General features: G+C 41.2%; 1 protein-coding gene across 1 annotated transcript; it reads right to left on the bottom strand.

The window, feature by feature from the left end:
- Positions 1-16,819: 16,819 nt before the first annotated feature.
- Positions 16,820-55,384, bottom strand: LOC124573006 (odorant receptor Or1-like). The gene is made up of 7 exons (XM_047131134.1): positions 55,130-55,384; positions 48,907-49,056; positions 41,384-41,847; positions 34,067-34,166; positions 27,845-27,958; positions 18,808-18,963; positions 16,820-16,879 (listed from the first exon to the last, which is right to left on the bottom strand). Exons 1-7 carry the CDS (start codon positions 55,382-55,384, stop codon positions 16,820-16,822), a joined length of 1,299 nt encoding a protein of 432 aa, XP_046987090.1.
- Between the last annotated feature and the right edge of the window lie 16,705 nt (positions 55,385-72,089).

Genomic DNA, 72,089 nt, shown 5'->3' with positions numbered 1-72,089 from the left:
GGAAATGCATTGTACGTAGACATCTCGTTGTCACCAATTAAACTAAGTTGTGCTGAACTACAGGCATCTATCTGGAATATCTTATTGTTATTCATGAAAGACAGAGCATAAACTGGTCGTGAGTCCTCTGCCAACCCTCTTCTCTCAATGCGACTTATGCCTCTCCTAAATAATTCGCCACAATAATAATAAATTAACAAGAAGGGAAAATTACAGTACACGGCAATCACTTGCACTTCGCTTACGAATGTAGGATGTTTGATGTCTGCAGTATTACTTCCTGACAACGTCACTACTCAGGTGTACTGATTGAGTTTTGAGTCAAAGAGGACCAACAACACAGTGAATACAACTGGTAACTGAACACTGTGCTGTGCAGCTTTGTTTAGCTTCTGAATATTAGTGCAACCCAAATTTAAACCTAATGTTTAATCAACCATGGAAGAAGAAATAAATTTAAATCATAATGTATATCCAGACCTCACATTATTTGTTGGAGAAAAGTTAGCTGGAGAACACGAAGAACAAATTTCACGCGCCCCAGGATCGAGTTATTTAGAGAAAATCTTAGGAGCTACGGTGGCGATTTGGATGATGTTCGCACTAAGAGACACACCAGTTCAGGAAGACCATTAATGTATAAAATCTATAATTCTAGTAATGTTAAATGTTTAAAATGTGTATTCTTACTTGTTTCATATTTAACTGACTTTAGGAGTGACATGTCGTGACAATGAAGGGAGGGAGGTACGGGCTGGGCTGTTACAGACGAGTCGGTACCTGATGGGAATAACTGTTACGTGAACAGCCAAAGTAACACCAGAGAACAGTGAAGCTTATCCAGATTCTATGTATCTTTACATATCTTCACTACATATTATAAAGCTACTCACCAGAGTGTCCTGTCAGCATGTGAAGACTAATCTCAGGAAAAACTGTAGAGAATTAATGCTATTTTGATTAATAGACAGATTGATTTACGATTAAGGTTTATTTATTACTGCAAGGCCAGACAGGTCGTGGGTATCTGCATAGTGCAGCAGCTGAAATTTGATTAAAATCCAGACAACAGCGTTAGGCAACTGAAAGTCTTCACATGCCAGTTTCCTGAATCCTGTGCAAATTTGGTGGTCAATAACGTTTTGTGTGTAAACTTTTCGTCCTCTTTCCTTCCCGTCCTTGTATACGTTCTTAGCTATCTACTATAATACGTCATGCACTGAAGGCTGTTTAGAAAGTCGTTGTTAACTCACCTTGACTCCTGGTACCGGTAACTTGCGCTCGTGTATTGATGCAGTCGGTCAGCATTACAACTGGTATCTGTTGTGCACACAAACCTTCCTCTTGAAACAGTCCGTCAGTGAAACCCGCATCAAAATCCTTCAGTAGTTCATGAATTAGCCTTCTCGTATAGACAGAAAAAATTGCGCCAAGGAACTTCAATTTATACGGAATATGTTTGAGGGAAGAGAGGCAGATTAGGATTTAACACCCATTCGACAACAAGGTCATCAGAGAAGGAGCACAAGCTCCGATTGCGTCAAGGACGTGGAACGAAATACGTCATTCCCTTCCAAAGGAACGATCCCGGAATGTGCTGGGAATGATTTAGTGAAATTACAGAAAACCTAAATCTGGACTGGGAGACACTTATGTGAACCATCGTCCTTCAGAATGCGACTCCAGAATGCTAACCAATGCACCCACTCACTCGTTATAGAAAGACCAGAGATAGAAGAAGATTAATACATGGCGAACCAGACCTCCACAGACAAAATTTCAGTTGTTTAGGGATACTTTCTGAATATTTTGGTACCAGGAAGACACGATCTCAGGCAGATCGTTATAAAATTGTTGCATTTAGTTTGGACAAAAACGGATTGATCGCAGTAATTTTGCTCCCTGGCCAGCCCCGTCACCAGACATAAAATCAATGGACTTATTCTTCCATAGGTATGCGAAGGATCTATTGTACGAGACTCCGGTCGACATCCACACTGACCTGGTTGCAAGGATTACCACAGACAAAAAAATAGTATGCCAAACTTGTGTAATTTTAAAGTTGGCAAGACTGTCAGATGTTGAAATTTTGAACAATACCTGTAAGGTATTGCTACATGCTGCACTGTACACTAACAGAACAGAATGAATGCACTATGATAAAAGTGCACGTCTTCCTTCTGAAGATTGTTGCATTAGTCTGCTTTGTGCGTTGTATGGTTAGTTCATCGCATATTACACGTTTCCTCACTAATCTGGAAGGTATATTAACAGAAACAAGGGTGCATGCGGTAACTAATTGAACAGATCATAATTACATTATAATTCTGTAACAAACCTGGTCTATAAAGCTCAGAACGTTTTGCAGAAATCCTCTGAAACATTCCCAGTGGAGTTCTTGTTCACGTTTTATACGTTGCCAGAACAGAAGAAAGGCAGTTCTTTAGATTATGCAGGGGTGTAAATGCTAGAATATTTTGTTGCGTTGACAGTTATACAAAGATGCTGTGAATTATAGTATACCTCACTTCATCGCAGCCTCATCCCTTATATGTAACATAGATATTACTGTTCATAAATATGACAGACGCAATGTATTAGAAGGAGAAACAACTTTTAACTTTCTTGTTGACTACATAAACCATGCTTATGAAAAAATTTAAGACACAGATAGGCGTAATGGTGATTATTTTTGCTTTTTTTTAATCAAGTCATCTTTTCTTCTGCGAAGTTTGGAAGACAGATGACGACGTACAGGCTGAAGTAAAGCTATGAGGACAGGTCATGAGTCGTGCTTGGGCAGCTGAGTCGGTAGAGCACTTGCTCGCGAAAACCCCAGGTCCAGCGATCGATATTCACTCTGCACACAATTTTATTCTGCCAGCGAGTTTCAGGGAGGTATCTGGTTGGCTGCTTCATCATTAGCTAAAAGCTGTAAATCAAAACCCGAATTGCAACAATTCTTGAGAAAACACAGGATTAAGACTTTGTCACAATCATATAATGCTTCATATTTAGTAAGACAGGCAGAGACAGGCATTGCACGTTAGACAAAAGCATTCATAAATTTATTAAAGGCACAAATGCGATATTTCTCGCGGGTGACCACTGGTATAAACGAAAATAAAAGTGCAGTTCACCAGAAGGCAACTGGAAAATAGTGAGAGGGAAGTAATAATACCTGGACAAGCATTACAGTAAAATGGAGATTCATTAGATACAAAAAGCTGAGGTACTGGGAATAGTTCAGTAGACTATAGAAACGGTAGTCGATCTAATGCAGTGGTATAAATTTCAAGATATTAGATTTAACAAAACAACATATATCGTCGATACACCTTTGCAGGTACTACAATTTGGCAGATGTTTAGGAAATGGAAGAAATTGTTAAGCCGATGTCCACTTCTGTAACGGCAGGCATGGCCAGGGTTCGCCCTCCCGGAGCACCCTCGCGCTCCGCTAGCGCAGCCGAGTCTGCTCAGCGCTCTGGCTTTCAAGCAGGTGAGTGGTAGTCTGCACACGCGGGCAACTCAGGGAGACACGTTTGCAAAACAGTGCGGTTACTTCTGTGAGGTGAATCTACCAGCATACTGTTATAGCCAGGCCGGGCGGAGTGGCCGTGCGGTTCTAGGCGCTACAGTCTGGAACAGATTGACCGCTGCGGTCGCAGGTTCAAATCCTGCCTCGAGCATGGATGTGTGTGATGTTCTTAGGTTAGTTAGGTTTAAGTAGTTCTAAGTTATAGGGGACTGATGACCTCAGAAGTTAAGTCGCATAGTGTTCAGAACCATTTGTTATAGCCAATGTTTACATTCAACCTTTTATTTTCCTGCCAAAGTAGTAACGATTGTTGAGTAAATAACGACCTCTCATTCTACTAACAGAGTGAGCAGAATTACAGAAATATTTGCATACAGCCATCTAACGTAAGATCAGGTATTTGTAAATTTATACACATTTCGATTTTTGAATGTGTTATATGACTGGAAATATGTTTCATGATTATTAGAGGCCGGATTATATGCATATCCGTGTTGCATAAGCATTTGCATATTTGGGTCCTTTTCACCGGTTATTGCGTATTTTAGCTAAAAACTAGTGACGAGGCATATTTTCGCTCTATGTTTAGTTTACAATATTTTCCAAACTTAAACGGACGGTCTCATGCTCGATCTAGCTGCTGTGTCTACTTCTACATCTCACCGATTGACCGCGACCTAGAACTGCGTGCAATCGCGAAATGAGAGGCAATTGCCTATCGAAATCATTAAAGAAGAGGAACAGGCAGACACAGTCAATTTTCCTGCGCCCGCGCCCCCCGGTTAATCCTCGCCGCTGTCATAGAGTACGCGTCGGCATCAATTAAAATAAGCAAGCTTTTACTCGCTGTTGTCCATTGTTTCAGTGTAGCATTCTATTTAGCTGTAAACAGTTGAACGCGTTTACGACGTTTAGTGTGTAACGTGTTGGGCTCCATGCCGGCCGAAAAAAGTAACGTCGTTTCGTGGATACCTGACCATCCCTGAACATTGATATATGACGGAATTGTTTTATATTGTCGAGCTTGTGAGTTAACGACCAGTCAGTTGTGCGAGGATAGTCGGCGGGCGGGAAACGCGGCCAGAGACGCGCAGAGGGACAGTGCTGGTGCAGACGTGAAAGCGGACAGTTCGGCTGCAGACACCAAATGGTACAATTTGGATTGAGACGTGAAAGTGGACAGTTGGTCTTCAGGCAGCTAGGAAGTGAAACCGACTTACAAAATTTCGTGCTGTGTGTTATCGCGTTACTAAGTCCCTGAACGGTGAAGAGCCGCGCGCCTGGTGTGAACTCAAAGTTTTCATGTAAATATCGAGGCGGAGTACTGGAATTGTGTTTCGCGATGAGATTTTGAGTGATCGAACTGTGTCAAATGGATATGAGCCCGAGTGTAACAGTAATTCTTTCGCTATTAGTTTTCTTTCTGAATAAACATCATTCTAACGAAATCGCAACTGTATGGCCTACATCATTTATGGGTCGTTAATTTAGTTCGCGATATTAAAAAGTACTATTACTGTTATTATATATTGCATTAACTTTACTTCATAAAATTCCTCAAACTTGCCATCAGACAGACAATTTAACCAAAGGGTCACAAGTGTCTAATTTAGGGCGTGTAATGCGACACGTGCTGTCCAACACCTAGACGAGTTTGAGCCAAGGCATTTCGACGAAGAGGAACCGTACGTGAGCCCAAACATCTTTGGGATGTTAGCTCGCAATTGGGGCTCATCCGGGATAGGAATCTGGAAAGTGTTAGTTGCGAAATATGAACTGTGGAAAGTTTACGATTGGATATGAATTCTTCAGTGTTTCAGAAATATTATCTGAACTTCGATGGGCAGGACCTCTCTCAAATGTTAAAGGTGAGATCGGTTCAGGACTGAATATTGTGTTTCTTTAATGGTTAACAGTTCTAATACTCACAGTTAACGACATTCTGTGAACGAGATCCCAAGTCTGTGGCTGTTTGTGTGGGGGCTCTGAGCTACGAATTTTGCAACAGTCGTGTGCAACGCGTTTTAGCAGTGGTTAGGAGTGATGAAAAAGTAACGCGGAAGAAGAGGTGACATCGAAATCACGTGGTTCCAGCCAGCAGCGGTACCTTCAACGGCGATTCATCGCACAGCTGCGGTTGCAGTACCACAGCAGATGCTACGAGATCTTCAGCGTCGGCTTCAACTGCAAAATCGACGGCAATACCATGGCAGAAGAATCCAGCACAACAAAGCTAAGTACCTGACATTATGTATGATTCTGTAGTTCAATCGTCAATAATAGATGGAGCTAATATTAAGCAGTCGGCCAGTTTGTGTGGGTCCGAAAATACTAGCGAGCCGCTTATTCCGAAGTGGGAGCGCGAGAGCATGATCGGCGGTGAATATAGTAGGGCAAATAGTCCGAAATCAAGCAAGGGAGATGAATTTGGGGGAGACATGATGTCGGAATTAATGCAGATAGTAAGAGGATTGGGATCAAAAATTAATTCTCTTGAAACTGATATGGGATCCTTAATTCATTCTGTTAGAACCGATATCGGTGAAGTAAATTTAAAAATTGGCTCTGTTAAAACCGATATGGTTGTAGTAAATTTGAAAATTCATTCGGTTCAGTCTGAAGTAGCTTCGGTTGTGAAAGACGAAGTTGGTAAAATGACCAGTGGAATCGAGGAATTGATAGAGGGAAAATTAAAATCCATTCGGGATGAAATGGGCAAAATTTCTCATGAAGTTGGGATACTTGACTCTAAGGTAGATGAAGCGAAGAAGAATTTGAGTGATAAGGTGGAGAAGTTGCAGGCAGATCTGAAAGGCAACGTAAGAAATTGTATGAGGAGGCAGGATGGTCTAATGGATGAGACGACAGAGGCTATTAGCAACTTATCCATTTGAATAGGTAAAGCGGAGAAAGAAGTAAATAAAATAAAGGAACAAGTAGAATCTGGAATTAAAATTGCAAATAGTGAATTTAAAAAGCTAATCAATGGAATAAAAAACGAATTGAATTCTTTAGCAGCACATCAAACCCCTACAGTGATCAGTGTTCCGTGGATGAACTCAGAATCGGTCAAATGTTTTAGAGACGACGGGAAATATCACCCAGTAAATTTTCTAGCAGGATACAGGGATAAAAATAAGAGAATAGTCCCTTGAGGCGAAGATAAAATTCGTGGAAAGACATCTGGAACGTGGGCCGCAATCTTGGGCAAATATACACAGTGGTACGTTCACTACCTACGAAATATTTGGAAGCAGTTTCCTGAACAAGTTCTGGAGTGAAGCAAATCAAACATGACTCCAAAATGTGTTTCTGAATGGGTCAACATTTAAATACGGGAATGGGTCGATGCCAGAATTTTGTAAACGTGAATTTGCGAGATTAGTGCATGTGAAATGCCCATCGGGTGTGCTTACCGAAATTACGACGTGGAAAAGGCGGTTACCGGAAAATTTGCAGTGGGATATACTGTAAAGTCCTAGCAACTCAATAGGCGAATTTTTCGTCTTGTAAAACAATAATTAGAACTGGCGTTGAGATTTAAATCCACAAGTAAGCAGACAAATAGTTTTCAGAGTGGAAATCTTAACTACAGTCCGAGTGATTACTATGAAAGATATCCGGGAAGTTATCAACAGAACGCAAACAGCAGTTTTGATCAGGGAAATGGTAACAGGAACACATCCAATGACAAATTTCAAAGGGGTAATGGGAACGAATACTTTTGTGACAGGAACCGATACCAAGAACTTAGATTTGAGGGATCGGCTCCTGGCGAAACGAACGAACGTAATGGGAGATCGGGAAACTAAGTTTCGCTGCAACTCAGGTCCGGAGATGGCAAAATAAACCGGCGATGAACAGGACGCGAGTAAACGGAAATGTGACACGTGTTAATAAATAGGCAGAAAGGCGTCAGAATAGTGAAATGAAATTAGTAAGAGATGAGAATCAAATAGGTAAATTTTCAAATCAGATCATACGTAAAAGGTGTAATCCTAAGATAATGGAAGATAACGATAAAGGCGATGACGACGATCTAGAGCTAAATGATTTGTTTTATGAATGTGAGACAACAGAGTGTGCGAATGTTAATAGAATGAAAGATTGTATGCGCCAAAAGGAGGCTGAGGGGGGAGCTGAATTTGGTGAGACAAACGGCATAGAAAATTGTCAAGAGGTACTAACCAGCGGTAACGATTATTGTGATGAATGTGATGATGTTTCAAGTGATACTGTGACTGCGAAAATTGTTACGGAGGTAAACAAGGGCGGTATAGCTTAGTCTCATAGGCTGTTGATGAATTTGTGTGTGTATCGGCGGATATTGGTGAATTATTTTAAAGGAAGGTAGTAGTCATGTTTTATGTGATGAACTTACGGAAGTTGAAGCTGCTGGTATTAATAATTCAGAGGAAGGAATTTGTGCGGACCTCTCTACTAATAGAGGTGAACCCGACAGTCTGGGTGGAACTGTGGATCTTGAAAGTTTCTTTGAGAGTGAATGTGGATCTGAATCTGATGTGCGATCTGAAATTAATTTTAATGTAGGAACGTGTAGAAGAGGAAAAAGTATTATGCTCAGGTTTAAGTCAATACCCTGCAGAATTTAGTTGTACTGTTGATTCTGAAATTGCACGAAGCTGTAGCTACAATTTATGTGATGTAACGGCAGAGGATGGTGACTATCTGAGCGGTTCTTATATTGGTGATTTGTCGACGGAGGTAAATAAGGTTTTATGTAGCGAGTTGTCTGATGTATCAGCAGCTGTTGAAAGTGCTGTTTGTGAAGGTGTTTGTCATGACATGGAAATAAAATGATGTAACTACTAATGTCGATAATTTTAAGGGAGAATACAATGATTTTGATTCTAATATACAAAGTGATATTTGGACAGAATAGTATCTTAAGAAGGAATGTGATTTTACTGTAACTGATTGGCAATGGTACGGTAGAACAAAGCGATAGTTATTGCCTCATTTGTGGATTCGAGAGAAGTTTAAGATAGTGAGATATTTAGAAGGGAGAAAAAACGAAAGTGAGGCTAAAGAAGCATTTAATGAATTATTTCGGGATGAGAACGTAATTGAGGGGTGGATCGAACACGATATGTGTACTCGAGAGATGGAAGAGAAGGGACAACCCTTAGAGACGGATTTATTGAGGGAAGAGTGCTTGGATCGAAAAGAAATGATTAATGTACAGCCTATCATTAAAATGAAAGTAAATGACGAGGAAGTGGATGCGCTGCTCGATTCTGGAAGTAATATGCCGGCAGTGTCAGAAGGTTTTGTACATAGGGTAAAGAATAAGAAATTAATACCATTGTCTGTAAATTAAAATGGCAGTTCGCAGTTCAAGTAAGCAAATAAGGTAGGGGAAAGTAGCTTAAGAAATATGTGTATCTTTGTTTAGATTATAAGATTATTTGGAGGGGTAATTTGCAGTGTTTTATTGCAGCATTTATGGTAGCTTCTTTGTTGTTTCGTCACATAAGGATTTTTTTGGGCAATTATAAAGAGATAATTTAGACGCACATTTTGGTGCATGGAGGTCAGAGAACTCGATTTTTTGGTGAGTGGTATCAAGTCAAAAATCCGTGCACACTGTACGTATAAATTGGGTTTTCGGGAGTATATAAAGAATTTATTTATGTATATGTATGTGTTAGGCCTAATGTTTTGGATGGCTTTATGTTTGTTGTAATTTCGAAATTGTGAAATATGGCCATATCATTTTGTGTGCATGGAGGTCAGAGAAATTTTGGAAATGAAAATTAATAATGAAACTTCGTGGCAGATTAAAACTGTGTGCCCGACCGAGACTCAAACTCGGGACCTTTGCCTTTCGCGGGCAAGTGCTATACCAACTGAGCTACCGAAGCACGACTCACGCCCGGTACTCACAGCTTTACTTCTGCCAGTACCTCGTCTCCTACCTTCCAAACTTTACCGAAGCTCTCCTGCGAACCTTGCAGAACTAGCACTCCTGAAAGAAAGGATATTGCGGAGACATGGCTTAGCCACACCCTGGGGGATGTTTTCTGAATGAGATTTTCACTCTGCAGCGGAGTGTGCGCTGATATGAAACTTCCTGGCAGATTAAAACTGTGACCGAGACTCGAGCTCGGGACCTTTGCCTTTCGTGGGCAAGTGCTCTACTAACTGAGCTACCGAAGCACGACTGACGCCCGGTACTCACAGCTTTACTTCTGCCAGTACCTCGTCTCCTACCTTCCAAACTTTACAGAAGCTCTCCTGCGAACCTTGCAGAACTAGCACTCCTGAAAGAAAGGATATTGCGGAGACATGGCTTAGCCACAGCCTGGGGGATGTTTCCAGAATGAGATTTTCACTCTGCAGCGGAGTGTGCGCTGATATGAAACTTCCTGGCAGATTAAAATTGTGTGCCCGACCGAGACTCGAACTCGGGACCTTTGCCTTTCTCGGGCAAGTGCTCTACCAAGTGAGCTACCGAAGCACGACTCACGGCCGGTACTCACAGCTTTACTTCTGCCAGTACCTCGTCTCCTACCTTCCAAACTTTACAGAAGCTCTCCTGCGAACCTTGCAGAACTAGCACTCCTGAAAGAAAGGATGTTGCGGAGACATGGCTTAGCCACAGCCTGGGGGATGTTTCCAGAATGAGATTTTCACTCTGCAGCGGAGTGTGCGCTGATATGAAACTTCCTGGCAGATTAAAACTGTGTGCCCGACCGAGACTCGAACTCGGGACCTTTGCCTTTCTCGGGCAAGTGCTCTACCAAGTGAGCTACCGAAGCACGACTCACTCCCGGTACTCACAGCTTTACTTCTGCCAGTACCTCGTCTCCTACCTTCCAAACTTTACAGAAGCTCTCCAGCAAACCTTGCAGAACCAGCACTCCTGAAAGAAAGGATATTGCGGAGACATGGCTTAGCCACAGCGAAAGGCAAAGGTCCAGAGTTCGAGTCTCGGTCGGGCACACAGTTTTAATGTGCCAGGAAGTTTCATATCAGCGTACACTCCGCTGCAGAGTGAAAATCTCATTCTGGAAACATCCCCCATGCTGTGGCTAAGCCATGTCTCCGCAATATCCTTTCTTTCAGGAGTGCTAGTTCTGCAAGGTTCGCAGGAGAGCTTCTGTAAAGTTTGGAAGGTAGGAGACAAGGTACTGGCAGAAGTAAAGCTGTGAGTACCGGCCGTAAGTCGTGCTTCGGTAGCTCAGTTGGTAGAGCACTTGCTCGCGAAAGGCAAAGGTCCCGAGTTCGAGTCTCGGTCGGGCACACAGTTTTAATCTGCCAGGAAGTTTCATATCAGCGCACACTCCGCAGCAGAGTGAAAATCTCATTCTGGAAAATTAATAATGCTTACCTAGGAAGACAGATGTATGTTTACCTACTTATGTGAGAACATTTTTGGGGAATAATTTATTGTTGTATGGAGTAACGATTTGTGTACACAGTTTCACTGCATGGAATTAAATGAGGTGTGAGATTTGTCCATATTTGTTTTTAGTTTTAAGTCTAAGGGAGTTATTTAAATTAAAAGAACATATTAATCAGCCAATAAAGTCGATTGGGAATCTGTTACGAGATGCATGTCTCTAGTGGGACTTGAACAATGTGTCAGAATCATTGAAGAATTTACGAGCATCTTGCAAACACAGTAAATCAATTGTTTACTGTGTTGTTTGGATCTGTTTGTATCGATTCCACTGGGGGAAGCGTTCAGCGCAGATCATGGGTGGTTCCAGAAAATGTTTGTTTTCTAGTCTCTAAACCCGATTCAAATTTCAACAGATTTGCTCCCGAAAAACTTTGGTGATGGAATGCAGAGCCATACAGAATTTCAACGAGGTACTCGGCTCTGAATGTGTGGAGCGCCGCTGGAGACTTCGTTGTGGCAAAAAGGTTTGTAAGTAGGCTGCTTAGGTTTTTATGTTGGTAACGTCACGTAGCGCTCTATATGAAAATCACTGACTGCACTGTGCGAAGTCTGTGGCTGGTTGGCATTGTTAGAATATTCGCTATTGTAGTGTTGGGCGGTTGGATGTGAACAGCGCATAGCGTTGGGCAGTAGGAGGTGAGCCGCAAGCAGTGGTGGATGTGGGGAGTGAGATGGCGGAGTTTTGAGAGCGGATGATCTGGACGTGTGTCCATCAGAGACAGTAAATTTGTAAGACTGGATGTCATGAACTGATATATATATATATTATGACTTTTGAATACTATTAAGGTAAATACATTGCTTGTTCTCTATCAAAATCTTTCATTTGCTAACTATGCCTATCAGTAGTTAGTGCCTTCAGTAGTTAGAATCTTTTACATAGGTGGCAGTATTGGCGCTCGCTGTAATGCAGTAGTTCGAGTAACGAAGATTTTTGTGAGGTAAGTGATTCATGAAAGGTACAGGTTAACGTTAGTCAGGGCCATTATTTTGTAGGGATTATTGAAAGTCAGATTGCGTTGCGCTAAAAATATTGTGTGTCAGTTTAGTGTTGATCAGAATAAGTAAAGAGAGAAATGTCTGAGTACGTTCAGTTCTCCTCAGCTGTTTGAAAATCAAATAACGTAAGTGGTTTATCAGCACAGTAATTCATTAATTTTTCTAAGGGGGTGTTTCAGGTTTCTCGATACTGAGCCAAGTGGCGCTAATATTTCTGCGGTATTTCAATAGACAGTCTACTTTGATAAATGTATAGTTCTATTTAGCATTTAATTAACATGCCCAAATTCATAACTTATGTTAGATATGACTTTCTTTAAGCTTAAAGCAAGCTGCATCAACACCACTATAAATAATTACACTATTGATATGGCGCTTAAGATATTTGTGTTATTGTATTATAAATTTGTATCTTATAATTTTGGGTGCTACTTCATACATACATGTCACGCCAACATGTTATGAAGTGGAGGTGTGTGAGTTAACGAGCATTTCGCTATCATTTAAGTATACAGCCGAAAAGAGTTAGCCTTCAGGAATTGTGAAAAGAACCCTGTCGTCCAGAACTGTGTGCCTCAAAGAGCGCAGACTCGCCACGAGATAAGGAAATTCACAGGCACCTATTGTGCTGTAGTATGCGAGTGAGACAGGCGAGAACCTACGTCATAGGGAAACCGAGTAGAAGGGATTTGTGGCCAGGGAGACGTAGCAGTCTAAAATATGCCGGACCTAAGATCAGCCATAAAAGGAAACATTTATGGAAACTATATAATTCTGTAGTAATACAGGGAATGCTGCAATAGTAATTTTAATCCGCCATCCTCCATAAATTTGCTTGTTGATCCCAATAAAATTTGAGTATTGATAATATCTATAATAGTTTAGGATTTACTGTTAAATTGAAATTAACAAGTTTGGTAACAAAGATCTGAATGCTAAAATCTGAACGCTTTGGTGAATCTTAGCGATCGACATTTGATACAGAAGCGCATCATTAAAATGAGAAACGCTATAAATATCAACTCTGTAACTTTATTTGTTTAAAAGGTGTAGTATATTTAAATTAACAGTATTATCAGTTAAGCATCAAATCATCACCTCCTCCACACAAACCACGTTAAACAATGACACCTTATTGAATCATTAGGTAAGAGATTTTTGTTGTAAAGTGTAGTGCGCAATAGTCACTTTTGTTCTTTTTTTATTTATCAGAAAGGACACTGGTGCAAGGCTACTGGCCGTGGCATTCAAAGCTAAGAAGGAAATGGTACTGGTTTTATGTAAAAGAATTTAACGTTTATTATGTAATGTAGTTTTTATTATGTAAAGTAGTAAAGGAGTTTTGCTATTTGGGGAGCAAAATAGGTGATGATGGTCGAAGTAGAGAGGATATAAAATGTAGACTGGCAATGGCAAGGAAAGCGTTTCTGAAGAAGAGAAATTTGTTAACATAGAGTATAGATTTAAGTGTCAGGAAGCCGTTTCTGAAAGTATTTGTATGGAGTGTAGCCGTGTATGGAAGTGAAACATGGACAATAAATAGTTTGGAGAAGAAGAGAATAGAAGCTTTCGAAATGTGGTGCTACAGAAGAATGCTGAAGATTAGATGGGTAGATCACGTAACTAATGAGGAGGTATTGAATAGAATAGGGGAGAAGAGGAGTTTGTGGCACAACTTGACAAGAAGAAGGGACCGGTTGGTAGGACATGTTCTGAGGCATCAAGGGATCACAAATTTAGCATTGGAGGGCAGTGTGGAGGGTAAAAATCATAGAGGGAGACCAAGAGATGAATACACTAAGCAGATTCAGAAGGACGTAGGTTGCTGTAAGTACTGGGAGATGAAGAAGCTTGCACAGGATAGAGTAGCATGGAGAGCCGCATCAAACCAGTCTCAGGGCTGAAGACCACAACAACAACAACATGTAATAGATATTATTGTTACTTAATTTAGAATGTGAAATGGTCAAGCTTTGATTATTTAAATATTTTAAAATGTAAATTAATGTAGAATAAGCAGTAGCCAATCAGATGTACCACCTCAGGAAAGGGAACTGCCCTAGTCAGTTGAGCGAGGATGTTCGGCGCGCGGGAAACGCGGCCGCGGACGGACAGAGGACAGTTCTGAAGGAGACTCGAAAGAGGACAGTCGGTCTTAGGCAGGTAGGCAGCTTGTGCTAAATTGTTAGTTTTATTAATGGGATGGGCGAACTTTAAGTGCCAACATAGCACCCAGATTCAAATACTGCCCAGTTACCTCAGTTGATGTAGAACGGTCCTTTTCAGCTTATAAGACACAATCTTACTACTGAACATTTGGAACAGTATTTGGTCATTTATTTACAACAATAGAAAATTGTTCAATAAATGGTGTATGATGCTTTGGTCCAATAGTATTAATTAGAAGTTAATGCTGTTAAAAATATTTCATGATTTTATGTCTTTTTTTTTAAATAAAATATTACAGAGTTTTTGAGGGAGCCCCTCTGCGTCCATTACATCTGGAAGTCGGTCCTGTACATATCGATTGTTTCACTGCGACACACTCGCGTCTCAGCTGCTTGATATCGACAACAATAGCTAAGTAGGAACAATTCTTGAAACACAGTAAGCGTCCCAATTTTGCAGTTTTTTAGAAAATAATCCCAGAAAGGCCCCTTCTTGGGAAGTGGGCCTTACTGGGATTATAGAGGTTAGCCTCTACCAGAAAATGATATCAGCGTTCTAAATGTACTAACTTTTCTAACAGTCGGCGCCTTTCCTCATAACTGATATGCACAGGTTTCACTTTGAGTTATAATGCACACACTAACTACCGTGTTTTCTTTTTTTTTATGATGCATATTTGGACACTTTTCATACATTTTTATGCATTTTTCATGCATGTTTGGATGCGTATTCTAAGGTTCTTATGATGCATGTAATTCGGTCATTACTAATCAGTGTCTGATAATCAATCACTTGGAGTTATGTAGATTAAAGACTCTTAAATCTGAGTGTCTGGGGGAAATTTGTCGGTTTCATAACAGCAAAAAAAAAAAAAAAAAAAAAAAAAAAACACGCTCTCACACATATGTTGAAGGGTTAAGTTGGAAGTAAACAGGTACATTGGTAGCCAAAAACGAGAAGGGTCTGACAATGAAATATAAGTCTGTCTTAGGTTGTAAAGTATATGAGAATCTCTTTGAGAACTCATAGCGAAATGTTTCAATTACATAAATACTGTCAGTCTTGTTTGGTCCACATACGATTGCCTCGAGTTATAGAAAATATTCCTTGTCATGAACTTGCAGCAGATTTTTCCTTAGGATTACTTTTTGTTTGATAGTATCAATCTTGTCATCCAAGCCAATTCCCAAATGATTCTACCCTTGGATTAAGAAACTTAACGAATTCAAATAATTGGTGACGTCGATCATAAAGATATTTTCAACACTCTATTAACCATTAACTCGGTTTTTTCTGTAATGGCCGCCTTCATTTCAACCGGAATTCACTGTCGTTCGTCAGAAGACAAGTGCACCATATTGTCTTTGTGGCTGGCTTTGTAATAACATTCTAATATGTACTTTTCTAGCACATAAGAGTGCGATGGCCTGTTAAGCATTTTACATGACCTTTAAACTATACCAATATTGAAGTAATTTCCTTTCGGCACTGAACGATGTGGCTTCGACACTCCAGTTTTTTGGGCAACTGCGTAGATGCCACAATATTCGCAGTGCTCGATGTAAATGTAATTTAATGCAAGTAGCACTGTTAGCAAACTGCATGGCGTCTGACTGCTTTGCAGTAGCGGCGTCCTGCTGCTGCCTTCGTTTCCCTCTCCCTCCCCGCCCATCACTCACACTCGCTGCTGCACTCGGAGCTCTGGGCAGGAATGCGGCCGGAGTGCTGTTTGGCCAGTGTGATAGTGAATAGACACCTGATGTTTGGAACAGTAAAGGTAGAGATCAATTACTGGACTTCGTTTAACGCTATACGACTGAAGATCGATAAAATGGGGCGCACATTTAGAATGACGTTCATTGCGGTAGAGATAAAAATTTGGGCGTCAACTGAGTAATCAAGTCGACAATAAAACATAAGCAGCGTATTCCATCTCTTTTACATATTGCCTATTGCCTGCATGCGTTTCTCTCTCACAATTCCTTTAACAATATTTAGTAACATGCACTTTATTTCAACTTTCGCTAAAGGACTGTTTCTCATATACATTTAGGTGTACTGAATCAGTTAACGACAGATGTGATTTACATTTTCATATATTCCGTGTTTTAAATGGTATGTGCACACGAAAATTGTCTACTCATAGTTTTCATAATTGTAATAAAATATACTCAGATAGTTAGTCACAGCCCCAAAGAGACATAACCAGTGTTATAAACCGCGTTGTTTTGGTGTGTGTCCATTTCAGCTCTTCGCAGGTGATGTACGCTTACTTAATCTTGATGATATTTTTCTCACTCATGTGTACATTTTAAATAATTTAGTTATTAAATGTACAATACGAACATCGGAAAATAAATCATTTTGTGAAGGAAACCCATGGTTTTTATTTATTATTCAGATGAGTACAAAAAAATGGAACTGTGTATAAGCCTCTGTCATGTTCCCAAGATATCACGTACCAAAAATCTTAATTGAAAGGAGGGTGTACAATACCTTAAAATAGTCGTTTCGCTAACACTTATACTGACTGGCACTGATATTTTTCATTAGCATGCATAAAATATACAATTTAATTTTTTCTATAGGTTTTTCCATAAAAATTCGTGTGCTGCAGTGTATGCTACAGTGAAGCAATTTTTAAAGCTTAAATACTTATGAAATAGATGTATTGCCGAGGTTTTACTCAGTGTTGCGTACTTGGAAAAGCATGTTGAGCAGGACGTATGTTCCGTTGAGTACCTGTCGGAGGAACAAACCTCAGTTAGAATAAGATATATATAGATACATAATAAAAGTCGTGAGAGGTGGCTTTAGGATTACTTGTAAAACCTTCAATTCAATTCATTAATGATTTAAAGTCCTTACTTTTTTATACAATATTATGACCTGCTTCTCGTGTACCAACTTAATTTTCAATCTCCTTCTAATTATTTCAGTGCTAATTTTATCATTTTTACTACCTTGTTAGTGTGTAAGGTTATACGCTCCAAGACTTCTACGAATTATCAGACCACATTCATTATGGTCCTGGGCCATCCCTTCTTTCTTGTTTAACTATAGAAGAAATCCCTGTACCAAACACATTTCTTGATGAAAGATTCTCTCGTTTAACGATCTCTGTAATAGATACGTATGTGTAAGTCGAATGTGATTCGAACACAAACTTGCTAGCTTCAAATTTTCAACTATTTAACTCTCTAATAGTGGCACTTTCTGTATCAGTTGTACAAACAACGTGTGGATGGATTCATGTCTCTCCCACTTGTCACCACTTTTTTAACGAATGGAGTGAATGTCAGGTGACACTACGTCCATGAGCCCGCTGTCGATTTGCCTTGAAGCCGGCGAACAATCGATCACATACAGAAAGACCAGGGGACTTTTCTTTTGAATCCAACGGCTGTAGGATGTTTCAGTTATTTAATTACATATGTGCATCCTTTGTTTCGTTTCCAGTTCTGTTTATGTGTACCAAATGAGAATATTTCCGTTTAGGGCAAAATATCTATATGAGACAGCATTTAAAATTTAACTGTATTTTAAACTAAAAATTAAAATATCATAAGAAATATGTCTTTATATTACGTCTTTGCCCACATATTGTATAACACAAAAATGAAAAGAATGACATAGGAAAGCCTGAATATGGAACATGGGAACATACGGTCGCTGAAGAAAATCAGAAGTCACTCTCACATCTGCTGGGTAACATCCTAGAACAGGACGTGGGCAATGAAATGTGCAGTTGCTTGGGAATTTCCTTAAGCATATAAACATAGATTTTATGTAAAATTGTCAGCGGCTTCGGACAAAGTGATCAAGAGCTGGAAATACGTTGGAGAATCGGATAAGCAGTACTAGGGTCATGTAAGTTGAATGAGAACTAATTATCGAATTAAGGAAGAACAGACCTGACTTATTAAGCCACATACTCAGTAAAGTTATTTAGCGTAGAAGGAGTCAGAATACACAATAAAATGACTTACAGACAAGGACAGTTCTCTTTAATGGATGTGCTGTTTCAGTATCAGTACTGCAACAGAGTTGAGGAAGGTGTTTCTGAAACAATACCTCTGTTCTACGAGCAGATATACATAGCAGTGAAGCCAGGTCTAAGAAGCAACCAGAGAGGAATAACTAGAAGCGTTTGATATGTGATGGTGCCTTAGAAGAATGTTAAGATATAAAATGACAGAGAAAGTTCGAATTGAAGAGCTAATGGAATGAATAGGAGAGGTAAGGAAACTCAGGGAAATACTAAACAGAAAAATAATGATGATGACAGGTTTCTTAGGCACCGTTTTTAAAAAAATCGAGTGTGTATATAACTGATGAGGTGACAGCCTTCATCTACCTGGAATTTTGCGTCACACTACTCTCTCCGCAGGCCAATTAGCTGTCAGGTCCGTTTGCTCATTTCTGTGGATTCTATCGCCCCCTTATGCCACGTACCTAGCATAGCGATTAACGAGGAGGCAATATAGTATACCATTTCGAGATTCCTTAGCATATATGCCACAAAACTATCCCTATCATAAAATCGACAGTTACGTAGCATTTGTGCTATTTCATACAGGAATAGTTAACTTATCACTGCAGAGATCAACTGAGATAAACAGATTGAGATTAGGATATGTATATTCACGATTCATGGGCTGCTTGCTAACCTGGAGCAACATCTGCTTGGACAGCTGGCACGTCTTTCCGACTGTGATCTCGACCGGCCTTCCCACCATCATCATGAAGATGAGCAGGCTGCGTTTGAAGTGAGAATTGCAGTTGATCCAACCACAGCTGAAGGCCGAATGAGACAGCTTCTCACTCTGCAACATTTTAGGTGTCATTAACGGTGACGAGCACGGCAAAACTATTTATAATCTTTCTCTCGGTGATCTAGCACCTCTGCTTCAAATTCGATAATGATAGTTCTTACATTTACTCAAAGCTTTGCGTACACGTGTGTCCTCTGGGTAACAAATTTAAGGGAATGCCCATGTAAGATTACTTCGACTAACCATCGTTAGTACAAGTAATCTTACATGGGAATTCCCTTAAATTTGTTACCCACAGGACATTTGTTATGAACACTTATTAAGGTTTTATATTGACGTGATATCAAACTGAATCCACTCTTACACTTTTTAAACTAGACACTGTCCAGTATTGTTTTCTCGTTCAGTATTATTTACTTACGATAAGAGTTCCAACGGACTTTTGCGAGGTCTCGGTGTCTGTGAAGACTGCATCTTGTTATTTGGTAGTGAATAACGTCAGACACCAAATGGTTTTAAACAGAGACATGTAATATATCCCGAAAGATCTGTCTGTGATTAAACTAACAGTTTATTAGGGACATCATAATAAGAGAAAGTAAATATTTAATTTGGAACGCCATCATGGAAACACTAATAAAAGTGTAAGCTGCAAACGCAGCCAAAATGTCACGATGACGTTCTCGGTTATAACTGCATGCACATTTCTGTTCATAAGTTTACGTTGAGCTGAGAGTCATTTGTCGTCTGTAATAAGTCACATAGCTAAATGAAAGTGTTTCGTACTACGGCAAAATGCGATCTGCCAGGAGGAAACTATAAATGACCAGATGCTACTAGTTACACCACTGACGTGATAATAATTGAGAAAATAATAACCGCACGAACGTCCATAGTAAAATTTCAGATTAGAAATCACATCTTAATGGTAATGTTGCCGATACAGCATTGGGAACAGAAGGTAACTGAACCTACAGTGAAATCTGAAACTGTGATCAAAAGTATCCGGACACCCCCAAAAACATTCATTTTTCATATTAGGTGCAATGTGCTGCCAACTACTGCCAGGTACTCCATATCAGCGATCTCAGTACTCATTTTACATCGTGAGAGAACAAAATTTCCACACTCCTAAACATCCCTAGGTCCACTGTTTCCGATGTGATGGTGAAGTGGAAACATGAAAGGACACGTACAGCCGGCCGGTGTTGCCGAGCGGTTCTAGGCGCTTCAGTCTGTAGCCGCGCAACCGCTACGGTCGCAGGTTCGAATCCTGCCTCGGGCATGGATGTGTGTGATGTCCTTAGGTTAGTTAGGTTTACGTAGTTCTACGTTCTAGGGGACTGATGACCTCAGATGTTAAGTCCCATAGTGCTCAGAGCCATTTGAACCATTTGAGACGTACAGCACAAAATCGTGCAGGCCGACCTCGTCTGTTGACTGACACAGACCGTCGACAGTTGATGAGGGTTGCAATGTGCAATAGGTAGACATCTATCCAGACCATCACACAGGAATTCCAAACTGCATCAGGATAGACTGCAAGTACCATGACAGTTAGGCGGTAGGTCAGAAAACTTGCATTTCATGGTCGAGTAGCTGCTCATAAGCCACACATGACGCCGGTAAATGCCAATTGGTGTACGGAGCGTAAACATTGTACGATTGAACAGTGGTAAAACGTTGTGTCGAGTAACGAACCACGGTACACAATGTGGCGTTCTGATGGCAGGGTGTGGGTATGGGAAATCCCCGGCGAGCGTTATCTACCAGCGTGTGTAGTGCCAGCAGTAAAATTCGGAGACAGTGTTCTTACGGTGCGAGCGTGTTTTTCGTTGTTTTGCGTGGCACTATTACACCGATGTTTTAACCACCTTCTTGTTTGCCACTGTTGAAGAGCAATACGGGGATGGCGATTGCATCTTTCAATACGATCGAGCACTTGTTCATAACGCACGGCCTGTGGCGGAGTGGTTACTCGACAATAACATCCCAGAATCCGATAGAACACCTTTGGGTTCTTTTGGAACGCCGACTTCATGCCAGGCCTCACCGACCAACATCTATACCTCTGCTCAGTGCAGCACTCTGTGAAGAATGGGCAGCCACTTCCTAAGAACCTTCCAGCACCTGATTGAACGTAAGCCTGCAAGAGTGGAAGCTGTCATTAAGGCTGAGGGTGCGCGAACACCATACTGAATTCCAGCCTTACCAATGGAGGCTGACTCGAACTTGTAAGTAATTTTCAGCCAACTGTCCGGATACTTTTAATCACCCCATTTCCAGGGATACGGTGAATAGCGTCTGTTCTGGAATCCAGCGGGTAGTTGTCAGTGTCTGTTGGTGCGGCTGCACCATGCTCTTCTTGATCTCAGCAATCAAGTAGTAAACATGTGACCTTCATAGAAGATCACCATAAAACAATTTTCAGCTTGAATAAAGATGATGGAACAAAAGGAAAGAAATCCACTACACCAGGCATCAGTCTCTAGACTGATTTTTCTGGTCATCGGTTTATGGACCTTTCATAAAGAAAATTGATTTTTTGAATCACCTATGATACCCCAAGAACTGTATGATGAATAAGTGAAAGATGTCACAGCATGCGCACGCTTCGATCTCGCGTCTGCAAGCCACTGTCTCTATTAAAAATGTTATCACTGATTTTTTATTTCGATGATTTCTTTAATTTGGGCACAAAACGTCACCCGAAATTGTACTGAACGCTATCTCAGAAAATTGTTTTGAACAATTATTTCATGATCCCTATCGAAGCGAAAATGTTTGCGAAAGCATACTTGACCTCTTAGCAACTAATAATCCTGGACAAATAGGAGCATAGTGACGAATACAGAGATTCTGCTAGGCTGAATACCGTAACACCACAACCATCAAAAACAAACGCAAAGTGCATCTAATTAAAAATGCTGATAAAAATTCTCTTAATGCATTTTCAAGAGACAGTGTCCATTCCTTCCGATCTGACCACGTAAGCGTAGAAAGAATGTGAAATGATTTCATTGAGATAGTATCGATGGCGTTTGAGAAATATATACCACATAAATTAATAAGTGATGGTACTGATCCCCCATGGTACACAAAACGGGTCAGATCGCTGTTGCAGAAGCAACGAGAACAGCATGCCCAATTTAAAAGAACGCAAAATCTCAAAGATTGCCAAAGATTTGCAGAGGTTCGAAATATTGCGAGTACTTCAATGCGAGATGCACTTAATAATTTCCACAACGAAACTATGCCTCGAAATCTGGTAGAAAACACAAAGTTTTTCTGGTCACACACAAAGCACACCAGTGGCAAGACACAATCAACACCTTCACTGCGCGATGACAAAGGTGAAGCCACCGATGACAGTGCCACTGAAGCAGAGTTGTTAAACACAGTTTTCCGAAATTCCTTCACCAAAGAAGAAGAAGTAAATATTCCTGAATTCCAATCAAGAACAAATAAAAAGGTAAAACATAGAAGCAGATATCCTCGGTGTAGCAATGCCGCTTAAATCTCTTAATAAAGGCACGTCCTCCCTTCCAGATGTATACCAGTCAGGCTCCTCTCAGAGTATGCTGATACAGTCGCTCAAGTCACACTAATACCCAAAAAGGGAAATAGGAGTAATCCGCTGAACTACAGGCCCAAATCACTAAAGTCGATTTACAGTAGGGTTTTGGAACGTATACAGTATTCGAACATTATGAATTACCTCGTAGAAAACGATTTATTGACACATATTCAAAACTAATTAAAAAAATATCGTTCTTGTGAAACACAATGTTTATACTAATGAAGTATTGAGTTCTATCGACAGGGGATCTCAAATAGATTCCATATTTTTAGATATCCAGAAGGATTTCGACAGCGTTCCTCACAAGCGTTTTCTAACCAACCTTCGTACCTATGGAATATCGCCTGAGTTGTGCAACTGGATTTGTAATTTCCTGTCAGAAAGGTCAGAGTTTGTAGTAATATACTGAAAGTCATCTACACTCCTGGAAATTGAAATAAGAACACCGTGAATTCATTGTCCCAGGAAGGGGAAACTTTATTGACACATTCCTGGGGTCAGATACATCACATGATCACATTGACAGACCCACAGGCACATAGACACAGGCAACAGAGCATGCACAATGTCGGCACTAGTACAGCGTATATCCACCTTTCGCAGCAATGCAGGCTGCTATTCTCCCATGAAGACGATCGTAGAGATGCTGGATGTAGTCCTGTGGAACGGCTTGCCGTGCCATTTCCACCTGGCGCCTCAGTTGGACCAGCGTTCGTGCTGGACGTGCAGACCGCGTGAGACGACGCTTCATCCAGTCCCAAACATGCTCAATGGGGGACAGATCCGGAGATCTTGCTGGCCAGGGTAGTTGACTTACACCTTCTAGAGCACGTTGGGTGGTACGGGATACATGCGGACGTGCATTGTCCTGTTGGAACAGCAAGTTCCCTTGCCGGTCTGGGAATGGTAGAACGATGGGTTCGATGACGGTTTGGATGTACCGTGCACTATTCAGTGTCCCCTCGACGATCAACAGTGGTGTACGGCCAGTGTAGGAGATCGCTCCCCACACCATGATGCCGGGTGTTGGCCCTGTGTGCCTCGGTCGTATGCAGTCCTGATTGTGGCGCTCACCTGCACGGCGCCAAACACGCATACGACCATCATTGGCACCAAGGCAGAAGCGACTCTCATCGCTGAAGACGACACGTCTCCTTTCGTCCCTCCATTCACGCCTGTCGCGACACCACTGGAGGCGGGCTGCACGATGTTGGGGCGTGAGCGGAAGACGGCCTAACGGTGTGCGGGACCGTAGCCCAGCTTCATGGAGACGGTTGCGAATGGTCCTCGCCGATACCCCAGGAGCAACAGTGTCCCTAATTTGCTGGGAAGTGGCGGTGCGGTCCCCTACGGCACTGCGTAGGATCCTACGGTCTTGGCGTGCATCCGTGCGTCGCTGCGGTCCGGTCCCAGGTCGACGGGCACGTGCACCTTCCGCCGACCACTGGCGACAACATCGATGTACTGTGGAGACCTCACGCCCCACGTGTTGAGCAATTCGGCGGTACGTCCACCCGGCCTCCCGCGTGCCCACTATACGCCCTCGCTCAAAGTCCGTCAACTGCACATACGGTTCACGTCCACGCTGTCGCGGCATGCTACCAGTGTTAAAGACTGCGATGGAGCTCCGTATGCCACGGCAAACTGGCTGACACTGACGGCGGCGGTGCACAAATGCTGCGCAGCTAGCGCCATTCGACGGCCAACACCGCGGTTGCTGGTGTGTCCGCTGTGCCGTGCGTGTGATCATTGCTTGTACAGCCCTCTCGCAGTGTCCGGAGCAAGTATGGTGGGTCTGACACACCGGTGTCAATGTGTTCTTTTTTCCATTTCCAGGAGTGTAGTAAAACAGAAGTAATATCCAGCGTTCCACAAGGATGTGTTATAGGCCCTCTATTGTTCCTGATCTATAATAACGACATAGGAGACAATCTGAGTAGTCCTATTCGATTGTTTGCAGATGATGCTGTCATTTACCACTTTGGAAAGTCATCAGATGACCTAAACGAATTGCAAAATGATTTAGGTAAGATATCTGTGTGGTGCGAAAAGTGGCAATTGACCGTGAATAATGAAAAACGTGAAGTTATTCACATGAGTACCAAAAGAAATCCGCTAAATTTCGATTGCGCGATAAGTCTCACAAATTTGAAGGTTGAAAATTCAACTAAATACTGATGGATTACAATTACAAATAACCTAAACTGGCACGATCACATAGATAATGTTGTGGGTAGAGGAAATCAAAGACTGCGATTCATTGACAGTTCACTTAGAAGGTGCAACAGATCTACTAAAGAAACTGTTTGCACCACACTTGTGCGGCCTGTTCTGGAGTATTGGTGGGCCGTGTGGGATCCGCATCAGGTGGGACTGACGGATGACATCAAAAAAGTTCAAACAAAGGTGGTTCGTTGTATATTATCGCGAAATAGGGGAGATTGTGCCACAGACATGATACGTGAATTGGAGTGGCAATCACTAAAACAAAGGTGTTTTTGGTAGCGACGGGATCTTCTCATGAAATTTCAATCACCAGTTTATTCCTCCGATTGCGGAAACATTCTGTTGCCACCCACGTACATAGGGAGAAATGATCATCACGATAAAATAAGAGAAATCAGGGCTCGCCCTGAACAACTTAAGTGCTTGTTTTTCCGGTGTGCTGTTCGAGAGTGAAACTGTAGACAGCTTCGAGGTAGTTCATTGAACACTCTGCAATGCACTTTATTGTGAATAGCGGAGTAATCACGTAGATGTAGATGTTCACAGTCCCAGAAGCCTTTAGGACTAGTCACGCTAGAGATTTCGTCAATTTTGATCGGTTCAGGTTTCTCCAGAGCAAGCCGGCATTCTGGAGTACTGTGGGCCATAAAACCTCTAATTTTTTTCCTGCATCATTATAAAGTGCGTACTGCTTGTCTGACGTGAGAGTGACGACACTCGAAAGGCATCTTGTAGGTTCAGCTCTTCTGACACCTGTCACATGTATAACTGATCGGATTATTGTCATAGCCTTGAACATCGATTTTATTTTGTGTTTTCGAGATGAAACGTAACAGTATTATGAAAAGGATAGCTGCTACTCACTATACAGCTGAGATGCCGACTCGCAGATAGGCAGAACAAATAAACTGTCACACAATAAGCTTTCAGCCAATAAGAACTTTGTCAAAAGTAGACACGTACACACGCTAACGCAACTCACAAACACGTGACCACAGTCCCTAGCAGCTGTAGGCAGAGTGTGAATAGCAGTACATGATGGGAGGGGTAAGGAAGAGGCTGGGGTGGGAAGGGGAGTGATAGTGAGGTAAGAGAGGGGGATTGTCAAGTAATGATGCAGGAGCCTACAGGGACGGGGCGGAGAGAAGGCAGCGCAGTTAGGTGCTGTCGGCGGGTTGGACAGTGTGTGGGGCTGTTTGGGGGGGGGGGGGGGCGTTAGCAGAAAAGGAGAGAGGTACAAGACTGGCTGTGTCGGTGGAATAGAGGGCTATGTAATGCTGGAATGGGAAAATGGAAAGTGACAGATAGGTAAGGACAATGACTAACGAAGTTATAAGGCAGGAGGGTTACAGGAACGTAGGATATACTGCAGGGGGAGTTCCCATCTGCGCAATTCTGGACAGCTTTTTCGAATTTGTGCTGGTGGGAACTCTCCCTTCTCCTTGTCGTTAGTCTTCTGTGATTCTTGCTTGAAATAATTTCATTTATTTGATGAACATTATAGGCGTTGTTGCTAAAGACTTTGTACGACTATGTGTATCTAGGCTCATGGGGCAGGTTGTCGTCGTCTGATATCTTCCTTGCAGGATGTAGCGATGTTTGCAATAATGTGCGATTCATGATGGATGATGGCGTGCAAGTAGAGTTCGGCGTGGGTACATGTACTGTACACGCTGACAATGTGCGTTTTGAACCATGAACCATGAGCAGGGCAAGCTATTTAGTGATGTAGCTTGAAGGGCGGCATGAAAGTGATTATAATTAACACGGAACCTATTAATCAAGACAAATCACAGATTTGTAGTGATCAACATGTATTATGGGAGCAGATCAAAATCAACCGATGCCTAATTCCATGCTTACGTATCTAAACAGTAGCTTGAATTCACTATTCTTAACGAACTGAATAACTGATTGTCCCACTAATTATAAAATTGCCTGCTATTCAAATTTAATGGTGCTTGGAACAAATATGGTTACGTTTGTGGGTGCGGCTCAAAGAGGTGCACAATTGAGGCGGTCCTGTATATCTATCGCTACGTTGTGAGATTTAGAGGGCGGGCAGTGACCTGCACCAAGAGACTCATCGTTTGAGGTGTATATAATATGTGATTTGTGAGTTAAATTTACGTGGTATCCGAAAATTATGCGTATGCGAAAGGTGAGAGAGAATGCGCAGCTTGCAATGCTTCATGAACTGCGAGAAATTGGCGCGTGTGGCCATTCCAACGCTCTGTCTGTATGTGAGAGCTGTAACTGACGTGCGGTGTAAGACCTCACAAAGAGCTAGTCTCGGTGATACGAAACGTCGTGTAAGTTTCGGACTCTTGAACTTTCGACAACTTTGCGCAGTTTGGTAGTCATTCAGATTTGGAATACTCTCGACGTTGTGGAGCTTTGATCATATATTTCATTCCACTCCATGGCTGCAGCTCTTACACTTATTTAGCAGCCTTTCATTAAGTTCTCTTTTCCTTGCGCTGCATTGGGACATTGTGGCTAAATGCGTACCGCGTGAACTGAAGGAAGAATACATGAAAATTCAATTTAGAGTTTCCCTTCATTCAACGAATCCTTTTTTTATATTTATTTCGCAAACTGTCTCCGAGCTGTAACCTAGTATGTAACAAACATAGTACGTCTTTGTGTAAGACTGCGCGATCCGTCCCGCAGACGTATTATACTAGTCAGATTTAGTCAGACAGGTTCACACAATTTCCAAGTGCTTTGTGAGTCCGGTAGAAGTTTCCTGTCTCAGAGATTTACTCTTAGTTAAGCAACCAACTGAGAAGCTTACAACCTTAGCGTTAACATTACCCATTCCTACAATGCCTATGATGTGCTTCCCGTTTTCTCTGTGACATCGACAAACATGAAATCGTGTTCCAGCTACAATCTTTGAATTACCATGAAATTACAACACCTTCTACATGACTGCAAACTGAGAGACCATAGAAACAATGCAAATAAAAGAAAATAGGAAATGAAATGTGCTATCGCGATGTTCACGTGTGACAGCATTTAGGTATTATCTTCTACGAAATTATCCATTTTGACAAAACAGTTGTGTCCCATTCCTACCGGATCCCCAACGAGTTCAGCAGCGTCCTCTGTATTAACACTTACCTGGTCAGTTGTGATTTGGCCGAAAATGCAGTACATCCCTGTCTGGAACAGGACGGGAGGTATCGTCAAGAACGCCTTCATCGCCTTCGTCAGATTTCCGTCTCTCTGCAGCAACTGTACATGACAGAATACTCGTATTGAACTGTCTCCTGCCTGTGAGATCAGCTTGGCCAAGTTTCTAAAACACTATTTCTAATCTACAGTAGTGAATAGATGTATTTATGCAGTTACATGCATATGCACTCAAAAATGCGCACACACACACACACACCCACACACAGACACAAACCCATGCGCGTGCGCAAACGCATTTCGTCGTACAAAACATCAGAGTAACGAGGGTATGTGAGAACGTGACATAAAATTACCTCCACGTAGGCTGGTATAACCATGAGTACAACAACTAAGCAAAAGCCCAAAATAATTAACATTCAAGTGATGTGTCTAACATTATATATGGCTTAGCAAATAATAGTGGCGACTCTACCACACGAAGGTATTCTCCCTAAAGGAAATTTAGATAAACTCAGTACAGCACTCAGATTCTCAAATCGTACTGCGAATAGTTCCTGTCATCAAACAGAAGAGGATATACGATCACTGATACATGAAACACCCTAAAGCAACTCATGAAACTGAAGTCAGAGTTATCCTTGAAGTCCATATACTACAACTGTATCTTATTTAGGGATTTTATTTACTTCATAATTATGAAAACATTCGTTCTGGCAAACATAATGAATTGAGACGCTGAGAAACATATGGACCTAAAGCACACTTTCTTTGATTTTGAGATTTTAGCTCGTGTGAATGGCCCCGAAATCTGTTGATGTAACTGTAAAGCAGATGTATCTCTAACTATAAGCCCACACCGAAGGGTAAGTTGGGGAGAGTTGGACCATTGAGTGGGACGGACCGGTAGAGTGTGCGCTGCTAGAGAGCAGCTTCCGCTACTTCTAGCCACCGAGTTTGCTATCTGCAGATAGGAGTCGAGGTGGTCCATCTCTGCAACAGCACGAGGAGAGAATGACCAGGTTACGTGGGAGTGATGGACCACTTGTTTTAATGTAGGAGAGATGGAGCACTATTGAATTTACCTTAAGGCATGTACAATAACATCACTGAAGATGGCCGTGGCTGCGGACTTTGCTTATTTTGTGGAAGATACGTCTGTGCCAACAAATGGGAAAGCAGAATCTCACACAAAGGCCTACCAACCACTTCAAAGCTCATAAAAAAAATCTAGTGATCCGAAGCACATCAAAACAGCTGAGTTATCTGCACAAGTTAAATTTCTTCACTGATACAGCTTCGGACCGCACTCTTACTAAACATAAAACCTCCAAGAACAGAATTTCAGAACTGATTACTCCTAAGCCAACACAGAAAAGAAATTATGAAGAAATATCTGCTGCTTCTTCTGTTGATAAAACCATTGATTCCGAGAGGAAGGTAGTAACTCTATCGAAATGGCTAAACTTTGCTCTAAATATTGAAACGGTAAATAAAAGAAGGATAATAAAAGAAAGGAAACAGGAAAAGGACACAGAAAGGTCACCAAAGGGAAATACTAGTGATGAGAAAACAGGTAGAAGAAGTTAAAAAGGAAAAATATTGTATCTTGTTCTTCAGATGCAGACGTTGTAGAAGCTTAAGAAAATATCTTTGTTGAATGGGATGAAGACTGAAGTGCTGGCTGTTATAAACTCTATTAGGAAATTAATAAAAATGGCGGTAGGATTCAGTGTGTTTCCTGTAGACGATGGTCATATGTGTGTTGTTCAGCATTTGGTAATAAGTGTAACTACTGTGGTGAGAGAAATATAGCATAATGCTAGAACAAAACCAACAACTCATTAGAAAAGCCACTATTCATTCAAGATGTATAATAAACTGATAATACTGTCTCGGACTAAAATATTTAATACAACAATTCTATGCTCATTACAACATATATCAAATAAAAATATATGATTTTAATTGACTGATTTCTTCTTCTGTAGCCATTTGTCTCTTGTACATTTCTCCCAGTACAATGGGCCATCTCACTTGTACGTGTACAAGTGAGGTGGTCCACCCATGCATATTTTTGTTTGATCATATATCTTGTATTTTAAGTGGCAATGCCTCAATAATATATTGTACTTAAGTTTATATGACTCTCTATACGAACATCTTGCCAGAAATGTTGTCTGTGGAATCTTATCGGACTTAACTGCTAAGGTCATCAGTCCCTAAGCTTACACATTTTTTAACCTAAATTATCCTAAGGACAAACACCCATGCCCGATGGAGGACTCGAACCTCCGCCGGTATCAGCGGCACAGTCCATGACTGCAGCGCCGTAGACCGCTCAGCAAAACCCGCGCGGCTTGCCAGAAATCAAAAGAGGTTGAAAAATACACAATTTGCATGCTGGAGGAAGAAGTGGTCCAGCTCCCCCGGACTAACTCTATACATGAACATTCATGAAAGGCTGTCTGATTAAGTTTGGCTACATAATTTAGTGTCTACATTATGTGTGGAGTAGTAATACTTTGTAGTCGGAGGTATATCGGCAACTTTATCTGAGCCTCACGTCACACACATCCATGCCCGAGGCAGGATTCGAACCTGCGACCGTAGCAGTCCCGCGTTTCCGGACTGCAGCACCTAGAACCTATCGGCCACCACTGCCGGCTGTGTGATGTCCTTAGGTTAGTTAGGTTTAAGTAGTTCTAAGTTCTAGGGTCTGATGACCTCAGATGTTAAGTCTCATAGTTCTCAGAGCCATTTTAACCATTTCAACGCTCTTCATTTATGTATGGAAACATTGTGAATGAACTTTAACAACACTAATCCTAAACAGTAAGCAATATTTCATAACATAAAGTGGGATCATTATTTTTCATAGTAAATATGGAATTTTGAGAACTGCTTAAAAACTAGTCAGAACTATGAGGCTCGTGGTTTGTCCAAAAATTTGATTTTCACAAACATTTATTTTTCTCGAAGCTTTATGGGAGTGCTTTGTACCCTTTTGGTTCTCACTAGCTGAATTACAGAATAACAGCTCCATGTAGATGATTCTACGTGTAACACTCTTCGAACTATCGAATGAAAAATATTAGCGAGGATCACCATGACATAATACTTTTTGAGTACCCTCAATATAGTACTAAAACCCTAAATCACATCATCTCTCATAAATTCTTACATAAAATCATTTAATGAGACCATTTAGAATGCATAGAACTAACTGTCTAAGCAATCACGAGCCTTTATCTTAGGTTTTCTCTGAAATTAATGATAACAATAAGAAGAGAAACAATAAGAGGCATTCAAATGTAAACAAGACGGGTGAAATAAAAGCAAGTAAATTGTCTACTATTTAGAAAGTCGTCGCCATAACAGTTACAACGTTTATTCCACTATCTGGGAAGTCGGACAATGCCTACATGGAACAATGTTTGCGGTTGTCTGCTGAACCATGACTGGACCCAGGCGGGCACCTCTTACACCCAAGCAAGTCGACGGTCACGAATATCTTTCTTCTGCGCTCCAAAACTACGAAAATCATATGGGGAGAGATCGGAACTGCATGGAGGATCTTTTAGAGCTTTCCAGATAAACTTCTGCAGCGTAATCGAAAAAGCCTTGGCTACATGTGGTTGGGCACTGTCTTGCGAAAGTCGCAAAGATTGTTTAGACTACGCTGCAGAACTTTCTCTGGAAAGCCCTTCCACATCCTCCGTATAGTGCCTATCTTTCCCATGTGATTTCCATACTTTTAGAAACTATGATAACGTCCTGTTTAAATTTCAATAAAAATTACCGAACGTAACGTAAAATGGACTTTAAGAGAGACATAACACAGCCATACGCCAGTGCTTTCGATTTTGTTCACACCAGCTCCTCTAGTTTGGTCAGTAGGCTTTAACGAACAAGGATTCGGTGTGCTGAACGTACGATACACTAACGCTGATGTCGAGCACAAGCAGCGATTGGTTAGTAAGGTATGAGACCTAACCTGCACACTACAGATGGGATCTATCATGACAGTACCATTTCTATGCTGACTACTGAAGTTACTCTAATACATTGACAACCACCGTTAGTCTCATTTAGCGGAAATTATTGGAAAAACGTATGGCAAACTACGACTTATTATTGCTCCCGACTACAAGTTAGTGACACAAATGCAGACAAAAAGTTTGAAAACATATCAAGAAAGTTGCTGTCGGCTTCACTCCGAAGTCTGTTTTGGTGCTGTCGTTTACGCTTCTCTATCCTGTGCAAGCTTCTTCTTCTCGAATAACTACTGCAACCTGTATCCATTTGAAATCGCTTGCTCTATTCATCTCTTCGTCTTCATCTAAAATGTTTACCTCGAAAATACCTTCAATACCGAACTAATGATTCCAAGACGTCTCAGAACGTGTCATATCAACCATTTCCTTCATTTAGTCGAAGTCTGTTTTGGTGGTGTCCTTTACGCTTCTCTATCCTGTGCTAGCTTCTTCTTCTCGAATAACTACTGCAACCTATATCCATTTGAAATCGCTTGCTCTATTCATCTCTTCGTCTTCATCTAAAATGTTTACCTCGAAAATACCTTCAATACCGAACTAATGATTCCACGACGTCTCAGAACGTGTCATATCAACCATTTCCTTCATTTAGTCGACTTATATCTCCAAATTTAGTTTCTCCCCATTTCTGTTCAGTACTTCCTCAATGGTTACCCAATCTACTGCTCTAATCTTTAGCATTCTTCTCTAGTACCTCATTTCAGAAGCTTCTATACTCTTCTTACGTGATCTGCTCATTGTATATATTTCATTTACGATCATGGTTACTCTCTAGACAAATACCTTCACAAAAAAATTGCTAGCACTCAAATTTATATTCAGTGGTAACATATTTAAGTTCTTGAGTAAATCTTTCCCTGACATTGCCATTCTACTTTTTATGTCCTCTGTACTTCGGCCATCATCAGTTACTTTACTGCCCAAATAGAAAATCTCATCTACTGCCAATGTGTCTCGTCTCCTATTGTAATTCCCTCCGCATAGCCTGATTTTTGACTATATACCATTAATACTATTTTGCTTTTGTTGACGTTCATCTATTATCCTCCTTTCAAGGCAATGTCCATTCTGTTCATCTGCTCTACCAAGTCCGTTGCTGTTTCTGACAGAATTTCATTGTCATCTGTAAAAATCATACTTTTATTTCTTCTACATGAACTTTAATTTACCCTCATAGTTTTTCTTTTGTTTCCTCCTGCTGCTTGTTCCACATGCAGATGGAATAACGCCAGGGATAGGCTACAACCCTACCTCAATCCTACTGTTACCCACCACGACCGTCCACTCTCACAACTAGCGCCTCGTTCCCGTACAAGTTGTACGTTTTCCAAGTGTGTATTCCGGCCAACGTTGGACAAAGCTTTCTCTGAGCCTACAAATGCTATAAACTTAGGATTGGCTTTCCTCAAACCATCTTCAAAGATAAATTGTAGGCTCAATAGTGAGACGTGTGTTCCTACATTTCCTCAGAGTCAGCCTCTACAAGTTTTCTTCTGTAAACAAGTTGTCGGTATTTTGTAAAAATTACTTAATAAACTGACAGTTTGTCAATGTGAACATCTCTTACAAGGGAACCTTCCCATCGCACCCCCCTCAGATTTAGTTATAATTTGGCACAGTGGATAGGCCTTGAAAAACTGAACGCAGATCAATCGAGAAAACAGGAAGAAGTTGTGTGGAACCTGGGTCGGAGTGGTTATACGACGATAACGTTCCTGTAATGGACTGGCCTGCATAGAGCACTGACCTGAATGCTACAGAACGCCTCTGGGTTGTTTTGGAACGCCGACTCCGTGTCAGGCCTCACCGACCGACGTCGATACCACTCCTCAGTGTAGCACTCCGGGAAGAATGGGCGGCCATTCCCCAAGAAACCTCCCAGCACCTGATTGAACGTATACCTGCGATAGTGTGGGCCTACACCATATTTAATTCCAGCATTACCGATGGAGCGAGACACGAGCTTTTACGTCATTTTCAGCCAGGTGTCCGGATAGTTTTGATCACATGGTGTACTTCGTGATTGAGCGATATGTTTGAACTTAGTAATGTATGGTGCCTGCCCTATAACTAATATACGCGTTCATTATGTGGAATACCAAATACGCAAAAACAGTTTATACTTGATTACTAATGAAGTAAAATCACTTACACCAGACGTGACAAACATAATTGAACACAAGTTTGCCATATTGAAAAACAGAAGAATGAAGGTAGAAACGTTCATTGCTGTCTGCAGCAAAGAGGCTGACCTGCAACAAAAATTTGACATGTGAACTGTGAGAAGACTGAAAACAAGAATGTTACAATAGAGAAACTGACTAACGATTATACTGTAACTGGTGCTCTGTTTGGTGATGATGAGAAACTTATACTTGCAGTTATTTACTACCTGCCGAAGATTCTTCTCATCTTCCCAGTTCTGAGGGAAAATATATTGTGCCAGAAAAAATAAGTAAAGCACACATATCACATTTCGGACGACAGTACAACTTCCTACTGTGACACAACATCGACAGGTATATAAATGATTAAATATGCAGTTCGCTGTGGTAGGAAGACCGGCCGCGAAAGTGTATTAGTGTCGTTCGGTTTTAATACTGTTACATGGCCTGGAACGGCATGTTATTGGCGTGAACTGATTCCGATGTTGAGTGATCACTGAGAAGGGTACTCGTCTGAGACAGTATTATCGGCACATGACGGAGTTTGAAACGGTCCCGGTTGTCGGTCCCCATTTGATCGGTTGGTCGAATCATGCAATTGTTTTGTGTGACAGTGGCCCGATTTTGAACTGCATTTCACCGTAGAGGGCAGACATACTCCTAGTCAGATTTCGGTCGACCACTTCTGACCACCACAAGGAACGATGGCAGCATTGTGCACCAAGCACATCGTAGCACCTTCAGATTTGCACCTGCAGTCCAGGAACATTTCGCACCATTTGCACCATTGGCAGCCGAAGCATGGAATTATAGCTTCCTGTGTAAGCTGCCGTTAACACCACAACTCGAACGGCTGCGTGGCCGGGAAGCATACAGGGTTGATGAACGGGTCTGCATTGCGTTCAGGAATGAACCGCAGTTCTCCACCACCCGGGTGATTGTCGTGGGCGAATATGGGGGCGACCTGCTTCGGAGAGGTGTGGATGCGGTACTCATTCGATCGTGACGTGGTCAGACAACCGGATATAGCTTCACGTCAAGGCTGATAGTGATGAGGGAACTCTGATGACACAACGATATGCCACACACTTAATGCGTCCTCCTGTGATACCTCCCACGTGAAAGCATCGTGGTGCCACTTATCAACACGACAATATTCGTCCACATATGTCACATGTCTCTGTGAACTGTCTGTTTCATGTTGAAGTATTACTGTGGCCATGAAGATCCCAGATCAGTCCCTGACATAACATAAGTGGGAGCCTTTCCGATGGCAGTTTGCCTCGGTGCTACACCCAAGTTATCAAAGACCAGCTTTGGGTCCGGTTGCTTCATGAGAGAATAATACAGCTTTGACACGTTCCCAACCGAATCAGCGCATGCATGCGGAACAGAGGAAGTGTAACATTGTACTCATAAGCGGGTTCATACTGACACGTACTTTATAAATTAGACTTGATTTTTTTAATCACCGAAATAACATCACATATCATTCCAAACCGTGAAGTTTCATTTTATGTCCTCCTTCCTTACTGGCAACTTCAGTTTTTCCATCACACAGCATATATTCGCTCCACAAGCTTCAGCCACAAGCAACTACAGAGCGCCTGGGGCAAACTGCTGCGAACGAATATCAGCAACTTTCAATTCTATGCATTTCGCCCATTGAACGAAAGAATGTTATCGACCATACTCCTCTGATCTTTCTTATCTTATTGTAATGATTCCTGCGCGAAATATACTGTGAAGGCAGCGTCACATTTCTTCAATTTATTCTCATTTACGTTCGCCAAGCGTTACTATTACATTTTCGTGCGGAAAATACTGACATGTTAAGATCCTACTTGCGCGCTTCTGATTTCGTTCAATGTCTGCTGCCATGACAACTTCATAAGAACTCCAGCAACAGAGTAATGTTAAAATGGTAGCTGTTTCCTTCATCGTGAGGTACATCTCCATCTACAGGATTACTTTGCAACTGCCAACAGCAGATGGTACATCGAACCACTTTCACACTATTCCTTTACCGTTTCACTATCAAACTGCACGCTGGGAAAATGAGTACTTAAGTATTTACGCACGAGCTCTGATTTCTCTTATTTCATCGCGACGATGATCTCTCCCCATGAAGGTTAGCGTCAAAAATTTTTTTTCGCTTTCTTGGAAGGAAGTTTGTGATTAATATTCCGCCGGAAGGAGAAACGCCTTTGTTTTAATGATTGCCACTCCAATTCGCGTGTCATACCCGAGACAATTTCTCCCCTATTTCTCGATAATACAAAATGTGCTGCTGTCCTTTGAAATATTTTATGTTCACCCTAAATCCTACATAGCAAGGATCCCATGCCACATAGTAATACTCCAGTTGAGGACGGAAAGGCGTAGCACAGGTGGTGTCTTTATGGATTTGTTACATCTGCCACTAAGTGTGGTCTTTGTTTGCTCTCACCCTTTCCTAAGTGATCGTTCTAATTTATTTATTTGTGTATCCAATGTGATATGATTAGGCCCATGAGGCTATAACATACATAGTATCAGCACCGTTTTCACATCACACTTACCTAAGATATAATAATTTTAATGAGACAAGTAGTATTAAAATTGTGTGTGTCTGTAGTGACAATGTGACTAAACAATACCGACTATGAAGTAATAAAGTTAATAGTGGTAGTATTTCTAAGTCTGCTTCTGCTGTTGCTAACAGTGATACTAGTAATAATAATAATAATAATAATAACAATGATTGTGGTACATAAAAAAGAATTTATAGGTCTACAAAAAAAGATTTTCTTGTATAATCAGTTCTGGAGAAAGGAAAGTTTAGGAGATTGCACTAGCTAAGAATACTGGAAAATGAAAAAGATCTGATTCGAGAGAAGGCTGTAGTAGGGTAAACAATGCATACAGGGGTAATGGTAATCATTGTCGTTGTATTAGTCGATATTTCCTTAACTGTCTTCTGAGGATCCAGTTCCCAGTTCTCTAATATAATGTGGCAGGTTGTTGTAGAGCCGGGTTCCTTCTATTGAGGCGGAATTCGAGGAAATGGCCGGACGATTGAGTGGGGCACAAAAAATTTTCCTCTGTTGGGAACATGTGTTCTGCCGTCTTGTTCAGAGAAGAGCGTTAGGTCTGAGAGAAGATAAGAGGGACTGCACGTTGGTAGGACAGCAGAGAAGGTAGATGATATGCCAATCTCTGCACTTGTCTGCACGCAGCCAGGACAGTTGTGCATACGATGGTGAAACATGATCATAGAGTGGAACATCACAGATACAATGAACACAGGTATTCGTAACCAATTCCACATTTCGTGAGCTTTCCTGCGTACGACTAGGACAACTGACAACGGAGATAGTTGTATGCATGCGGCACAGGTTAATGGACCGTTTTGATACTTGCCGTCATCATATGACACAAGTGCCACGACCTAAGTTGGATACAATAAGTCTGTTTCGTGGTCAGAGGATGTACATTGCTCATCACCTGCTGCCTGTTTCAGTGCGCAACTCTTTGTAAGAGTGCGGCAGAAGTGCATGATCTCTTGCAATACACTCACTGAGTCTGGTAGTCATCACCTTGAACGGTGACTACGAACTACACTGTTGTTATGTGCTGCATTCTGTGTGTGTCCATAACTAAATAAGTATGCATTCCGCATCATTGGTTCCCTATCTCCTTACAATCGGTTGTGGACCCACTATCAACTGCTTCAGATTCACTCAAAAGGCGTGACACCTTGTAAACCTACTTACCTATTTATCTGTAGCAGTGTTGGCCGTTTTAAGTATCTTGTGTAGTGTGTTCTTTGTTTAGTTTGCCACACGGATTCCTTGTCTGTTCATAATTTTTTTCTTCTTTGGGCTATTTAGTTGCCAAAAGTCAGAATCTACAATGTTTTCCTGTTTTCCATTTTGTGTATTTTGTGTGTGCCAACGCCACTGCCGCAGTGTAACCCGTCAGATCACCGAAGATAAGCGCTGTCGGGCTAGTCTAGCACTTGGATGGGAGACCATCCGGTATGATGAGAGCTGCTGGCAAGCGGGGTGCACTCAGCCCTTGTGAGACAAACTGAGGAGCTACATGATTGAGAAGTAGCGGCTCCGGTCTCGTAATTTGACATTGGGAAAGGAGGGCGGTGTGCTGGCCACATGTCCCTCCATATCCTCATCCAGTAACACCTATGCATTGAGGTTGACAGGGCGCCCGGTCGGTACCTTTCGGCCTTGATGGCCTGTTCGGGCGGAGTTTAGTGTAGTTTTAGTATTTCTTGTGTGCTCTGCTGTATGATTATCACTGATGTGTTATGCTGTATCGGTTGTGTTTCTGTTTTTTGGTTTAATTTATTTACTGCGTTTAATTTGTAACGATTATCTGTGGTAATCTGTCTAGCTACGTTTATCTATTGGTATTCTGTTCTGTCTGTGTAGGATGTACCTAAAGCTGACTCGTTTGTGAGCTATGGGATATTTAGAACAGTTGTGTATTATTTTGTGGGTTGATGACTGTTTTCTGTATAGTGAGAATATTTGCTAGGTTTTAACAGATGGTTTCCCAAGAAAACAATAAAAGATGTTGTTAATATGACATAAAAATCTGGATTAAAAGAGGAATCAGTAATGTGCAATTAGCAGGAAATTTTTTAGAATGGTTAGTTCAAGAAAGAAATAGGACTGAATACATATGGCAATGAACACTGTGCTGTCTTAAGAAAACATATTAAAAATCTTGGTATTCAACATGAATTTTCTCATCTTCAGTTTCATTGCCAGATCGCAAAGAGAATCTGACCTGCCTCTTCGTATTTTATATATCAAGGACTTCGTGAAATAACGAGCTGATAGGTTCTTTGCCGCCGGCAAGAGTCGGTCGTCCCGCCAATGACTGATTTTGCAGCTACTACAGCTTCCATCTAGAATACGACGGTGAGACTGAGCCGCAACTGAGAGTTAATGTATAAAGAAGCGAAAGCAATTTTATAACACTTCCGTCACTTCATGTTTCACTTTGAAGACTTGCATTTCGAATCAGTGAACAATCTTCTTACAACTCCAACCACAGGCGTGACGTGTTCCCTTCTGTTTTCAGTTAACATCATGATAATCACTGGACACTTTGCAACTGCAATTAATTCACTTAAATGACTAAAAGCATCTTTCCCTCAACCCCCAATGTTACATAAGCCAAAGTCTTATTATTGTTAACGTTGGCACCGTTTGTCTTCTTTTTGTTGATAATTTTGTCGTAAAAGTAAAGTAGTTGTGATTCATGTCTCATTTAATAGTAACAAGTTTCCTCGTTCATAATTTTGGAGGCTACCGTAATCTTAAGACATATTGCACCTTACAGTTCATTTAAACCTGGTAGACATTGCAACTGATTTACAGCAAAGGTACTGTCACTGAAATTAGATAAAACACGATACATGAAATTATGTCTGGCACAAGAACCGACGATATCGCCATAAGTAATGCTTTAGGTAAATTAATAAATGAAACAGACTATTCTAATTTCTTGGAGATTTATGTTGATAAGAACTTAAACGTGAAGTCTGATGTTAGAGGTCCTCTTAAATTTTCAAGTAGTGCATCGATTGAGTTATGGGTAGTCTCATTAATTACAGTCAAGAAGCTGGACTTTTTATTTTATTTTATTTTATTTGCCGTTTTCGTTCCACCTTGTAACTCATCCCGTTTTTCACCAACTACAGTAATACGCCACGAATGAAGAACTCTTTTTCTTACAATAAATAATTATGACATCACATCCTGGGATAACTTGTTACTTATGAAGAATGTGTTTGTTGCACTGAGGCGTGCAAAAAGGATAATATTTGGTGCCGCTTTACGACTTCCTGTGCGCAACTGTTTAAACATTTGAGACTGCTGACAGCGGCTTCAGATTGCATTTACTGTATTCCATAGATGACAGTAAACAATCCTAAAGAGTTAAAGAAACCAAGAAGCTCATAAATGTAATACTAGAAGAATAAAAATGTTAGTATATCTGTATTTCAGCCATAATGTATACGGATATGAGCGGTATTTAGTGATTAAAATATTTGACCTCTTACCCAGGGATTTAAAGAATTTAAGAAATCATAAAATTATCTTCAGATTCGTACTGAAATCAGAAATACTTCACAGTTCTTTCCAAACCATGCAAGAATTTCTGAATGTGGTATAGTGATATAGGAACGTGTATTTAAACGAAGGAGAGACAGATGGACTATTAAGTGTAAAGTAATCAATGTATGTGAGAAAGAAAATAATTGAGAGAAGGAGATAGAGAGAACGTGAATACAGTGCACTAAGTCACTGTGTGTGTGTAAAACACTCCTTAAAAAAATTAAGTAATTGGTCAAATATTGCCTTCTTGTTCATTGAAAAAAGCGCACTCTAATTGTAAAACTGACTCGGTCTAGTTGATGACCAGAAGCCACGATTATGATCCATTGAACATGCAGATATGCAGCTAACTCAGTGACTAACTGCATTTCCAATCATCAGAGTACGATTTGTTAAAGTTCCCTTTGTATATCCCAGTATTCATAAAATGAGACGAACCCATAAGTTTACGTACACTGGACTATAAGTACCCCTTCTGTCTTTACTCTTGTCTGTTATGTAGACCAACTGGAGAATTGTATTATAACTAAAAACTGTAATCAATAAACGTTGCATCTATAGAGGAGAGTAATGGTGTTCAAAAATTGCCTTTTTTCAATACATTGAAGGTGTACAACACTATCAGCAAAATTTACCATTTTGGCTTATTAATTAGTTAGTTAGAAGTTTAATACTGTATTAATATTAAATCACTACTGCCCCATACCCTGCAGGCTATGTAGAGTGAAATCCATTACCAATCTTGTTTGTCCCTATAGAAGCAAGTCGGCACGTCTTCGGACGTAATTACCTAATCAAATGATTACGGATACATCTCTGTCCTAGGTATTTATAGGAAGGTGAGGGTGTTGTAAATAAGGCATTCGTTACCGTATGTACCAAATATGAATACAACATATTCGAAGTTAGTTGGCGATCATGTACATCACATATCGTTAGCAAAATGTTTCCCACATACATAAATACATGTGAATTTTATCCATAGTGGATGCTGTCGAACTCCGTGAGTGTTTCTTTATGGGGTTGTAGAAAAATATCCGCTACCAGTCACAATAATAAATATATGTAAGCTAATATAGTGCCGTTTTCTGTATATTTTGTTCATTATACTGCCAGGTGCGTCATTTTAACACCTTAAGAACAGTCAGATGTGTTCAATTGTATTTTGATGCTAACCTGAGAATTGCCTGATGATGAAGAACATTCTTCACTAGCTTAGAGAACATTTCATCTGAAGCGATGTCTGAGGATTCGTCTACAGGTGGAGTTGAGTGACAAACACCGGTTGCCATCAACGACCGCTCGCTCCTGACTCCATATAGATAATCATGCGGCGCTGTATCCTTCAGATGGAAATTATGCATTGTTGAAATGCTTTGATCTAAGACTTCTATCTCGGCTGCAACGAACATCATGAGGCGAACAAAGAAAACATCCAGACACAGCGTGGCCTCCGCCGTTATCGTCAGACAGGTGGCTTGGATGATGAAGAGCAGTTCATACGTCGGCGACGCGTGTGTGTCTGCAGGTAGCCAGAGTGGCAGCGGCAGCTGTCGCTGGTCCTGCTGACCAGCTGTCAGGGCGCCATTGGAAAGCAGTGGAGACGCCACCCAACACATCAGCGCAGGCACAGTCATCACCTGCAAAGTAGGATAAACGTCACAGGCCTTATCTTCTGTTACTATTCTGTTGTTAGGAATGAATGAATATAAATAGCCGGCCGGGGTGGCCGAGCGGTCTAGGCACTTCAGTCTGGAACCGCGCAACCGCTACGGTCGCAGGTTCGAATCTTGCCTCGCATATGGATGTGTGTGATGTCCTTAGGTTAGTTAGGTTTAAGTAGTTCTAGGGGACTGATGACCTTAGCTGTTAAGTCCCATAGTGCTCATAGCCATTTTTTTGAATATAAATAACAAGTTGTGCACCGGTAATATTTTGGAACTAACATGGTTGCAATACGGTTTTAATTAATGAAGTAGTATCGTTTCGAATCTGTTCATCTGATTATTACACTGATATTCCAAAACAGAAACCGCAGTTCTTTTCCTTATTAAAGTTGATTTCTGTTCTGAGAGATTTACATATCTTTTTGTGGACACTCACTAGCGCAGAATTACACTTTACGATGTAGGAAATTACCCACCAACAATTACTAAAGTTTCCAGATGGAGGAGCCAAGTCGAAAGTACTGTATCATAAGGCGCTGGGCGTTAGCAACTCTATATCGCAATAAAAGAAGCTACAGAGCGGTTCAACATGTTGTCATGAATAAGGTTGGAGGATGCTTTTGGGTCTTTTTAATCATATTAAGGGATGATATGAATTACATACTCAACGAACATTACAATGCATTTTGTGCAAACAGCGTTATATTTGCAACTAATGTTTGCGGAGGAAACGCAATAACCAGAGAGGGTACGGCGATCTCTACTTTCGAACAGATATCGCAAGCCGAATTGCACATATGAACACTACTGTTACCTTTGTATCGCTTTCGTTTATTTGCGCCATTTTGTCTTCTGGAAAAGGACGGTGAGTCTCAATAATATCGCACGTGACTTTAGGAAAAGTTTGAGCGGTGCCGCGAATATTGAAGAAAAACTAGCTTCGATGGATAACACCACTCGAACTATCTTTAAGAACTACAAGGCTTCCCCCGTTATTTGTGTAGAGACGTGTGCATACCGTAGGTTTTCAAGAGGACAGGACGTGCATTAGAAATAAGAGCCACCATCTCCTGAAGCAGCCTCATAGGCAGAGAACAGTTAACAGAGCTGATTTCTTGGAAGGGATCAAACCGCTAAAAGAATTCTCTATGATTTCTTATCTGATACTGAGAATAAAGAAAGCACTTCATGGCTATTCAAAGAAGAAATATGCCTACGTACTCTACGAAAGTTATTTGGTGTAGTGCAACGGCCAGATTGTGCTGCTGTCCGCCGTCTCTACCCGGGAACTAGGTGTCTGCGTTGTCCTCATCATTTCATCATCATCATCATATGTGACAGTGGCAAAATTGGACTGAGAAAAAATTGGGACTTTCTATTGGCGCTGATGACAGCGCAGTTGAGCGACCCACAAATCAAACATCACGATCAGAGTGTGCTGTCATCTCAGGTGCTTGCAGGTCCTGAGTCAAAACACATCAGAACGGTTTCTGAAACTGGCAAATACTACGATAGACCACATGCTATTAGGGGATATAATGGTCTTGCGTGTGACCAAACACTACGGTCAGTACTCCAGGTACTTACAATAAGTGTCTCATTTAACTCTGGAGAAAGACTCAGTACTAAGAAGCAGGGATTGTATGGAGTTTCAAGAGCAGTACCACATACGTTTTTAATTATTTTCTATGTGTTCTAGAGTCTGTGCGAAGTAAGGTATTTTCGTTTCTCACTAATACGTGAGTAAACGTTTTGTGCAGATTTTGATGAACATAACGATTACGTACGTGACAGACCGATATGCGACCCACCTTGTGAGTAACAAAAAGTTATTTGCAAAACATGCAAATCGGCGCCAGTGAACAAGTTAACTGGGTTGTAACATCGTTTAGTTCCGGTACCTTAAGAAAATCAAAATTTTTCTCGTGTGAGGTTTCGAAAAATTCGTTATTTATCTACTTTAAACCACCTAGTTTTACAGTATTTGCAAAGTATCTTCTTTCTGAACGACTCACCCTACGTCTGTTATCTAACGGTTATCACATTCTACGAAACCCATTGTTCTCATGACTGACATATTTATTTTATTTTACTGACAAGCTGTTCTTTTTCTCGCCACAGTTGCTACGTAATGTAAGTGAGGGCATCATCATTCTTTGAATTGTGTAATCTTTATTCAATGTTTCATTGTATTTCAGTTGGTGAATCGTGTTTTCTGAGGCGCCCATGGGTGATCAGTCCAACATTTGCATAAATGAGCATGTAACGTCAGCTATAAAACCGCATTACAAAGGTCGCTGTACCAGTCAAAGATTGTTAATCTATCGTTAATCCTTGTCTGGTTCACCTCTCCGTCTGGCGACGTGGCGCACTGCGTGTTCAGCTATACAGTAGTGGCAATCAGTAGAAAGGCAGGGTTCCACGAAAATAATACTACAATATCTGAAGCATACACGTAACGAATTTACTATGAAAATGAAATTTCGTGTGGCGACGGCCTCCCGGCGGGTTCACCGGATCGCCTGGTGCAAGTCTTTTGAGATGACGCCACTTCGGCGACTTGCACGTCGATGAGGATGAAATGAAGATGAAGAAGACGACAGAACCACCCAGTCCCTGAGCGGAGAAAAATGTCCTACCCAGCTGGGAACCGAATCCGACATATGTCGTTATGCTCGATTTCATACTACTGCATATGCACACATCAAAAAAGGTTTACATCACCTCGCTTCCGAGAGTTCCAGAACCTGTACGAAAATTGGAATAGAAAGCAACATAAACATCATGTCCGCAGTTTTCCTTGTTCATGAAAACCACACATTGTATGTTGTACAACCATACAACGAGACCTACAGAGTTGATGGTCAAGACTGCTGTACACACTGGTACATCTAATACACAGCAGCACGTCCTCTTGCGTTGGTGCATGCCTGTACTCGTCGTGGCATACTATCCACAAGCTCATCAATGCACTGTTGGTCCAAATCGTCCCATCCTCAGCGGTGATTCGGCGTGGATCCCGCAGTGGTTGTCGGATCACGTCGTCCATAAACAGCCCTATTGAATCTATACCAGGCATGTTCGATAAGATTCATGTCTGGAGAACAATCTAGTCGAGCGATGTCGTTATCCTGGAGGAATTCTTCACAAAATGTGCACGATGGGAACGCGAATTGTCGACCACGAAGACGAATGCCTCGACAATATGCTGTCAATATGGTTGCACTATCGGTCGAAGGATGGCATTCACACATCGTACAGCCATTACGGCGCCTTCCATTGCAACCAGCGGCATACGTCGGTCCCACATAATGCCTCCCCGAAACATCACGGTACCTCCACCTTGCGGCTCTCGCTGGACAGTGTGTCCAAGGCGTTCAGTCTGACCGGGTTGCCTCCAACACGTCTCCGACGACTGTCTGAGGGCATATGCGACACTTATCGGTGAAGAGAACTTGATGCCAATCTTGTGCGGTCCATTTGGCATGTTTTTGGGCCCATCTGTACGGCCCTGCATGGTGTGTTTGCAAAGATGGACCTCGTCATGGACGTCGGGAGTGAAGTTGCAGCCTATTGGGTACAGTTTGAGTCGCAACACGACGTCCTGTGGCTGAACGAAAACCATTATTCAACATGGTTGCGTTGCTGTCAGGGTTCCACAGAGGCATAATCCGTAGGTAGAGGTCATCCACTGCAGCAGTAGCCCTTGGGCGGGCCGGCCGGTGTGGCCGGGCGGTTCTAGGCGCTACAGTCCGGAACCGCGCTGCTGCTACGGTCGCAGGTTCGAATCCTGCCTCTGGAATGACTGTGTGTGATGTCCTTAGGTTAGTTAGGTTTAAGTAGTTATAAGTTCTAGGGGACTGATGACCCATAGTGCTGAGAGCCATTTTGAACCCTTGGGCGGCCTGAGCGAGGTATTTAATCGACTGTTCCTGTTTCTCTGTGTCTCCTCTATGTCCGAACAACATCGCTTTGGTTCACTCCGAGACGCCTGGACACTTCCCTTGTTGAGAATCCTTCCTGGCACAAAGTAACAACGAGGACGCGCCAGAACAGCGGTATTGACCGTCTAGGCATGCTTCAACTACAGGCAACAGGAACCGTGTACCTCCTTCCTGATGGAATGACTGGAACTGACCGGCTGTCGTACCCTCTCCGTCTAATAGGCGTTGCTCATGCGTGATTGTTTACATTGGGTTTAGTGACATATCTGAACAGTCAATGGGACTATGTCTGTGATACAATATCCACAGTCAATGTCTATCTTCTTGAGTTCAGGGACTCGAGGTAATGTAAAACGTTTTTTCATGGGTGTATATTGTGAACAATTATTCCTAACGATAATGTTAGTTTCCCGACAAATATCCATTCCTTTATTCTGATTTCCACTACAGCAGAAGATTAATTTAGTCCTTTGTATTTAACTTTCAGATTATGCGTTTTTCTATATCTAAGAAAGGGGTTTTATATTTTTAAGTTATAATTTTTATTTACGGTTTAGCAGTTCGTAGCCTACTGCCTCCTCGCATATGCACTCCAGTACCATTTCTTTAAGGCTCAGTTTTCACAATTTCTGTAATGCAGAAGTCTATACTATAGAAATAAAGTTTCCTCTGGAACTTGCATAGCACTCAGGTTCAGTTTTCTCAGTTTCTGTAATGTAGAGTGTTATAGCAATAATGTTTCCTCCGCAGGCTGCCTAGCACACCATTCGAATGTCATACCCAGATTAAAAACCTGTTACATGTTTGCCACCTCGCGTCAGTTCCGTTAACTGGGCTCTGACGGCAGTCACGGAAGTCAAAACCTGTTAGTAAACAAAGCAAACACAGCAAGACAGATTTTGGTTCAAAAAATGGCTCTGAGCACTATGGGACTTAACATCTTAGGTCATCAGTCCCCTAGAACTTAGAACTACTTAAACCTAACTAACCTAAGGACATCAGACACATCCATGCCCGAGGCAGGATTCGAACCGACCGTAGCAGTCCCGCTGTTCCAGACTGTAGCGCCTAGAACAGCATGGCCACCGCGGCCGGCCTATCATGTTACTATCATAACGTTATACCAGACAGGGCCGAATAGTCTAATCGACGGAAAAACCAATAATAATACGTAAAAATGTCTCTATCTCTACGGCGCAACTCTTGGACTACACATTTACATGAACATCACTAATACACTTCTCAAACTGAGACCTATAGTTGTTTAGCAAATTCCCAGATTTCCGATACTGACCGCTTATGTGAGGACACTGAAACAAATTCCCAAACCGTTCTAGGTTCAGCAACTAAGTGCTCCATTCAGTACTATGTTTTAATGTATGTTGTAGTTTCGTACGAGAATTTTCTATAAAAATGTTTAGCTGAAAATTTAGAGTCGCTTCAAACGTCTAAAGTCACACGAAAGATTTGTTACTGAGCTATTGTTTTCCAGATATTGTTAAAAAAGGAAATCTGATTAAGGCCTACGGCAAATCATCTTTCTGGGTTACTTCATGTTATCCAAATGTTTCACTCAAAAGAAGGGCATTTGCACTTCTTCAGCATGTTTCGTATTCCAGTAGTTTGACGTCTTATAACGTTCTGCAACTGCAAAACTCTGGTCAGGAGATACTGAGTGAACTTTTTGTGTCGCCTGTACAACTGTGTCATTTTTTTTCTTTTAAGAGATGTTCTGAGAAGAGGTGCTTGGCTTTCGGTACACAATGAGACAGTTAAGCAGTTATCAAAGAAGAGGTTTATCGAAGTTCTTGCAACGACGATCCCTGAACTAATTTCAAAACTAAGATCTGAATATCTGCGTAATTCGAATTTAACGAAGCTGAATCTCAGCCTTATGATCGCAGATAACAGAAGAGGCCTTTGCCCAAGATTGTAGTTCGAGTGTGTGCTACTAAACGAAAGCGTCCGCAGCTCGTGGTCTAGTGGCTAGCGTTGCTGCCTCTGGACGACAGGGTCCTGGGTTCGATTCCCGGCCGGGTTGGAGATTTTCACTGCCCGGGTACTGGCTATTTGTGTTGTCCTCATCATCACCATCATTCGTGACAGTGACTAAATTGGGTTGCGTAAAAATTTGACTGTGAAAAAATTGGGACTTGCTATGGGCACTGATGACCGCGCTTGAGCGTCCTACAAATCAAAAATCATCATCATAATCGAACGCCATTTGAAGTCCGTAACTGGCATACGGTCAGGATTCGGATACCGTGCAACGCATTTACATCGCGTTGGAATTCTACATTTTGGAAACTGTAATTACTATTATTATTATTACTACAAGGTTAATTAATGAGCCTCTATATTAAGGGCCTCCTTCTCGCGTATCCCGAAATGGAGCACTATTCAATTGACGAGGTCATTACAAGAACGTCGTGGTCTCCTGTTATGTCAGACAGGTGATCTAAGGTCTAAGTTCTAAGCCGGAGCCGCGACTGCGTGGAGAAGTAACTGGTAGATGTAGGTAACTGTTGCAAATAAAGCATTTTTGATTTTCACAGTGGTTTCCATTTCGCGACCGATTGAAATTTACTTCCCGAATAGCTCTCGTGAATACGAGTGCGTAATATGACCATATTATTTTCATACTTTCGCTACTACATGTGCCCAACGTTGTAGCTTGTTAGATATATTTGCGTAATTGAATGAAATGTCTTTATACATTAGTTAAACAATAGCAAATACTGGCAGCTAGAGTGATGTGCGTGGCTGCCTTTTAAAATGAGTAAGAAGAACAGTCTGAAGAAGAACGACAGCAGTTACAGGAAAGAACTGCCAGGAACCAAATACCCTAAAATTTTTATTACATCCACACGAAGGATAAAATTACGTTGCAAACTGGTTTTCACGGTACTTGTAGCAAAAGCCATTGAAAGGATCAGGTGATACTGTTTTCTTGTTAACGGTATTGACATAATAGTTTAAAAGGATTCCATACTAGCCATTTTCAGATAGCAAACAAACAGCGAAGTTTTGTATGACTTAAATATAAATAATTTACATAAGATGCCGAAGAGCAAAGCAAAACACACACCTGGAAGTATCGGTGCAGTCTATCCACTATTCTTGTATAACGGTTGCGGATGCAATCACTGCTGTCGCCGCTGCCATACTGTCTCCTTGTATCGCTCAGTAGGCGAACCAGATCACGTAGAGTTCCCCCTTCTCCAATCAAGAGAGCAACCTGAAAGAAATGCAAGGAAGTTGTTAAACTCCGTCGGCCTGTTATACCATCACCTCAACTGCCTGCATACACGCTTGTAACAAAGTAAGCGGTGAAGGAGCTATTAACGAGGAAGAGGGCTTTATTCAGACACATTACCTAGCATATTAAGCTATCTTGTATATTTACTAGTATATTAGCAAGTCAAGATCTAGAACCGCTATGTTACTGAGACGTTATCGCGAAGACTGGCAACTAGCACAAGTTCCGTCCTCCCCAAGGGAATTTTTTCTTCGGCCATCAGGCTGGTTTAGCAGCAGCCGGCCGTGCGTTTCTGTCTTCAGCCTTCCTTTTGAGAGTAGAGTGGTATAGCTGGTTCATCTGGTGCCATTCAAGATCTGTTTGATGTATTGTAGTCTCGATCTGCGTTTTGCATTCTTCCTTTCTACTGTTGCTTCAGCGTAACTTCTGATGACGATCCTGTCTCAGCAGACGACCAACCCATGTGTCCCTTTAGTCTTCGATTACTTTCAGGAGACAAGGATTCTCTTCGTCCACTCTATGGAGCATGTCTTCGTTTGATATCGTGTCTATGTAGAAAATATTGAACATTCTATAGCAGCTTTACATCTTGAAGGATGTTATTTTATGTTTTTCTGCTTCTCCGGTTGTCAATGTTTCACATCCGTACACCAAGCGAGGTGGCGCAGTGCTTAGCACACTGGACTCGCATTCGGGAGGACGACGGTTCAATCCCGTCTCCGGCCATCCTGATTTAGGTTTTCCGTGATTTCCCTAAATCGCTTCAGGCAAATGCCGGGATGGTTCCTTTGAAAGGGCACGGCCGATTTCCTTCCCCATCCTTCCCTCACCCGAGCTTGCGCTCCGTCTCTAATGACCTCGTTGTCGACGGGACGTTAAACACTAATATCCTCCTCCTCCACATCCGTACAGCAGTATACTACAAACAAACGTCTCTATGTGGTCTTCCCTGAGATGTTTACCGATGCTGCTGGATGTGAAAAGGCTCCTACTCTTGTTAAAAGCAGCTTTTGCCTACTAGATCCGGCTTATAATTTCTTTCCTATTAGTTCATTTGTACAATAGATTAACCCAAGCAGACAGAAACTCTAACTATGAAACTCGGCTCTCCTGACAATGCTGCTATATAAACCGTGGCACTATATCACAGTTAACCATATGGCTGAGCTGAGATGCTTACATCCTGATATTAACTGCAAATAGGAAAAAAGGATAAGTAAGAATAAGATAAACGTATAGCATAGTTTTAACAGCGTTGAAGCGATTGAAGTAACAGGTAAATATACACTGAGTAATGCAGATAATAATAATGATAATAATAACTAAGTAGTACACTACGAGAAGATTTATACTTATTTTCCTAATTTTCTTGTGCGTCAGGAGATGTACTGGTGATAATGTGCACAATCACCACCACGTACATTTCCAATGAGACTTTGTAGGTTGTTTATTTATTGTCAATTAATAAAATCACTCTTTGGAAATACACAAGCTCTGCTGACACTATTAGTTGTAATAACAAGAGATTTTCATCAGCCTTGTCATTTAGTGTCTTACTAAGTGTCTACGGTTTCAATTCATCGTATGAGTAAATTTTCGAAAATAGCACTTGCTAATTTAGTGTGGTATTCCAGTATTTTCGATTTCAGCGGCAAATGTCTATGACGGGAGCGCTGGTAACAAATACGTTTCTTCTTGTGTAAGCTGGCAATTGTTAACTGATGTAAGCCACTATACACAAATTTATGTTGAATTTATAATTATAAATTTATCTATGAGTTGTGTTTGTTATATGACACAGTGTCTAATAACTACACCATCTTTTGTAAATATGCTAACAACAAGAACAAGACATTCGTATTTGATTAGTTTTGTGCCGTAGAATGACTATATGACAATACACACATGATGAGAATGACGGAACCTTATATTATCTGTGATCTTGAGCATTCAGTTTGGTATGAATCTCTAACGTTCCGCAGTAGCGTCTCCAAACGTCTCCAAACGTCGTTATATAGCACCAGAGAACGTCTGGATACCTTCATTACTAATCAGTTTTTACGCGGTTAGTGCTTGACAGCATGAAGCGTGAGACGTTGGTTCGTTTGCCCAGTCAGCAGTGTATGCTACCGGTTTTCGGTGACCACAACTGCAACTGACAGATATTCGCCCATCAATGTCGTATCATCACTCCTCCAGAAGCACTACACTTCGCTACTCAGCAATCCAGCCACGGGGTTCACTTGCCTATTGCACTGTGGGGCGTTCCTGATTGCCACTGCATGATACAGTGTTTCTTCCACAACGTTGATACCGTGTTCCAAGATGACAGGGACCCTTTTCACACAACTCGCACCGTCCAGTACTGGTTTCATGAGAGCGAGGATGAGTTGTCGCCAGTCTCCTGGCCACAAAAGTCACCAGATTGCAATATTGTTGAGCAATGCTGATCTACTGTGGAAAGAAGGGATCGTGATCGCAATACACCTTCGATATAATTACATAAACTTGCTACTGTTTTACAGGAAGAATAATATAAGATTCCAAAGAAAACCGTACAAGACCTGAAATTATCCATTCCGAGAAGGTTGGAAACTGCTTTGAATCACAACTGAATTCCTACGCTTTGTTACGCAAACTAATTTGTTGTGTTTTTGGTGTTTCCACTCTTTTGTCCACCGCCTGTGTACAATACTCTAGACATCTACGTATTTACTCTGCAAATCACACTTAACTGCCTGGCAGAGAGTTCGTCGAACCACCTCCACAATAATTCTCTGTATTATTCCTCTCTTGAAAAGCGCGCAAAAAAAAAAAAAAAAAAAAAAAATCAACACCTATGCGTGCGAGCTGCGATCTCCCTTATTTTATTATCATGGTCCTTTCTCCCTGCAAAGAAAGTTTCCCGCAATCGGAGGGGAAAGTTGGTGAAGAAATTTTGTGACAAGATCCTGCCGCAGCAAGAAACGCCTTTGTTTTACTGATGTCCATCCCAAATCCTGTATCACGCCCGTGACACTCTCTCCCCTATTTCTCGATAGTATAAAACGCCCGACCCTTGTTTGAACTTTCTCAATGTACTCCGTTAACCCTATCTGGTTAAGTATCCCACATCGCGTAGCAGACAGATAAGCGTAATGTAGGCATTCTCTGTAGTAGTTCTGTTACATTTTCCGAGCGTTCTGACAAAAAACGCAGTCTTTGGTCATCCTTCCCCACAAAATTTTCTATATGTTCTTTCCAATTCGAGTTGCTCGTAATTGCTAATCCTAGATATTTAATTGAATTTACGGCTTTTAGATTTGATTGATTTATCATGTGGCCAAAATTTAATGAATTCCTTTTAGTACTCGTGGGCATCACCTCACACGTTTCTTGAAACAGGGTGGTCGGAAATTCCCGTTACAAACTTCTAGGTCATGTAGAGGGTAGTGAGTGCATAACATTTTGAATGGGAACCCATGTCCGGAAATGTACCGTTTCCATTCTACGACAGTTTCAATGCAGATGATTATCTCATCCAAACCCACGTGAGGAATATACTTATTCGTGATCCAGTACAATTGTAGCAATCCATTTGAAAAGAATACTGACTCTTTCCGTTATTACTTACGCATTTTCATTACAACTTATACTTTATGGTTTACATTAGCCGACAACAACAAGACCCAGCATCTACGGCACCAGCTGCAACGTACCGATGCGTTACAACAGCGGCTCGATGTGGCGACCACCAACGTTGTTACACACATAGTACTTCGGTCGCATGTTCTGGTACACTGTCTCCATCCCACCTGGTGTCTCTTCAGTGTCTTGTGCAGGGGTCAGAACTCGTGCTAGCAGATCTTCCTCTGTCTCTACAGGTGTCTCACAAATTAGGCTCTTCTTACGACCCCACAAGACGTAGCCCAGAGGGATTAAATCCGGCCATCGTGGCGGCCACGCGGTTGGACCACCACGGCCTATCCATCTTTCGCATACCGTCTGTTGAGATGTCTCCGGACAGCCAGTGAAAAGTGAGGTGGTGTTCCATCATGCTGTCGTAGAACGGAAACGATACGATTCCGGACGTGGGTTCCTATTCAAAATGTTCTGTACTCACAACCCACTACAAGTCCTAGACGTTTGTAACGGGAATTTCCGGCCACCCTGTATAGGGTCAATTGCAAATTTCCGCACCTTGTAGATATCTTTCCTAAATCGATTTTCAATTTGTTTTTACCTTGTGATGGCTTTAAAAGACGTTAAACAACAGTATCACCTACAAACAACACAAGACGCATGCTGAGATTGTCTCCTAAATCGTTTATATAGAAAAAGAACAGCAGAGGACATATAAATCGCCAGAAATCCCTGCTATTTTACTCGTTTACTTTCCATCAATTACTACAAACTGTGAACTCTCTGATAGAAAATCACGAATCAAGTTCCATAACTGAGACGATATTCCACAAGCAAGCAATTTCACTACAAGCCGCTTGTCAGGTACGGTGTCAAAATCCTTCTGGAAATCTCGAATACGGATCAGTGTGAAATCCTTTGACGATAACAGTGAACACAGTGGTAGTAAAGCGCTAGTTGTGTTCCATAAGAAAGATGTTTTGTAAATCCGTGTTTTCTATGTGTCAATAGACCATTCTCTTCGAGGTCATTCATAATGTTCGAACACAATATATGTTCCAAGAACCTGCCGAATATGGATTTAGCCATATGAGCCTATAATTTAGTTGATTACTCATAGTACGTTTCTTGAATATTGGTGTTTCCCGATAAGCTTTCCAGGCTTTGGGTATGGATCTTTCTACAAGTGAGCAGTTATATATAATTGTTAAGCACGGGGCTATTTCATCAGCCTATTGTGAAAGAATAATCTGTACTGGAAGACATGATTTTATTAAGAGATTGAAGTTGCTTCACTACTTCAACGACATGTGCTTCTAAGTTACTCATATTGACATCTGTTCTTGATTCAAATTCTGTAATATTTACTTCGTCTTCTTTGGTGAAGAAATTCCAGAATGCTGTGTTTAGTAACCCTACTTTAGAAGCACTGTCATTGACGTGTTTCCATTGCTCTTACGTGGAGAAGGCATTGATTGCGTCTTGCCGCTTGCGTACTTTACACATGGCCAGAATCTTTTTTTATCTGCTGCCAGGTTTCGAGACAAAGTTTCATGGTGGAAACTATTATAAGCATCCCGCATTGATGTCCGTGCTAAATTTCGAGCTTCCGTTATATATCGTGGTATATTATTGCCATACTAAAGGAACTACTGGTCACCAACGTATGGTATATTCGAATACATAATAGATAACGTGAGAAATTTGTTCCTAAATGAAGCGTTACCCATTTCTTCATCGAGCCTTCCATTTCATCGCTGCATAGGACCATCGTATGTTCTCCGGTTCCGCATAAACAGCTGCATGGTCTGTAAGAGACTAAATATCATTGATCACCTCTTTTCATGACCCGAATCTTTACATACCAATCTGCGAGAATGCTGATATTTCCGGTTATACAAGAAAGTCGTCACTGAGACTGTGTGAACATCGCCGCTTTACCTACTACTTAGGTTACTGTTGTTATAATGTTCCTACACTCCCACTAAGACTGAATTTATTCTGGTAATTCTTTCTGAGAGTTGCAGTTTTGTATTACATTACAAATGCCAGAGAATGACTGACACAATAAGCGTTATGACAGACTTAATCTTTCAGTTGGGCTTAAGCGGGTGGCTCATCTGGCAGAATAACGCTTGAGAACGTGAGAGGTCTGTTTTAGAATCCCAATTTGAGGTACAATAACTGCATTTATAACTACTCTTCCGATCACGTGGTAATTCGATGACATACAGAATATGTTAGAATAGCAACGCGATGGAGTGGGGACACAGTGTTCTGGTGAAGCCTCGCCGATTACGCTCGTACTCCACCACTGGTAATTAACTGATCAGCACTAAAATATAGGAAATAATTCATTTCAGCAGTGTTCTCCTAAGATAACTGTCTCTTTTTGCAGAGATATCGTTCTATGAAACCCTATAAGCCTCACCTTAATCAGAGATCCGGAGCAAATAATAAACATGTAGCTGCAGAGCACCAATTCCTCGAGTTCTTCTGGAAAATCTGCACACAGTCTGAGAGCAGCTCCAGCAGGAACTACAGCGATCGAGGCCAGAGTTACCGACGCAATCAGAACTCCAGGTAAGTTCCCGCCGCCTTGCTGCTGTCTCCAAAGTCCCAAAACACGCAGCACTAGCGCCTCTGGACCCAGTAGTTGACCAGAGGCACCTTTTCTATGTTCCATGTTTCTGCAAAGACGAACGAACTTTTCATACCCAAAACGATAAAACGTAGTTGAACTTCAGCGACAAAGTTATTTTTCGTTCCTTATTACTTAAATGTGAGAGGAAGTCGTTATACTTCAGTTATTGCCATGACTTGGAGTTGGTCTTTCACTAGATACTCACCCTCCATTGTAATGTTGCAGTGGATGATAAACAAAGGAGTCGTGCTGTGAGAACAAATGGGACCCTAGACCACCACCACTCCTGGATTTTGCGCCGTATGTCGTGCTTCAGTGCGATTGGCATCGCCCCATTGTCCAGGACATCTCTGGTCATCGGCGCTCATTTTGAAGCGGGACTCATCACCGAAGATAATTCTACACCATTGAGATTCCAAGCCAAAGACATGTCTAGAGACACCTTTAACACCGGTCTGCGTTGGCATTTCTTTTCATAGCAGAACGCCTTTGGTACACAGGACCGTTACAGCACAACGACAGGTTAACGATTCTCTTTACACTGTTTTGTTGCCCTTCATGGCAAGCCATCCTGGGCTTATCTTTCAGCAAGGTAAGGCCCGTCCACACACTGCGAGACTTTCTACTGCTTGTCTTCATGCCTGCCAAACTCCACCTTTGCCAGCAAGGTCATTGGATTTCTTCCGAACTGAAAAAGTGAGGAGCATTATAGAAAAGGGGCTCCAATCAGCTCAGGATTTCAATGATATAATGCACCAATTGGACAGAATTTGGCATGACACCCCATAGGACGATATACAACACCTCTATAAATCAACTCCAAACTAAATAATTGCTTACATAAGGATCACAGGAATGGACCAGTGCACTACTGACTTGCTGAATTTGTGAAATTTGTTCTTTTGGATCACCCAGCTTTTGTCAAACTGTAATGATTTATTTGTCTGTGGATGTACATCAGATCTACGAATTTCCATTCCATCTGGATATTTCCTTCGTGTTGTGTGATCTTGTACATTTTTTATTGAGTATGTTGTAGTACCATCTTACCATCTTCCCTAGCTCCAGCAAGGCGTGTCAGCAGGCTGTCTGCCAAGCTCAGCTGCCAGTGCCAGAAGAGTGCTGAGCTGTCGTTGTGAAAGCCTGTTGTCAGGCAGTGAGGCTAGTGTGGTTGCCACACTGTGCGCCTTGATATTGGGTGGCTTGGCCCTGTACGCGAGTACAAGAGGCGGTTTCTCATAATAACTCGAAGGTGAGCAAGTATAGGTATTAGCCACATACCCAACACTATCAGGTATCAGCTCCTGCACACTAGCCAGAGACCCAGAAGTGAGAAGTAGCTGCTGCCTCTAATATCTGCTTGTCTATGAACCATGCCCAGCCCCAATGCTTCTGTGACTCGAACTGACGTCTTCCCATTGGTTCGAGAGCTTTCGAAAGGTGCCTCCTCCACCTGACACACTTAGAGCTGCTGGCTAGCGCACACAGAAGTCTGATGCCTCTGTGCGTCTGACAGCATCAGATCCCACGTAGCTGCGCTCTCGCTGAGGAGCTGGCACCGCTCACTTGCAGTGGCCACGTTTCTAGTCGCCTCGTGATGGCGTGTGCTTCACTAGGCAACTGCTGTCGCCCAGGGTCGTGCACATGCGCTGGAACACTATCTACATCGCCTGTATCAATTGTGCTGACAAAACGCGTTGTAACTGCTGCATTTATGATCCCACGGTGACGGAGGAACTGTTTCTTTGTACCTGCTGGCCAGTCAACCATTCTGCAAAATCATCTACGCATTTAACAAGGTCAGCAATGCTCGCTCCATCCTAACCTGTAACACTATCTTCAGACAGAATGGGAAGTCATCTGGGGACGTCTTAATTCACATGATGAATTGTGGAAGCGTATCTGAGATCCACCCATTAACCGTGGACCTGACGGAGGGGTATCTGTTGAGAGGCCACACGAACGTGTAGCTCCTGAAGAGGTCAGCAGCCTTTTCAGTAAGTGCAGGGGCAACATTCTGGATGATTGACTGATCTGGCCTTAACATTAACCAAAACGGGTTTGCTGTGGTGGTACTGTGAATGGCCGAAAGAAAGGGGAAACTACAGCCGTAACTTTTCCCGAGGGCATGCAGCTTTACTGTATGCTTAAGTGATGAAGGCGTTCTCTTGGGTAAAATATTCTGGAGGTAAAAAAGTCCCCATTCGGATATCCGGGCAGGGACTACTCAGGATCACGTCGTTATCATGGGAAACAAAACTGGCGTTATACGGATTGGAGCGTGGAGTGTCAGAACGCTGAATCGGGAAGGAGGGTTAGAAAATTTAAAAAGGGGAATAGATATGTTAAAATTAGATGTAATGGAAATTAGTGAAGTTCGGTGGCTGGAGGAACAAGACGTCTGGTCAGGTGAATATAGGGTTATGAATACAAGATCAACTAAGAGCAATGCAAAGGTACGTGTAATAAAGATTAAGAAATATGAGCACAGATAAGCAACTACGAACAGCACATAGTGAACACATTATTGTAGCCAAGATAGACACGAAGCCCACGCATAACACGGTGGTAAAAGTTTATATGCCAACTAGCTCCGCAGATCGTGAAGAGGTTGAAGAAATGTACTATGCGATAAAAGAAATTATTCGGATAGTTAAGGGAGACGAAAACGTAATAATCTTGGGAGACAGGAATTTTGTTGTAGGAATAGGATTAGGTGAATATGGGCTGGGGGTAAGAAATGAAATAGGAAGCTGAATGGTAGAATTTTGTACAGAGCATAACTCACTAGAACGCTTCAGGTATATTATATACTGGTACGACACTGATTTAGGAACCAGATTTCAAATTGTAAGATATTTCCAGGGGCTGATGTGGACACTCACCACAATTTATTGGTTACGAACCGTAGAATATATCTGAAGAAACTGCAAAATGTAGGAATAAAAGAACTAAAAGTTGTAGAGAATTTCGGAGAGGGCATTAGCAACCCATTGACAACAACAGGGGAAAGAAATACAGTAGAAGAAATAGGAGTAGCTTTGAGAGATGAAATAGTGATGGCAGGAGAGGATCAAGTAGGTGAAAAGACGATTTCTAGGAGAAATCCTTGGGTAACACAAGAAATATTGAATTTAACTGATGAAAGGAGAATATATAAAAATTTAGTAAATGAATATGGAGAAAAAAGTACAGACGCCTCAAAAATGAGATCGATAGGAATTGCAAAATAACGAAGAAGAGCTGGCTAGAGGACAAATGTAAGGATGTAGAGGCATATGTCACTAGGGGTAACATAGATAACGCCTACAGGAAAATTGAAAGAGACCTTTGGAGAAAAGAGAACCACCTGTAAGAATATCAAGAGCTCAGATGGAAAACCAGTCCCAAACAAAGAAGGGGAAGCGGAAAGGTGGAAGGAGGACTTAGAGGGTCTATACACAAGGGAGATGTACTTGAGGACTATATTACGGAAATACAAGAGGACGTAGATGAAAACGAAAAGGGAATATGACACAGCGTGCAGAACTGGACAGAACACTGAAAGACCTAAGTGGAAACTGGGCCTTGGGAGTAGACAACTACTGATAGCCTTGGGAGAGCCAACCATGAGAAAACTCTGCCATCTGGTGGGCAAAATGTATGGGGCAGGCGAAATACCCTCAGACTGCATGAAGAATATAGTAGTTCCAATCCCAAAGAAAGCAGGTTCGGACAAGTGTAAAAGTTACCGAACTATCAGTTTAATGAGTCACGGCTGCAAAATACTAACACGAATTCCTTACATGCCAGTAGAAAACCTCGCAGAAGATCAGTCTGGATACCGTAAAAATGCTGGAATACGCGAGGCGATACTGACCCTACAACTTATCTTAAAGATAGGTTAAGGAAAGGCAAACCTACGTTCCTAGCATTTTTAGACACATAAAAACCTTTTGACAATATTGTCTAGATATCTCTCTTTCAAATTCTGATAGTGGTTGGGTAAAATACAGGGAGCGAAACGCTATTCACAATTTGTACAGAAAAAGATGGCAGTTATAAGAGTCGAGGGTTACAAAAGGGAAGCACTGGCTGCGAAGGGAGTGAGACAGGGCTGTAGCCTATCCCAGAAGTTATTCAATTTGTATATTGAGCAGGCAGTAAAGGAAAGAAAAGAAAAATTGGGAGTAGGAATTGAAATCTACGGAAAAGAAACGAAAACTTTGTGTTTACCGACTGCAGTGTAATTCTGTCAGAGATAGCAAAAGAACTTGGAAGAGCAATTGAACGGAATGGACAGTACCTTGAAAGGAGGATATAAGATGAACATCAACAAAAGAAAAACAAGGATAATGGAATGTGGTCGAAATAAATGAGATGATGCTAAGGGAACGAGTTAAGGAAATGAGACACTTAAAGTAGTAGATGAGTTTTGCTACTTGGAGAGCAAAATAACTGATGACCGACGAAGTAGGGTGGATATAAAAGGTAGACTGGCTATGGCAAGAAAAGCGAGTCTGAAGAAGAGAAATTTGTTAACATCGAGTGTAGATTTAAGCGTCGGAATGTATTTTCTGAAAATATTTGTATGGGGTATTCCCATGTATGGAAGTGAATAATTGTCGATAAACTGATTTGACAAGAAAAGAATAGAAGATTTCGAAATGCAGTGCTACAGAGGAATGCTGAAGATTAGATGGCCAGATCACTTAACTAATGAGGAGGTACTGAATAGAATTAGAGAGAAGAGAAATTTGTGGCACGACTTGGCTAGTATAAGGGATCGCTTGGTAGGCCACATTCAGAGGCATCAAGCGATTACCAATTTTGTATCGGATGGAAACGTGGAGGGTAACAATTGTAGAGGGAGACCAAGAGGTGAATACACTAAGCAGATTCAGAAAGCTGTAGGTTACTCACAGAAACTTGCACAGGATAGAGCAGCATGGAGAGCTGCATCACACCAGTGTCTCTACTGATACCATAACAACAACAACATCTGAGATTAGGTATTACATCTGTAGGACACCTGAGAACAGAGATCGCACAGCCAAAGATTACGTTGACAAAATGGAAAATTTTAACCCTCAAACGCTGCGATACATACCATCCAACAAGAGTGCAACAAAATGAATGATCTGCAACATGCTCATTTACATCATTCTCAGTCATCTAGCTATATTCAACGTTTATTAATCACACACAGAATTAGAGCATAAAATAGTAACTACACAGAATCACACAGTAGGGAATACTGTAACCAACCACAAGTTTTTTAAATAATTTTGTTGTACCATTACTAGTTGCAGGCTGGGCACATCGTCAGATGATAGTAATGACTTCTTCGCAATGAAAAGGATGATGGTCTTGCAATTGGCAGTTGTCTAGCTATACTGCTAGTCAACATTTATATAAATCATTTGGAAACATCTTTTTCCGATGCCAATTTGACAACAAAGAACAAAATCATATATTACAGTACCAATTTGTATGACACACATATCTTATTTGATGGAACAGCAGATGAAATTAATCAGTTTTCAAAGCACGCTTAACAAACTCCACTGAAACCTAAGATTTACTGTTTAGCATGAAACTGATGTTGGCGTAAATTTCTTGGATTTAAAAATTAGTAAAGAGAATAGTAAAAATAAATTTAAAATATAGAGGAAGTCCACTACATCAGATGTCACCATCAACAGCTTGTGCGTTATCCTAAGCAACACGAAATGGCATATTATGGGACAATGACCAACAGAATGTGAAAAAATTCCTTTGCAGCTAAATGACAAGAACTAAAAACAATCACGTTAATAGCCCACAATAGTGGTTTCAGATCCAACATCATCACTATACTTCACAACAGAATCAAAAACAAACACAGTAACAAACATAGCTCTTAGTCCAAATGAAACACTACTGTGACACAAATAGCTCCTCTAAACTGTATGAAATATATCTGCATATCATTCAATGACAAAGTGTCATACCGGACTGCAAACGTAATCCGTGCGAAAAACATCAAGATTAGTTTTCCCACAATCAATGAAATGAAACACAAAATCGTTCAAAGCCACAGGTCTAGCATTTATAAACTAAACTGTTCTGTGTGTTCCAAATTTTATATTGACCAAATTGTCAGCAGTTTCAACGAACTGCTCTCAGGCTCAACAACCTAAATAAGTCAAATTTTGCTACTCACAGAGATAAGCGTCAAAGAAAGCTTAGGGATATTACGTTTTGCCGAAAAAGCAGTACAATGAATTCGTTATACGAATTAGGACTACACAGTCTCATTCACAATAGACGTTACTGCATACTGAAGGATCACATAGAATTAAAACGCCAAATGTATCTCCTAAATTTCATACAACTTCTATAATTTTAAATGACAAAAATAATAATAAATGACAGAGAGAAAATTCTATATTGGCCGTTACCAGCATCTTTCAAATCTAGATAATTAAATGTCTAACAGTATAAAACTATCTGTAATATGAAGAAGTATCTCTGAAGTAACTCAATAAATGTACCATATCTGTCCACACACCACGTACTTTGGCATATCAAATCAGCAAACGATATATATATATATATATATATATATATATATATATATATATATACATATATATATATATATATATATATATATATATATATATATATAACCACCATATTGTGTTTAGTTCAGTTTATTGATCAGTAAGATGCAGAATTTGAGTCACTGTAGAATGATAAAAGACGACTTAGACAACATTTCTTATTGGTGTGATGAGTGACAGGTAGCTCTGAATGTAATGAATTGTAAGTTAAATGGGGAAGTGTACCATAAACAAATTTGTAATGCTCGGATACAGTATTAGTACTGCTCTACCTGACATAGCCACGTCGTTTAAATATCTGGTCGTAACGTTGCAAAGCGATACGAAATGGAACGAGCGTGTGAGAATTGTCGTGGGAAAGGCGAATGGTCTACTTCGGTTTATTGGGAGAGTTGTAGGAAAGTGTGGTTCATCTACAATGGAGACCGTATACAGAGCGCTAGTGCGACATGTTGGTGAGTTGCGTTAGAAAGTTTGGGATCCGTACCAGGTAGGATTAAAGGAAGACATTGAAGCAGTTCAGAAGTGGGCTGCTGGATTTGTTACTGGTAGATTCGAGAAACACGCTGGTGTTGCGGGCACGCTTCGGGAATTGAAATGGGAATCCCTGGAGGGAAGGTGACACTCTTTTCGAGGAAGATTGAGAAAATTTTGAGAAGCGGTATTTGAGGCTGACTGGAGGGTGATACTACTGCCTCCTACATACATCGCGCACAAGTACCACGAAGATAACATACGAGAAATGATGGCTCACCTGTGGTCAGTTGCCGGCACTGTAGCTCTGCGTGTTCGGTCAGAGGGTTAGCTGCCCTCTGTAATAAAAAACTGAGTGAACGGCCCAACGATGAACTTTAACAGGTGTCATGGGACATATCCAACGAACAATTATGAACAAAATGAAATCAGCAACAACAAAAAATGTTGTATCGTCTTGGATCTTAATCAAAACTTCCTCAGTCCCCGGTTCGAATCCCACCGCTGCTTAAATTTTGATTAATAATCCGCTCTGGCGGCCGAAGACTTCCGGCATAAGAAATCACCCTCATTCTGCCAACGGCCTTGTCAAAGAGGGCGGAGGAGAAGACAGAAGTTCAGGACACTCTCTTGTCCTGGGGGTGGGAAACTACCCCTAAAGGCGGAAGAATCAGCAATGATCAACGGCATAAGAATGCAGAAGGCAATGCAACCACTGCATGGAAGACCCGTAAAGTGTATCCACAGGACATATGGCCTTTAACTGAAGAAGTATCATGATATTCTCTCAATTGGCAAAAGATTCAGGAATAGTCCCCCATTCGGACCTCTGCGAGGGGACTGCCCAGTGGGAAGTTACCATGAGAAAAAGATTGAATAATTAATGAAAGGATAACGTTCTACGAGTCGGGGCGTGGAATCTCAGAAGCTTGAACGTGGTAGGGAAACCAGAAAATCTGAAAATGGAAATGCAAAGGCTCAGTCTAGATATAGTAGATGTCAGTGAAGTGAAGTGGAAAGAAGACAAAGTTTTCTGGTCAGATGAGTATAGGTTAATATCAACTGCAGCAGAAAATGGTGTAATGGGAATAGGATTCGCTGTGAATAGGAAGGTAGGGCAAAGGGTGTAACACTGTGAACAGTTGAGTGATAGGGTTGTTCTTAGCAGAATCAACAGAAAACCAACACCAACAACGATAGTTCAGGTATACACGCCAACGCCGACGTCGCAAGCTGAAGATGAAGAGCCAGGAAAGTGTATGAGGATATTTAAAGGGTACTACAGTATGTGAAGGGGGATGAAAATGTAATAGTAATGGAGGACTGGAATGCAGCTGTAGGGGAAGGAGTAGAAGAAAAGGTTACAGGAGAATATGGGCTTCGGACAAGGTATGAGTTAAAAGAGAGACTAATTGAGTTCTCTAACAAGTTTTAGCAAGTAGTAGCGAATACTCAGCTCAAGAATCAAAAGAGGAGGAGGTATGCTGGGAAAAGGCTGGGTGATACGGGAAGATTTCTGTTAGATTACATCATGGTCACACAGAGATTTCGACATCAGGTACTGGATTGTAGGGCACATTCAGGAATAGATATAGACTCAGATCACAATATAGTAGTGATGAAGAGTAGGCAGTGTAAGACATTAGTCAGGAAGAATCAATACGCAAAGAAGTGGTTACAGAAGTGCTAAGGAATGACGAGATACGCTTGATGTTCCCTAAGGGTATAGATACAGCAATAAGGAATGCCTCATTAGGTAGTAATGTTGAAGGGGAATGGACATCTCTAAAAAGAGAAGTTGGGAAAGAAAACATAGGTACAAAGAAAGTAACTAAAGAAGAAACCACGGGTAACACAAGAAGTACTTCAATTGATCTATGAAAGGAGGAAGTACAGACATGTTCCGGGAAACTCAAGAATACAGAAATATAAGTCTCTGAGGAATGAAATAAATAGGAAGTACTGTGAAGCTAAGACGAAATGGCTGCAGGAAAAATGTGAAGACATCGAAAAGGAAATGATTGTCGGAAGGACAGACTCAGCAACAGGAAAGTCAAAGCAACCTTCGGTGACATTAAAAGCAAGGCTGACAACATTAAGGTGTGCAACGTGAATTCCACCGCTAATGGAGAGGAGAGAACGGACAGATGGAAAGAATACACTGAATGCCTCTATGAGATGGAATATTTGTCTGATGTCATAGAAGAACATACAGGAGTCAATTTAGAAGAGATAGGGGATCCAGTACTAGAATCAGAATTTGAAAGAGCTTTGGAGGACTTAAGACTAAATAAAGCAGAAGGAATAGATAACATTCCATCAGAATTTCTAAAATCATTTGGGGAAGTGGCAACAAAACGACCACTCACGTTGGTGTGTAGAGCGTATGAGTCTGACGACATACCATCTGACTTTCGGGAAAGCATCAGCCACACAATTCCGAAGACTGCAAGAGCTGACAAGCTTAACAGCTTAACAGCTTAACAGCTCACGTATCCAAGTTTCTGACAATAATGATATACAGAAGAATGGAAAAGAAAATTGAGGCTGTGCTAGAAGACGATCAGTTTGACTTTAGGAAAGGTAATGGCACGAGAGAGGCAATTCTGACGTCGCGGTTAATAATGGAAGCAAGAATAAAGAAAACTCAAGACGGTCATGCATTATGTCTACCTGGAAAAAGCGTTCGACAAAGTAAAATGGTGCAAGATGTTCGAAATTCTGAAAAACGTAGGGGTACGTTATAGGGAGAGACGAGTCATATACAATATGTACAACATCCAAGAGGGAATAATAGGAGTGGAAGACCAAGAACAAAGTGCTCGTATTAAAAAGGGTGTAAGACAAGGATGTAGTCTTTTGCCGCTATTATTCAATCTGTACGTCGAGTAAGCATTAATGGAAATATAAGAAAGATTCAGGATTGGAATTAAAATTCAAGGTGAAAGGATATCAATGATACGATTCGCTGATAACATCGCTATCCTGAGTGAAAGTGAAGAAGAATTACGTGATCTGCTGAACGGAATGAACAGTTTAATGAGTACAGAGTATGGATTGAGAGTAAATCGAAGAAAGACGAAGGTAATGAGAAGTAGTCGAACCGGGAACAGCGAGAAACTTAACATCAGGATTGATGGTCACGAAGTAGATGAAGTTCAGGAATTCTGCTACCTAGGCAGTAAAATAACCATTGACGGACGGAGCAAGGAGGACATAAAAAGCAGACTAGCAATGGCAAAAAGGGTATTCCTGGCCAAGACAAGTCTACTAATAATATCAAATATCGGCCTTAATTTGAGGAAGAAATTTCTGGGCACGTACGTCTGGAGTACAGCATTGTATGGTAGTGAAACATGGACGGTGGGGAAAACGGGAACAGCAGAAAATCGAAGCTTTCGAGATGTGGTGCTACAGACGAGTGTTGAAAATTAGGTGGACTGATAAGGTAAGGAGAGGAAAGAATCAGAATCGGAGAGGATAGGAACATGTGGAAAGCGCGGGATGATAGGACATTCGTTAAGACATGAAGGATTAGCTTCCATGGTACTTGAGGGAGCTGTAGAGGGCAAAAAGTGTCGATGAAGACAAAAATTGGAATACATCCAGCAAATAAATGAGGACGTAAGTTGCAAGTGCTACTCTGGGATAAAGAGGTTAGCACGGGAGAGGAATTCGTGGTGAACCGCATCAAACCAGTCAGAAGACTGATGACAAAAAAGAAGAAAAAAACGGAGGCATATAGACAGTTGTTTGCGAACGGAACATGAAAGAAAATGACTTTTAGTGGTACGGGTACACTAGCCACGCGCGGTACGGTTGACTGCGGAGTATCTATGAAGACATAGGTTGATCGAAAAAGAAAATCAAACCTCCGTCTTAAAAAATGCAAAGGGCTTTTTAGGAAATAAGTACAATGTGTAGAGCATGCACATGTATAAAATTATGCTATCACAAAAACTTACATATAATTTCGGACGTAAATATAAGAAGTCTTGTAAAGTAAGAATCACGAAAACTGTATTAGATTAGGGCTCAAAAGTAAACTTGCAAAGTTCCATCTGACGATAGGTTCAGGCCCGAAACTGATAATGGTACAATAAAATCATTTCAAAAGATCTTGTGGCTGGTTGCAGTATTTCCTACAGTGTAATTTATAAAATCGATGTTCCCTAACCAAATTTTGTGAAATAGCTATGCAGAATCACTCGACAACATTCTGAACATAATAATCACACCACCAGAGTTACGGAAAATATTTCGAGTTGGAACTGAAATGTTTTTGTGTGCCTACCTTCTTTCATTTGATGAAAAGAAAGCCAGGTACAGTACTAGGCAAAATTTCTGTATTTTACCTCTAAAAGTTGATTTATAGTACTAATATTACCATCCACACATGTTAATAATTCAAAGTCCCTAACCGCATTTTTCGCTCTCTATGTGAGGACTCATCTCTGGTATGCTTTCCACTAACAGGCAGACTTATTCAGGAGAATATGTTCCATGCATTGCATTTTAATAATTAAAAATATTAATAATTATTGCAGTAATGATGAGTGCATAATATATGTAGGGGAGTCTGAGGCTACTTACCATATATTTTAGTTGATATGCATAAAGATACTGGGGTGGTACACAGCAGTTTTGGAGGAAAAACATTGTATTGTATAAAAACTTGGAATTTTCAAAAAAGTAAATTGCTCGTGAACATATAATACCCTGACGACTTTTCCTATAATAATTAGAAATAGCCACACTACAATTTTTATTGTAAATAGTGAATTACCACAGAAGAGTAAAGGAAAATAGTATCGTCTAAGTCGAAAACTTTCATGAATTTCAAACAATAAATAGGGGGAATGAATGTAAAAGAGGCGCATATGAACACAAATGGGAATGAAACAGCATCTCTGGTGTGACAAGATTTGATGGAGTTGCAATTGTCACTGGGCGGTAAAGCAGACCATCGAAATTTTGAACCACCGAAATTTTGCCTTAAATTAATTTCACACCAGTGTCTTGAATGGTTTGCACCAATTTTAACGTAGTGTGAGTAATGCATGATGTTGTTTTGTGAATCAAAGAGTGAAGCATTGCAAGCACTGGGTTTACGCTGATGCCGTTTCCATAGTTTCGGAGCGTCAGCTACACTGTATATAACCATCTGCTGTTGAAGCTCCCTGTGTCGAGACTGGACAGTTCTTTCATAATATAGCACATAGCAAGGTGAAATTGTGTGTTAAAAACGCTTTGATGAATAATACAATTTCAAAATAATCCGAACAGAGTCATTAATGAAAGCACAATACAAAACAATGAAGGCCAGAGACACAATTTCTCAGCTTCTTCTTAAGAACTGTATAATATACGACGGCTACTGGGTGTGGTCCCGAAAGGCATCACCAAGAGATTTTGCGTGACGAAGAAACTAAGTTGGAGCGGTAGTGATAATGAACGTACATCTTTCCAATGGTCGCCTGAATGATTTTGTAAAAGGAGATAGCGGAATCAACATTATGACATTAGAGAAGTGTCGTCTTCCTGACGGTTTAACTGTTTCATTTAGTGACTAGAGTCACAAGAAAGTATAAACGTCGTGGCTTATTTTGAACTGCGCAGAAATTACGCAAGAATATTTTAAATCCGTTATTGCGTTCTTAATATGTGTGCCAATAATATATCGACGCCTTAGGACAACTTTCATCTGTCACTGTACACGCCCAATTAAAGCCACATTCTAGAGTATATGATTAGTGGACACTGCCCTCTACAGCTACACGTAGAGGGATAGGTGGTCCGAAAGCGGTGTAGATGAACTTCGTGCTAGCTCGATGGTTTCGTATGAAACATAGGTTTCTATGTTCAGATCGCTACATTAAGCATTCCCACAAGTTGAGCTCAAGCGCCATAAGTCTGGGATATGTAACAGTAGACTTTAGCGATGCAATATGCAGGACTGCTAACTATCATTCTAGATTTACTTTTATTTTCCTCTTTCTACACAAGCTGCGGCTAGGGACGTTGTCAAAGAAATGACATTGACAGTTTCAGAGAATGGTCAACTGCATGGTGTGACACCTCCCGAACTGTTAGTGTAGTTTGTCACACTTGTTCGCGAAATTTTTTTTCTAGTATATAAGTTTTATCTTTTAATATTATGACAAAAATGTAAGTACGTTCTAAATTCTAGCCACTATATTGTTTTATGTAAGTCTGAAGGCTTTCGTGGCCGTTGTCAGTGAAGTTAAAATCTTCTGGGTTATTAGGCCGTTTCAGATTTCTTCCAAAATTATCGACGTTTCGACCACTCTGCTGTGATCTTCCCGATCTTCTGGTGTCCACTATGGCTAGAACAGTGTTCTAGCAGTAGTGGACACCAGAAGATCCTGAGGAAGATCCAAACAGAGTGGCCGAAACGTCGATCATTTTAAAAGAAATCTGAAGCGGCCTAATAACCTTGAAGACTTTAACTTCACAGTATTGTTTATTTGCACATCTACCGATGTCGGAACGCTGTCTTACTTTAAGCGTTCACTTGACGTAGTGATGAATATGAGAGAACCTCAAAACGTAAGTTACACATTATTATGGAATATCACTGTATTTCACTTCAAAGTGACGCAGACATATGATACTATTTTTCAACACTGTCGTCAAGCCTCTGCAAGCAACTGTAGGAATCGTCTGCCAAATAGCTCAGTTCCTCGACGATGAGAATCAGTTTCATACTCACAGAGCAATTCGACAACCGCTGTATGCGGTTACATGGTCCATGTAGCGCCAGAATTGTAGCGTAAGTCTGTGTGTAATTTAGACGCTTTCCTCACAACAAGGGCAGGGTCCCGCTTTCTGGAACTTCACTGTACGTTTCACTTGCTGCGCCATTTCAACCCAAAATTTCACACGTTATCTGTGCCGCGGCAGAATCTGGAAATTATTCTCCCTTTTGACTATGGGTCACACTTGTTCCGTGTTGGTCAACTTACTTTTTTAGCCTTTCCTTCTGTCCTGGAAAAAATACTCTAAAATTGCATTTAACGCAATATACGTGACACTAACGACTTGCAAAAAAGGTTGTATGACAAATAAATTACAGAGATGCATAACGTTCACTCGGAGTAAAGCTAAAATAATCACCCTGGCCTAGGCGAATTACATACACTACTCACATGTGACACCATGTCTTACATAACGCAGTTGTGGGGAATGGACTTACGAATTCGACATTTAAATTCGCTGATACTACGTGGTATTCATAAGATCACTTCCGACAGTTATCATTTCTTATTTCTAGGCTAATGCAGTACATTCTCTCAGAAACAAACTCAACGTAAACTGCAGGGCAGACGGTACGTACCGAAGTACAGAAGCTAGTCTACTGTGTCAGACACTGAGCCAAACAACATCATAAAAATGAAAACTTCTGATGTGAGCAATAGCGAGCAAAACAAATTTCAGTTCATTAATCCCAGTTGGTAGCACATGACAGACCGCGAATAAAACCTTCAAATGAGCTAAATATGTATCTCAACTTCAGGATGGTGATTATAATGCCACCTACTGCGATTAAAAATGAAATTAGAAACACGTTATGTAATGAAATTTTTTTGTCACAGTATACAATGAAGTAAATTTTATTTTGCTCTAGTCAGTGTACTTTAAGCATCATCCTGACGTTTATCAAAAGAGGAAGAAAGTAAATAAGTGTAAACCTTATCTTTCTCTTTCGACACGCACGGAAACAGATTTGTCTCGACTCGCTGCCTCGCGTCGTCGCCGGGTCCCAGTCGACAAGGAACGGGCCGCAGGTCATTCGCTGGAAATTTAAGCGTCGGCCTCTGGTCACGTGGACTGCGGCAGTTTTAAGAAATGAGCAAGAAGCTCTTATTTGTTCGCCATCGAATCGCTCGTAGCTGTAATGTGTACCCTGCGCTTCCCAAAGCTGTCATTCTTTTACTAAATGAAGAGCCTCTGAGGCACGTTAATCATAAATACTGGTCCCTGCAAACAGGCCTGTTCAGGAGTCAACCGCGGCTCTCACTGGTGGTAGAACGGCTGTTGAATAATACACTGTCAAGACACGGAGCACACATTACGTGGACGCCAACAGTTTTAGTAGCAGACCACTATACGTTTCATCTGGGACATCTATTGTTCGGAAGGTACTTATTGTTTGGAGACTGGCTATTAAAGAGTCTCACCAGGAAGTAGTTTCATCAATACAGACAAATTTGTTCAACGTGAGATGACATAATCAGATAACACCTGTGCTACACAGCACGGAGATGCTTTCCAACGACCTCGAGGCTCAAGTAGTACCCCGGCTGTAACGTAATGACGAAACGAGCTATTAAATTTCTTCTTCCGTATCGGTACGCTGATTCTAACGTGTGTACTGCATTGTAGACAACTTAAACGGGATCCATTACCATGAGGAAAAAGAGAGAATTGTTTAACACAGTAATGTATATGTTATGGCAACGCTTACAATCTTAGCTGCAGTATGATCTTCCCATCTATTTGAGAATATGATCAATCATCGAACTACACAAACACGGGGCCCGTTGAGGGCACATCTGAAATATTATTTTTATCCCTTTGAACTTGTCGAGCAATGTCATTTTCTTCGTTTTTTTAATATGCAGAATGTCATCAATTGCGGACATACAGTTGTGTTAAAGCCCTAATCTGAGTCCCTTTCTTAAATAAATAAAAATAAAGTAAAGTACCATATTTGTAACAACTATGTGGACACGGTGGGCGGTGAAAAGACGGTCCCACCTTTACTTAAGGGGGTAGGACGTCAAACGGGCCGACTTGGAGCAGGAGAGGCACCACAGGACATTTTAATTTCCACTGTCTATACTTTTAGAAATATATTCATAAAACTTTGTCAGCATGACCAGGAACGATTCAGAATTTACACTCATAGCAGTGGAAGTTCGAAAACATAACGATGTAATTTGTTTTACATGTGAAATTTCATCATTTTCTCACTTACTAGTGACAGCATTTGTTGCTATAGGTGCACTTTTCTTCATAAGTAAGAGGGGTGGTTCGATGAATTTTGCACAGCATACAAACCATACTTAAAGGTGTATGAAACTCTAAAACTTTCCAAATCTATTAAAAACTGTGGTAAAAATTGGGGAAATTAACTACAAAATTTGTGTTTTTTCTAAACATGAATTTTAAAATACAACAGACCATTCGTTTCTTCATAAATTAAATAAATTCTGGAGTATCATATACCTGTAAGTATGGTATGTATGCTGTGCAAAATTCATCGAAGAATCTCTCTAACTTATGAAGAAAAGTGTACCTATAGCAACAAATGCAGCCACTAGTAAGTGAAAAAGTGATGAAATTTCACACGTAAAAAAATATTTTGTTATGTTTTCGAGCTTCCACTGCAATGAGTGTGAATCCTGAATCCTTCCTGGTGATTCTGACAAAGTTTTATGAATTTATTTTTAAACGATATACACTGGAAATTAAAATGTCCTGTGATGCCTCTCCTGCTCCAAGTGGGCCCGTTTGACGTCCTACCCCCTTTAATAAGCACTCTTCGGCCTTACTGTTTGTGGCTATTACAGACTCTACCGTTTTTAAATCTAAAGGCTTGTTGCCACCTGCTACTTTTTAAAGCCAGTCGCCGAAAAGTATCATTAACGAAGGGTGAGCCT

This window comes from Schistocerca americana, chromosome 1, assembly GCF_021461395.2.
Source record: "Schistocerca americana isolate TAMUIC-IGC-003095 chromosome 1, iqSchAmer2.1, whole genome shotgun sequence".
Taxonomy (NCBI): domain Eukaryota; kingdom Metazoa; phylum Arthropoda; class Insecta; order Orthoptera; family Acrididae; genus Schistocerca; species Schistocerca americana.
The sequence above is the reverse complement of the archived record's forward strand: the minus strand, read 5'-3'. Positions and strand labels throughout refer to the sequence as shown.

Excerpts from the sequence above, each read along its gene's own strand:
- LOC124573006 (XM_047131134.1), bottom strand. The coding sequence starts at position 55,384 with ATGGAACATAGAAAAGGTGCCTCTGGTCAACTACTGGGTCCAGAGGCG. Across the intron at positions 49,057-55,129 it reads GCTCCGGATCTCTGATTAAG|GTTGCTCTCTTGATTGGAGA; the intron begins GTGAGGCTTATA and ends CATTTCTTTCAG. Across the intron at positions 41,848-48,906 it reads GACTGCACCGATACTTCCAG|GTGATGACTGTGCCTGCGCT; the intron begins GTGTGTGTTTTG and ends CCTACTTTGCAG.